Source organism: Globicephala melas, chromosome 8, assembly GCF_963455315.2.
Source record: "Globicephala melas chromosome 8, mGloMel1.2, whole genome shotgun sequence".
NCBI lineage: Eukaryota > Metazoa > Chordata > Mammalia > Artiodactyla > Delphinidae > Globicephala > Globicephala melas.
The window spans coordinates 10102106-10171545 of NC_083321.1; the positions used below are offsets into that span (position 1 = coordinate 10102106).

At 52.8% G+C, this 69440-nt stretch overlaps 2 protein-coding genes across 6 annotated transcripts; one reads left to right on the forward strand and one right to left on the reverse strand.

Moving 5' to 3' along the window:
• Nucleotides 1-11082: 11082 nt before the first annotated feature.
• VPS37C (VPS37C subunit of ESCRT-I) lies at nt 11083-38762 on the forward strand. Of its 5 annotated transcripts, XM_060303145.1 has the most exons (7): nt 11083-11366; nt 12589-12682; nt 12936-14234; nt 32642-32740; nt 35757-35928; nt 36675-36757; nt 37550-38762. In XM_060303145.1, the coding sequence occupies exons 4-7, from the start codon at nt 32648-32650 to the stop codon at nt 38237-38239; spliced, it is 1038 nt and encodes a 345-aa protein (XP_060159128.1). In that variant the 5' UTR covers nt 11083-11366; nt 12589-12682; nt 12936-14234; nt 32642-32647; the 3' UTR covers nt 38240-38762. The 5 variants fall into 5 exon arrangements, with proteins under 5 accessions (XP_060159128.1, XP_060159131.1, XP_060159132.1 ...); XM_060303148.1 differs by lacking the exon at nt 12936-14234; XM_060303149.1 differs by lacking the exons at nt 12589-12682; nt 12936-14234 and adding an exon at nt 31615-31673.
• Nucleotides 38763-45772: 7010 nt separating this feature from the next.
• CD5 (CD5 molecule) lies at nt 45773-65767 on the reverse strand. The gene is made up of 10 exons (XM_030849295.2): nt 65676-65767; nt 54444-54491; nt 52402-52713; nt 51863-51925; nt 51284-51616; nt 48978-49271; nt 48195-48320; nt 47433-47486; nt 46379-46498; nt 45773-45861 (listed from the first exon to the last, which is right to left on the reverse strand). Exons 1-10 carry the CDS (start codon nt 65725-65727, stop codon nt 45773-45775), a joined length of 1491 nt encoding a protein of 496 aa, XP_030705155.1. The 5' UTR covers nt 65728-65767.
• Nucleotides 65768-69440: the final 3673 nt, after the last annotated feature.

Sequence of the window (69440 nt, forward strand, 5' to 3'; positions counted from 1 at the left end):
GGTCCCCGTGGCCACCTCTCGAGAAGGAATGGAGGAAACAGATTTTGCCCAGAGAGCAGTGTGGTCTGGGGACACCGTGATCACACAGGGGAAGGTTAGACAAGAGCGTTTACTTGCCTCTTGGCTCTCTCAGTGCCCTGGGGATTCCACCAAGGAGGACGAGCAAACGGAGGGGGTCAGAGTCACTGCTGGTACCCCTGGCATCTGATGCCCCTGGTGATAACCATCTCGTCTACACAGCCCCCAGCCCCAGAGCTGACTCAGCCCCACGACAGCTCTGGGGTTTCCCTTCTGGAGAGGAGGGAGAAGGCTTGCTGCTGGTAACTCACAAGTGAAGTGTGTGATGAGGTCATGGTTGGTGACCTGTGGCCTAGGTCCAACCGTGAAGGAAGATTGAAGGTGGAAAAGTAACCATTAATTGAGCTTGGTTACCTTGGGCCTTTGCAGTGACTATTTCCCCCATCTGGAATGTTCTTCTCCCAGCTCTTTTCATGGCTGGCTCCTTCTCAACATCTAGTGTCATTTCATATGTCCCCCCACCACCCCCTCCCGCAGAGAGGCCTTCCCTGGCCACTCCATTCTCCCGGGCACAGAGCCTGATCCGTTCGAGGAGCCCATAGACACTGACTGCATTTCCCGTGTGCTTTACGTGGGCACCTGAGAGCTTGATAGTGTCCCCAATTTACAGATGAGGAAACTGAGGTTGGGAGCGGTTAAGCATCTCCCTGGGGCACACAGGGCCTGTGAGGGGTAGAGCCAAGATTTGAATCCAGGTCTGTCTGACTGCAAATTCCAGCCGCTCTTTAGTCCTGGGCTTGGGGGACCAGGAAGCGATGCAGAGGAGACGAGAGTGTTGGGGATGGAGGGGGTAACTGGGAAAGGATCTCATCTATTGGGAAATATTCATTCTTTCAGTGAACCCTTCTTCACAGTGCTCTGAGCCAAATCCAGAAAATCCTCGCTGCGTAGGTGCAGCCTGGAGGGCAGGGAGAGCGTGTGGACTGTGCCGAGAACACAGATGCTGGGCCCAGGGGGAAGGTAGCCTGAAGCCTAGTTCGTGATCTTTTGCCACGAGCCAGTCCCCTTGGGAGCTTGTCCATCTGGAGGGCCAGCTTTTTCTGAATGGGCTCGCAGGGGCCTTGTGGTTTAGGAAACAAAACTTCAGAAAAGAAATGTGACCAGGCTGTAACGGAGACATGCTCCTGGCGTCCTGGGAAGCGGATGCCTAATGTTGCCTTGGGTGGAAAGTTAGGAAGGCTTCCTGGTGGAGGTGGCAACTGAGCTGTGTCTCGATGGATAAAAGGACTTTGCTGAGTGGGTGTGGGGAGGAGGGAATGCCCATCAAAGAGGGCGGCACTGGCATTGTACTGGACTCCAGGGATTGTCAGTCACCTGGCAAGCTTAGCCCTATGGGATACATTATATTAGTCTGGGCAATATGAGCAGTAGCAAGCGATGCCCAATTTAAAAATAATAACTTTTTCTCTTACTCTCTCTGTCTGTCCATCATAAGTTGTCTGGGGCTCTGATTGGAGACATCTTCTCTCGGGGATGCAGACCGATGGAGACGTCACTGTTTGCTGTGGCAGGAGGAAGGGCGTGTGCCAATTCATGTGCTGACTATCACGAATGAAAAGTGTTGCCTGCCATATCAGCAAACAAAGGATGCTGCAGCCATCCAGCCATCACATTCCAGCTGCCCCCAGTGGTGAGTCTTGAGGGAACTCAGGATGGAAATAGGTTGCCACCATAGAGCCCTCAGCTACCGCAGCCAGCCCCCAGTGGTGCACCTAGAGGGGACTCAGGAGGTGAAAAAACAGCATACTTGCCCTAGATAGCTAAGACGCAGATCAAAGGAATGAATTCAATGAGTCCAGACTCTTGCATCTTCCCGGACATCAAAAAGCACAAAATTCCTTAACTTGAGATGTTTGGCTTCCTTTCATTAACAGTAATCCTTTGATGTTCCAACTACCTGGCTTTTGTTGCAAAAACTCCTGTATGTCCTGGCTCCTCCCGTACCTCTCCAGAGTGGTCCCCCTGAGCCATCTGAGAGGCTGCCTCCTGGGTGTGAAGTCCTCAGAAAGTCTGCCAAATAAAACAGAATTCTCAACTTTTAGGCTGTGCTTTTTTTTTTCAGTTGACATAAGCAAAGCATTTGCCAGGAGTGACCTGTGTCACTGCTACCTACATTTCACCGGTGTGAACAAGCCACATGGCCACACTGAATTTTGAGGGAGTATGGAAGTGTAATCCAGCATGAGTTTAGGACAAAGACTTGGAAATCTGGACACCGGCACTAATAATGCACTAATAATGCCCAGAAAAGGAGAACAAAGAGCAGGTCCCAGGGTCGGGTGGGGGCTTGGATACCATTGTCGAGAGCATGGGATTTATCCTGTGGACGACGGGGACCTTTGAGTAGGTGGGTGAAATGTTAGACTGCGGAGAATGGAGGAGAAAAAAGGAAAGAGAGGCTAAAACATCAGAAGGATACAAGAGATGAAAGACGTTAAGAGAAAGGAAGTACATTAAAAAAAAAACCCCAGAAGCTGTAGAAATGGGGTAGGGGGAGCATTTGGACACTGAGTGAAGGTCACGGCTGCTGGCTTCCAACCCTCCATTTTGGTGGGAAGAAGGGGTGTAGACAGATACTTCGGAGGGTTGTTTGTGCTGGAGAGTCAAGACTTTGGCGGGGGCATAAGGAACCACCTCAAGACTCTTTAGTGTTTCATGAAAACAAAGGACTAGACTCACTCTATGGTGAACTTTCAGAGTAGAACAAGGACAGAGGTTAAATGGGAAGAAGGCAGATTTAACTTCAATTTGATAACAACTTCTGTCTTTAAGTTACCATTGTTATTCCAACTGTTTGCCAAGCACCTTGCAGAGATAGGCGTGTGTGTGTGTGTGTGTGTGTGTGTGTGTGTGTGTGTGTGTGTGTGTGTGTGTGATGTTTGGAAATGTTAATTTCCTTCCTGTTCTCACAGGGCAGGAAAGAAGGAATGGAAAGGTAATACTCTAGGCCAGGAGGAGGGTGCTGGTTAAAAGCTTTGTGGTGTTCTAGAACTACACTGAAGGAAGCTCCCACCCCTGCTGGTGTTTGGAAGGCGAAGTTAAATGAAGTTAAAAGGGGAGATAGGCAGAAAGAGTAAGTAGCAGGGTGGAAGGGAGGAGGAAGCTCTCTCTGGGGAAAGAGGGGTGGTCCACCCTGAGGCTCGTTCTCCTCCTGTCACGTCTGCAGGATGGGGCAGAACTTCTGACCAGAGGTCGGTGGGTACTGTAGTCTGATCACTGAGCATGTGGCCTTCAGAGGAGCTGGTGTGATCCCCTAGGACTGGTCCTTGCTCCGGCCCAGGCCTTGGGAGGGGCACCTCTGTGACCTGCCCAGAGACAGAGGGCACTGGTGTGTCATCTTGCGTCTGGGGGATCTGATGGTGACACCACAGTGCCTGCACAAACACACACCCCCTTCATTTTTTCTTCTGACACCACAATAGTCTGGAAATCTCAAAGGATTCTATGGAGGAGTGAAAAGAGTGGGATATAAGTTCTCTCTGGCCTGGAGGGGAGAGAAAATTGAACTTGAGTTAAAGATAAAGGTATATGACATGGCTTACAAAATGAAAATGAGCAGAACATAGCACTTAAGAATGCAGTGCTGGAGCCCGATGGCCTGGGTTTAAGCCCCAGCTTGGCCATCTACTAGCTGTGTGACCTTGACAAGTTACTTACTCTGTCTGTGCCTTACTTTCCCCATATTTAAATAGGGGATAATAACAGAACCAAATGAGTTAATATGTGTAGGGTGCTTCGGTTCATGGTAAGTGCTATATGAGTTTTATATAAAGTTGTCGACTGAAGAAAAGCACGATGTGAGAGCTGTGAGTTAAGTTTTATTGGGGGCGAAGTGAGGGCTACAGCCTGGGAGACAGCCTCTCAGAGAGCTCTGAGGAATTTTGCTGAAGAGGCGTGTGGGGGGAGGAGGTCAACATATACGTGATTTTGGTGAAGGGGGTACGTGCAGTCAAGCACCCATTTTGGCAGAGACTTGCTGCTTGTCACGAGGAGCAGGTGTCTCCGTGAATGATTTTAGTGCTTTTCTAGACATGAGAAGATGCAAGAAATAGGGCTCATAAAATCTTTCCCGAAAAATATTTATCTGAAGGCTTGTTCTGTCAATTTTCCCAGAGCACAGAGCGCCTCATTCCTGAGCTCCACCCTGAACTCCTTTCAGGGTGTGTTGAAGGTCAGCGACTTCAGTGGCTAGTGACGTCATCCTTGTAGTGCCAGATGGCGAGTGACAGTCTTTAGTTGGCAAAGGTAAGCATGTATTTTGGACTCAAATTCGTACCTGTTACACCTGCTTTATGTGGGGAGCTTGTCCGGGAGTTAGCAGCTGCCTCAGTGTCATGTAATGATTTCATGTAATGACTTGGAACATCTGGTTCCATCTCTGGCTTTGCAGATGAGGAATCAAGGCCTAGAGAGCAGAAGGAACTTGGCCAAAGTCACTCTAGGCCAAGGAATGTAGTGACAAAACGGGGACTGGAACTCAGGCAAGTTGGAGTCGTGAGTCAGCCTCTTGCCGGCTGTGAGATCGCTGTGCGGGGCGGTCCAGCTATGGGATGAATGGGCTGCTCTGTGGGCCTCCAGGCCTGAGTGGGAGCCGGCGGAGGCTGTCTGACCTCCATCTGGTCTGGAGGCTGCTTGGAGGAAAGGCCGTTTTTTCCTTCTTACGTCTAGCTGGCCTGAGGGGTTGGGGAGCTTTGTCTGTCCTCCTGGAGGCTTATCACAGCTGATGCCAAGGTCAGTGGGGATGAAAGTGGGGGGCAGCTGTGGTGTGGCACGAAAGGGGACCCAAACTAGAGATGGAGCCTGGCCTGTCTTGACTCAGCGCTTTATCAACGATCACACCAGTTCCTGCATCTCGCTCTTAAAAACCTTGTGCGCGTGTGTGTGTTGGGATGGGGTGGGGTGGGCAGGGATTTAAATGCCATGGTGAGATGCTCTCCACTGGGGTGAAATGCACCACTGCTCCAGCTGGTGGCTCACCCTGGTTCATCAGAAATGGTTTCCTCGAAACAGAAACAGATTCACAGTCTTCGAAAACAAATTTATGGTTACCAAAGAGGAAAGGTGGTGGCGGGGGGGGGGGGGGGGATAAATTGAGAGTTTGGGATTAACATATACACACGACTATATATAAAATAGATAATCAACAATGACCTACTGTATAGCACAGGGAACTCTACTCAATATTCTGTAATAACCTATACAGGAAAAGAATCTAAAAAAGAATGGGTACATGTATATGTATAACTGAATCACTTTGCTGTACATCTGAAACTAACACAATATTGTAACTCAACTATACTCCAATATAAAATAAAAATTCAATTTAAGAAAAAGAAAAGGCTTCCCTGGTGGCGCAGTGGTTAAGAATCCGCCTGCCAATGCAGGGGACACGGGTTCAAGCCCTGGTCCGGGAAGATCCCCCATGCCGCGGAGCAACTAACCCCGTGTGCCACAACTACTGAGCCTGCGCTCTAGAGCCCGTGAGCCACAACTACTGAGCCTGTGTGCCACAACTACTGAAGCCCACACGCCCTAGAGCCCGTGCTCTACAACAAGAGAAGCCACCGCAATGAGAAGCCCACGCACTGCAACGAAGAGTAGCCCCCGCTCACTGCAACTAGAGAAAGCCCGCACGCAGCAACGAAGACCCAACGCAGCCAAAAATAAATAAAATTAATTAATTAATTAAAGAAATAAAAAAGTAAAGATTTCCTCTAGCGACCTGAAGGGGCTCTTTCCCCTCGAGGGATTCCTGATGTGATGCTGGAGAGGGCAGAGCGGGTGCAGAACACCTTGACATTATCTGAGATTGCGTTTTCCCCAGCTTTGGTGTGTTTTGCTTCTAGTGGCCCCTTTGACTTGTCTTTGGAGGATCTAATACAAGGGCCGCTAGACACTGCGTGGCCATTAGTTGAAGGCTGAGAGGTAGGGGCCTGTGGGAGTGGGAGAGCCTTGGGTTAGGGCATTTTGAAGGCACAACTTACATTCTAGAGTTTGCTGGGGGAGCAGGCTGGAGCTTCCCTCTCCAAGACTTGCATGAAATCATATCCAGGCTTGGTTTCATCCCTTTTCCTATTCTTGCCTCCTCTGCGCCCTCACTGGTTTCTCTGGGAGCAACTTTGAAATAAATCACTTGTACGTGAAACCTCGCATCATGCGCTACTTCTGGGGAGGCTGACCTAAGATGGTCCCTTCTTCAGGCAACCCACTGAGACCCCAACTGATATAGGTTCCCCGCCCAACTGTTCCTAGAGCATCTTGAAGCTGTCCCTACCATGTGGCTTTGCCCTTGCTTGATTTTGAAACCCACACTGGACCACGTGTTTCAGAGGGCAGGAATCTCACTTGACTCACTTGTAAGTCCATGTAAGTAGATCTTGTCTCTATCCACCAGACTCCAATTGTCAAAACAAGGCTAACACACAGGGTAGTTATTAGGTTATGGGTGTTAGGTTACAGGTTCAACTGCTGTAATCAAAGTCTAAATAACACTGTCTTAAATATAATTTCATTTCTCCTTCATGTAATAATAGTACAGGTAGCTCCACAGTGATGGGGACCTGGTTCTTTCCTGTTGCTTTGCCATCTTCAACATGTGATGTTCACCTCTGGTCTAATATGGCTGCTCCAACTCCTGTCATTACATCTGCATTCCAGCTAGCAGGACAGAGAAGGGGAAGCAGGATGTGCCCCTTTCCTTAAACGGCATAACCAGAGGTTATAAAATTACTTCCGCTCATTTGTCTTTGGCTACAATGAAGTCACAGTGGCACTTTTAGGTGAAAGAGAGGCTAGTAAATGGACTTTTTAGCTGGGTGGCCCTAGACTAGGGGTTTAATTACCAAATGAAGAAGGAGACAATTAGGAGTGCCTGTTATACCCTCCCGTTTCAGTGAAGATAAGCTGAGTTACACTATGAAGACATAAAACCCCCAAATCTCAATGGCTCAACATAACTAAGGTTTGTTTCTCACTCACATCTCGGGTGGGTGGGCAGAGAATCCTGCTCATCGCAGTCTCTTGGGGAGGAAAGCAGATGGAGACTCCCTCTGGATGCAGGGGAAGGGAGTGTGTGGCAAATTGGACTCTGGTTCTTAAAGGCTTCCACTTGGAAGTGACATATCACCTCTACTCACATTCCATTGGCCAAAGTAAATTCCATGGTCATGGTAAAGCTGGGGGTGGTGGGTACATAGAAGGGCAGGGGCAGTGTGATCAGAATATTTATGATAAGTAACAATGGCCACCACCCTTCATTCTTGTGCCTATATTTTGTTCTTCTTTGCTTCTCCCCACCCTGCTCCTCAGCCTCTTTTGGTCTGTAGATACGGATTTGGATGAGATTATATGAGAGGACATATACTAGGCTGTTAATTAGTGGGAAAACCAAGCCAAGAAAGAAAGAAAGAAAAAGGTCCAAAAACTATAAGAAAGCATGTTTGTAATCACAATTCTGCATTTATACAAGATTAGATGTATGTGTGGTTTATGCATAAATTTAATAAAATAATAAAGGAAAGAAAAATTTAAAATATAAATTCATTTATCAAACCCAACAAAATAATAATAATAAAACTGTACCAGAGTAACCACATAGTAGTATCAGGTTTAAGTTTGGATGCACGTTACAAAAAACCTAAAAGAACCATAACTTTAACAAGATAAAACTTGATTTTTTTTTCTCCCACTTAAACAAATCTGGAGGTGGGCCATCCAGAACTTGACTGGTTTCCACCTCCAAGGTCACTTCATGGTCCAACACAACTGCAGGGGTTCCAGCCATCGCATCTGAAATCCAGACAGCTGTTTAAGAAGAAGGCGGGGAAGTCAAAGAGACTCATCTCCCAGCTGAATCAGCTCCTTTAAAGCAGCCTTCCAAGAAATCCCTCTTATACATCTGCTAATATCACAAAGTCACTAGTCATGACTAACAGCAAAGGAGATTGGGAAGTGCAGTCTTTAAGCTACTGGACACATTGCTATATAACAAAATACATTCGACTCTTGAGGAAAACCAAAAAATGGCTAATTCTGTAAGCAGCTACCAGCCTCTGCCTCAGAGACACAAAACCTTTCTGGATTGATCAGGCCAAACTACTGGGCATAGTGTGGGAGCCAGGAGGAAGGAGTAGGAGTGAGAAGCCAGCCACATGGATCTGACTTGTGGTCAAAAAAAAAAAAAAAAAAAAGTCTTCACTGGAGATCTCCTGAAGACTGAATTGGGGGTTATACATACCACATGGCCAAACTTCTTTCGAAAACTGCTTTTCCAACTCAGTTCCCAAATCTCTCTCAATATCTTAGCTTCTTAAATATCTTGTTTTTGTTACCTCACATTCTGACCTACCTGTCTGCCATCCTTACTTTTGTTCACATCACTTCTCCATCCAGTCCACCAGCATAACAAAATCCAGTACTGTGGAGCTAAACAAACACTTTTTAGAAGTGGGTAGAAACACAATGACCATTTCTACTTTAACATTTTGTGTTCCTGATCAAGGTCATCTGAAGGACTGAGATGCCTTGGAATAGTGAGATCCCTTGTTTCCTCTAAAATCCCAACCAAGAATGTAACTTCCTTGATGCTGGAGGTGGTGTGTTTACTTTTGTATCCACAGGTCTCAGCAGTACAGGTATTCAGTGAATGTATGTGGAATGAATGAACAAGAGAAGAGAGTAAGGAGCTGCCTTCTCTTTCTCTCTCTCTCGTTTATTGCATGTATGAGGGCCACTCTGAATTATGAATGACATTGGGTATAATCGAGGCATGGTATATGGGGACATAGGTGCAAGTGATAGGGGACCAGGATCAAAGGGGGTGGGGCTAGAGCCATGGGAAGCTGAAAAGAGCCAGAAGTGGAAAATAGGAAGAAACAAGGTAGGAAAAGCAACTTTTTCTAATGCCACCTGCCTCAGATGACTTGAATCTCCTGGCACATTCCCCCCATCCCCCTCCTTTGCCCTAATTCTCTATCTTTAGTTATTCAGAAGGGCCAGCAACACCCTCCCCCTGCCCCACCCTAAGATGACTTGGCAGTGACCCAGTTGATTCAGAGAGCAGTTTGTCATTTCCTCTCAACACCCTCAGTGGAATCACTGTGTCTATCACATTCACAAGTTATTATTGTCATTGTTTTAGGAGTTTCTAGGATCTGCATAAAGAGGTGTATAAAATAGTCTTTGCCTGTCCTTATAGAAGTTGCTATCTAGAGGGAGTGAATGTTCAATTACAGAAAAATGTAGTAAATACTAAGAGAGGAAAAAAATGTTGGGTGTTTGAAGAACATACAAGGGCGGACACTTACCCAGTCTCGGGGGTACAAGAGAGGGTTTCCAAAAGTGGAGTCTAAGACCTAAAGGATGTGAGTGATAGGAAACCTAAAACAACAGTGGCTTACAAAGGTGGTTTATTTCCCTTTCCTATACAAATCCAGAGGTGGGCATCCAGCAGTGTCATGGGGCATGGGGTTCCATGGTGTCAGGACTCAAGCTCCTTCTATTTTGTTGTGTGGTCAGGTATGGCCTCTCGTCTCATGGTTGCCTCATGGTTCAAGATGACTACTCTAGCTCCAGCCATTGCACCCACATTCCATGGTCCAACATAGTACCAGTAAGTGAAAGGACTGCTGAATATAAACTCAAGCTAATCCATCAGCAGGGTCTTCTAATTTTTTACACACAAAGTAATACAAATACAGGATTAAAAATTATATAGCACAAAAGGGTTTATAACAAAAGGTTAAGGTCATCTGCCCTGGCCCTCCCCATCCTCTAGAAACAGTTTCAGCCCAGCTTTCTGGCAGCTGCTCTCAATGGGAGCCACTCTGACATTATGTTCAAAGTGAAATGTTTGTAAAACCAGCCATGGCATCCCTCAAAAGAGTTATTGGTGTCTCAGAAGGGTTAGTACCTTGAGACTGCTTTCCCCACTGATCCCTTCCGTGGTCTAACAGGTGACCTCTCGTTGGAGAAGGGTGATCACCTGACCCAATGGCCGTTAATTCTTAGCAGGCCTGGTAGCCTATGAAGAGGCAAGAAAGAGTAAACTCTGCCCAATAGGGGCAACGGTGATTATCTTAGCCAATCAGATCCACTCTCTCTAGAATTTGAAATAGAAATTTGAGACTACTCTGAAAGAGTGTTAACACAAAGAATAAAGAACAGAGTCAAGTAAGAAGAATGAGACCTAGAATATTGCTGTTCCTGGCACTATCACCACCCGTGGATTTTATTGTTATGTGACCCAGTAATTTTCATTTTGCAGAAGCTGTTTGAGTTGGGTTTCTGTTACTAGAGACGATGGTCTTAATTCAACATCCAAATAAGGTTTTGAATTTGGGTGGCACGGTTTCCTTGGTCTAAGAAGCTCTCGTTCTGGGGTCCCATTTTTACAAAGCTGCAATTTATGGACGCTGCTGAGAGGCAAACAGGGAATGGGCTTCATCTCTAGGCCTGGTTGTCCAGTACAAACTGCCTAGAGAAGAGAGCGCTGGCATCAGGGCCTTGCTTCAAGGCGCCACCCTCATGATTCTGCGCAAGTGAGGATGTTTAAGGCCATCTGTTATTTTTAAGGCACTACCCGTACAGAATGGACTAAATGTAACCTAGGGCCTCGGGAAACGGCTTACTTTTCGGGAAGCTACTCAAGTGTTGTTTTGAGGAGCCCACCAGTCAGTTCCAGACTGACAGCCACTGCTGTTTGCCAGGGGACACTTAGGACTGTGATCACTCCAGTCCCGGCGTGGGGGTTCCGCAGTCTGAGCTCACACCATGTAGGGAGTCCCTCGGTGCTGAGATTCCATTTGTTTCCTTTCGGCTCTCCTTTGGGTCACTTTGAGCAGACCCCCACAAGGCCGAGCTCTGTTAAGAAAGGTGACCCTCTCCCGCCTTCCAGAGGATCAGCAGACGCTTGCGCAGGCGCACTCGCACAGGAGCCTTAGGTTCCGCCCAATGGGCGGTGTCCCTTCTGGGGGCGGGGCAATGGCCTGCGGGGGGCGGGCGTCCACCATGAGCTAGAGGGATCTCGTGGGCCTTCCCGTGGGTGTGGTCCCGGGTGGCAGCTAGAGTGTGTGTGGCGGGGACGGGAGGACGGTGTCGGGGTGAATCAGAGGCCCTCGGCGCGCACAACGTGCTGCGGGACGAGTGGCGTGGGCCCCAGCTCCCAGCGCCCGGACGTTGAAGGGGGGGTCACATCCGGCGGGAGGGGGCGGGCCTCGTGGACCCCGGAAGTGTGGGCTCCGGCTCCGATTTAACCCGCGACAGCTGTGGCGGCGACTGCGGCGGCAGGGGTAGGTGAGAGGGGCCCGGGGAGGGGCAAGGACGGGGATGGGGGCGGCGCTGGCAGTTGCTCCCGGCGCGCCTCCGCCTGCCCGCCTCACCTTGGCAGAGGCTGGTGATTGGGCGCGAGGGGCGCGTGACTCCGGCGGAGGGCCGGCGCCCCTGCCCCTCGCAGTGGGAGGGCGGGAAGGAGGGAGGCATCGCCCGAGCTCCCTGCGCAGGTCGCGCCTCCAGCACCCCACCCCCTCACCGCCACCTTTCACCCTCCACCCCCTACTTGAGCGTCCTGCTGGTCACACATTTGGTGACGTTAGAGCCAGTTTGCCCATTGTATAGGCGGGGAAAAGAAGCCTAAGAATGGGGTTTGACTTGCCAGAGGAAGTCCAGCGGCAGAACGGGGTGTGAGGGACGCTCTCAGGGCTATGCCCTTTCTCCAGGGCAGTGAGGTTGTGGCTTTTCAGCCTAGATTCTGTTCTTATCCTTTATTCCGGACCCGGACTTGGGCTGCCCAGCATCACTGACCACTCCCTATTTATGGGCCTGCTGGGTACAAAGGTCATTGGTGTTTGTGAATCTCCAGTGTGTGCCTGGTTCCTCCTGAATTTAGAGAGCAGTGGTGTGTGTGTGTGTGAGTGTGACTGGCAGAGTTGACTCCACACCTCAGGGTTTCAGTCCCTGAGACTAGTCAGTGCTCTCTCAGCCACACAATGTCTGGGCTCACTCACCCTTGGGAATGTCCACTCTTAGCTCTGGAAACTTCAAAAACTCACTTCCCTTCACTTCAGCAATATCCCAGTAGTACTGTTGCTGACTCAGGCCTTTTCCACCCTCTTCATTGGCTCCCTTCCTCTTACCCAGGAGTCCCATTTCCTACTGCTGTACCCAAGATGCTGCCACCTGACTGTCAGGCTGTGACTGGCAGCCCTAGAGCTGGAAGTGGTGGTGACCAAGGGATTTGGAAAGGAAGGACTTTCTTTGGCTATTGTCCAAAGCTGCGACCCTGGACAGGCCTGAACTCTGGTTCTGGATGGGAGTGAGGACTTGGAGTGAAATACTGGACCCTGAAGTGAGAGTTCTTGGCAGTCATAATGTCCAGAAAAGTTTTTTTCCTAGATATCTGAGAAATCTGGCTTGGTGCCTTTGTAGTTTCCGTTAGGTAGAAATTTTTCTTTGTAGATTTCATCTGGGCAGCTTCTGATGGCTGTGTTTTGTTGTTGTTTGTTTGTTTTTAAGGTAGCAAAAGCTCTGATTTCTTGCTTGGCTGCCATGTGCTATTGGCAGTGTTCTGGGGGCTTTGTGAACATACTGGATTCTGGGAACACTCAAGGTAGGTGATGAGCCCATTTTGCAGATGAAGTAAGTGGATAGTAGAGATGTTAGGTAGGGTGCTACAGCCAGTAAATGGCCAAGTTGGGATTTAACCCATCAGTCTTATTTCCAAGCTAATGTATTTGCTGGATGTTAAGAATCATCTGTGATGCTTGTTAGAGATACAGAGCCTCACCTCTGGATATTCTTGCTTAGATTCTGGAGAGAGACCCAGGAGTTTGTGTGGTTTTTTTTGTTGTTTGTTTTTTCAGTACGCGGGCCTCTCACCGCTGTGGCCTCTCCCGCCGCGGAGCACAGGCTTCGGACGCACAGGCCCAGCGGCCATGGCCCACGGGCCCAGCTGCTCCGCGGCACGTGAGATCCTCCCGGACCGGGGCACGAACCCGCGTCTCCTGCATCGGCAGGCGGACTCCCAACCATTGCGCCACCAGGGAAGCCCAGGAGTTTGTATTTTTAACACTTGCACTGGGTGATTCTTACTGTAAGGCAAGTTTGGGAAGCACTGCCTTAAGGAGTTTGTAGATTTGCTGAGCTTGGAAGTGAAATTATTTCTAAGGCTTCTTGTTATTTTTTTGCTTATTGCTGTGTAATTTGCTAATCTGCCGTTAAAAGGGCATTGGGGTAGCTAGCTGTATGAATCATCTCTTGAACACTGTTGGCCAGTCCTAGTAGGGTTTTTCCAGACTGACCTAATCAGATCAGCAAAGACCTTGTTTTAATCCAATTGGATCTCTGTTCGGAAATTCTTTTAGTTTCTCCTCAGAGTCTGGAGTTTTCAGAAGGTTCCAGTTCATTCCTGGATAGTTGCTCCTTGACAGAGAGATCTCTGTAAAGGCAAAGGTCTGTGAGCTTTTGGGAGCTTTAAAGGCATGTTTATTTAGCAGGTGTTTCCTCCACTGCATTTCTCTTCCCTTCACTGGTTTATGTCAAAGGCTTGAGCAAATACCAAACAGCTTTGTTTATTGTGATTTAGCTGGGGCTGACAAGTGGAGTCCCTGGGGCTTAGGATGGGCCAGACAGGGGAGGAGAGGGGACACTGAACCATGGAAGTCAAACGGATAACCCAGGTCAGTTATGCCTAGCCTTGAAGACATGTTAAGTACTGCTAATTTATCTGCTCCCTCCTGGGCAGAATTAGAAGTAGTGAAAGAGGCAAAGTCAGCATTATGCTGTTACTTTATTCTTCCTCTGTCCAGTGAACACTGATTTCTAATTTAATTTCTTTGTAAACAGAGGATGTACTTTGTATGCTTTGAACCGTTTTAATTTACTGTTCCATATATAAACATTTTGGGGTGTTATGTTCTTTTGATGAATTGGCCTCCTTTATCATGAAATGATCCTTTTAATCCCTGATAGTGTTCTTTGCTCTGAAATCTACTTTGTCTTGTTTTAATATAGCCAATCCAACTTAAAAAAAATTTAGTGCTAATGGATTGATATCCAGAATATTTGAAGAATTCCTACAACAGTGAAAATACAAACAACCTGATTAAAGTGGGCAAAGGACTTGAATAGACATTTCTCCAAAGAAGGTATACAGATGGCCAGTAAGTACACGAAGATACTCAACATCACTAGTCATTAGGGAAATGTGAGCCAAAATGACAATGAAATACCACTTCACACCCATTAGAATAACTCTTGTTAAAAAAACCCAAAAAACACCAGAGGTATTGGCAAAGATGTGGAGAAATTGGAACCCTTATTTATATTACTGGTGGGAATGTAAAGTGTGCAGCTGCTGTGGAAAACAGTATGGCAATTCCTCAAAAAATTAAAGATAGAATTACCGTATGATCTAGCAATTCCAGTTCTGGGTATATACCCTAAAGAAGTATAAGCAGAGACTCAAACATATATTTGTGCACCAATGTTTCTGGCAGCATTATTCACGATAACCAAAAGGTAGAAGCAACCCAAGGGTCCACTGACAGATGAATGGATAAACAAAATGTGATACATGCATACAATAGAATATTATTCAGCTTTAAAAAGGAAGGAAATTTTTGACAACATGGATGGATGAAAATTGAAGAAATAATGCTAAGTGAAACAAGTCAGTCACAAAAGCATAAATATTGCATGATTCCTCTTATATAAGGTTCCTAGAGTAGTTAAATTTATAGAGACAGGAAGAGTGATGGTTGCCCAAGGCTGGTGGAAGGGAGGAACGGAAGTTAATGTTTAATGGGTACAAAGTTTCAGTCTGGGATAATGAAAAAGTTCTGGAGGTGGATGGTGGTGATGGTTGTATAACAGTGTGAAAGTATTTAATGTCACAAAACTGTACACTTAAAATGTTTAAAATGGTAAATTTTATGTATGTTTTACCACAATTAAATTGATAGGGATTTAAAAAAATTAGTGCGGTGTATCTCTTTACATCTATTTACTTTTGGACTATTTGTGTCTTTATTTTTAAAGTGGGTTTCTTGTAGGCAGCATATAGATGAGTTTTGCATTTTGTGAAATCCAGTCTTAAAAATTCTGCCTTTTAATTGGGATGTTTAGACCATTTACATTTAATGTGATTATTAGTGTAGTTGGGTTTAACTCTCAAGGTCCTTCTACTCCACCGTCTTGCTCCAGGTAATATGTTTTAATTTAACATGAGCGTGTCACTTGGGCTGTTTCCTTTACAATTCCCTCTGACAGCTGTGCTCTGAGTCCAAGATGTGCTCTGAGTCTACTTGTTGGGTAGACATCCTGTCAGAGGTTCCTCGGTGGGGTGCAGTGCCTGAGGGGCAGGCCTTGAATCTGAGACACATGGGATGCTGGGCGCTGGGCCCTGGTGGGCTCCATCTCTGCTCTAGAGCGCAGTGTATGGGGGATCTGCTTGCATCCGGGGCCCAGGTTACGTCTCCTACCCAGGTTTGCATCTGAAGGGTTAACGACTCTAGCTGGGTTTAACTTTATCATCTTGCTGCTTGTTTTCAATCTGTTCCATGTTCTTTCTTCCCATGTCCCTTTTTTCCTGACCTCCCTGGGACTGAGCTGTTTTTATGATTCCATTTTATTTCCTTTGTTAGTTTATTAGCTGTAACTGTAACTGTTTTTTTTTTTTTTTTTAAGTGGTTGCTTGGGAATTCCCTGGCGGTCCAGTGGTTAGGACTCGGCACTTTCACTGCTGTGACTCGGGTTCAATCCCTGGACGGGGAACTAAGATCTGGCAAGCTGTGTGGTGCAGCCAAAAAAATAAATAAATAAAAAGAAAAGAAAAAGAGTGGTTGCTTTAAGATTTGTAGTGCACATCTTTTTTTTCCTTCACTTTATTGCGCTTCACTTTATTGCGCTTTGCAGATACTGTGTTGTTTTTTTTTTTTTCCCATAAATTAGAGGTCTGTGGCAATCCCACATCAAACAAATCTGTTGGCACCATTTTTCCAACAGCATTTGCTCACTCATTTCATGTCTCTGTGTCACATTTCGGTAGTTCTCGCAATATTTCAAAGTTTTCCATTTTTATTATATTTGTCATGGTGATCTGTGGTCAGTGATTTTTGATGTTACTACTGCAAAAGATTATGACTCACTGAAGGCTCAGATGATGGTTAGCATTTTTTTAGCAATAAAGCATTTTTAATTAAAATTATCTATTTGTTATATAATATCGGCCGCTATTCTTGATCACTTCAGGCAGGAGAGGAATTCTTTTTCTTTTAACGTCTTTATTGGAGTATAATTGCTTTACAATGGTGTGTTAGTTTCTGCTGTATAACAAAGTGAATCTGCTATATGTGTACATATATCCCCATATCTCTTCCCTCTTGCATCTCCCTCCCACATAGTATGCATCTTTAACCTGTCACAGTCTATCCTCAAGTGATCTTATACAGCACTTTACACTAACAATAGTATACTCTCATTTCCTCCCTCCTGGCCTTTATGCTGTTGTTGTCACACGTTTCACTTCTATGTGTGTTATAAATCCTGCAATACATTATTACTGTTTTTGCTTTAAACAGTAAATTATTTTGTAAAGAGATTAAAAAGAAAGGAAAAGCTCTTTTATATTTACTTTTTAATATGTATTACAGTTTATCATTTCCAGTGCTCTTTATTCCTCTATGTAGATCCAGATTTCCACTTCGTTTTACATTCCTTCTGAATTGAGGACTTTTAAAAAACATTTCTTATTCTGCTGGTCTGTTGGTAATGAATTCTTTTAGCTTTTGGATGTCTGAGAAAGTCTTTATTTTGTCTTTGTTTTTGAAAGATATTTTTCCTGAATATAGAATTCTAAGTCAGTTATTTTTCTTTCAGCATTCTAAGATGTGGTTCCAGTGTCTTCTGTCTTACATTGTTCTATGAGTAATCTGCTGTTGTTCTTATTTTTTTTTTCTTCTATTCTTATGTGTCTTTTTTCCTTATGGCTACTTTTCTTTTATTACTGGTTTTAAACAATTTAATTATGATGTGCCCTGGTGTAGTTTTCATATTTCTTGTGCTTGGGTTAATTGAGTTTTTGGATCTGTGGGTTTAAAACTTTCATCAAATTTGGAAACTTTTCAGCTAGTAATTTGTCAGGTATTTTCTCTATTCTCCTCTCTCTCTTCTTTGGGGACTCCAGTTACATGTATTTTAGGATGCTTAAAGTTGCTCCACAGCTCTCTGATTCTCAATTTATTTTTTCCCCCATCTTTTTTTTTTTTTTTTTAAATTTGTGGTTTGTTTTGCGTAGTTTCTATTGCTCTGTATTTAAGTTCAATGATCTTTTCTTCTTTAGTGTCTAATCTGTGGTTATTTCCATCTGGTATACTTTTTATCTCAGACATTTGTAGTTTCCATTTCTAGAAGTTTGATTTGGGTCTTTTTTATATTTTCTATGTCTCAACATTCTCAATCTTCTTTAGCATCTTGAATATATGGAATATGGTTGTAGTAACCATTTTAGTGTCCTTGTCTCCTAATTTTCTTATCTGTATTTTTGAGTTTGTTTTACTGATTGATTTTTTTCCTCATTATGGATCATATTTTCTTGCTTCTTCGTATGTCTGGTAATTTTTGATTGGATGTCAGATGTTGCGAATTTTACCCTGTTGGGTGCTGAATATTTTTGCCTTTTTATAAATATTCTTGGCATTGTTTTGGGACACTGTTAAGTTACTTGGAAACAGTTTGATCCTTTGATGCCTCACTGTTAAGCTTTGTTAGCTGGGACCAGACCAGCCTTTAGACCAGGGTTAATTTTACCCACTACCAAGGCACTAACCTTTTCAGTGCTCTACTGATGTCCTGTGAGTTAGGAAGTATTTCCACTCTGGTGAGTGGGGACACAGATTAGTCTTGGCTCAGTTTGAGGCCCAAGGATTGTTCCCTCTAATCCTGACCAGTACTGTAAACACTCAGAAGAAAACTGGAGGGGGACTCCCTGCAGATTTCCAGAGTTCACGGTGTAGCTCTCTCCTCTCTGGTATTTGACCCTGTGAACTCTGGCTACCTTGGCCTCCCTAGATTCCCAACTCTCTCTTCCCAACTTGGGGAGACTGTCAGGCTCTGCCTTGGGTACCCCCTCCTTGTGCCATGGCCTGAAAACTCTCTCTAGACAGTAAGTTGGGGCAATTGTAGAGCTCACCTCATTTGCTCCCTGCTCCCGTCCCCCGCTCCCACCCAGGAATCCATCCTCTGCTGCTAGATATCCAATGTCTGAAAACTGTTGTTTCATTTATCTTTTCTCGTTTGTAGTTGTTTGAGGCAGGAGAGTAAATCTGGTCCCTGTTGCTCTAAGTTTGCCAAAAAGTGGAGGTTCCCGTGCAGTTAGCACTTGCTGAGCACCTTGTGTGTGCTAGGCATTGACCTCGGTGCTGGGATGCAGACATGAGTGAGACGTGCACTGGGCCCTTGGGGAGCTCCCAGTCTTGCTGGAGAAACATGCTGATTCCTAGGTAGTAATTGCTGTGTGGTACTTACAGGGCACAATGGGAGGGCAGGACGAAGTCTTTGGGAGAAGGAGCAAGGAATGCTTCCCAGAGAGCTGATGGTGAAGGATCAGCAGGCATTTTCAAATTAGAGAAGGTGTAGGAAAGAAATTTTAGGCAGAGGGAATTGTAAGAGCAAAGGCAGGGCAGCAGAGCTGGGAACTCCCAGAGGGCAGGATCCTTGTTGTATTGATCTTTATAGATGTGGAATACTTGTCAGGTGATTGGAAGCATGTTGTTCGTTCTGGGAATAGGTAGAACAGAGAGTCAGGATGAAGTCTGCAGCCTGTGGGGGAGAGGAGGGAGGTCTAGCTGGAAGGAGAGGCTCGGGGTCTGCTGGTGCAGGGCCTTGTAGGCCAAGCCAAGGAGCACAAGATTTTGAACATGATCCTAAACACTGGTTTTTTTTTGTTTGTTTGTTTTTTGGCTTCACCAGGTCTTAGTTGCAGCACGCGGGATCTTTCGTTGCAGCATGGGCTCTTCGTTGGGGCGCGCGGGCTCCTCTTTGGTTGTGGTGCGTGGGCTCCAGAGCACATAGGCTCTGTAGTTGAGGCATGTGAGCTCAGTTGCGGTGCGTGGGCTTGGTTGCCCAGTGGCATGTGGGATCTTAGTTCCCTGACCAGGAATTGGACCCGTGTCCCCTGCATTGGAAGGTGGATTCTTAACCACTGGACCGCCAGTGAAGTCCCAAACACTGGGCTTTTTTTAAAAAAAGTTTTCAGCAGGGTGCAAGAGCTCTGATCGACTGCATTCTCTGGAGGTTACTGGGGGATGTGGAAGAGGGCTGGAGAGGGCTGAGTCTGCTAGAACCAGGCAGGCAGCTGCTGGGGAGGCTGGCTTGTGGTGGACGTTCTGCACCAGGATGGAAACGAGTCCAGAGCTGAGTGCGGCCGCTGGTACGGCATTGCCACCTCTAGCCTGTTTGACGATAGCCTTTGTATAGATTCCTGCCTGAGTCCAGAGTAGATCTGAGGAGGCTCAGGCCTGGTTTCTCTTTTTCTGTGGCTACACTGTTGCCCCCAACACACCTGCCTGCCTCTGCTGGAGCCAGAAGTTCGTAGGGTCAGGCATCGCTGGCAGGGGTAGGGTCCGGAGCTGCCCCACTTTATACTAGCCCAGGATGGCCCCAGATCAGCAAGAAAACAGAGTCTCATCATCTCGGACTTTGAACAGACACGCTTGAGTGACCCCGTACAGACTCCTGTTATTTGTCCTGAGTGTGTCTTTGGCTTGACCTTAATCTTGATCCTTCCTTAAGGATGGTTGAACCTATGTGGTCAGCTTGATCTGCAGATTAGAAAGCGTGGGGTGGGGTGGAGGACTGACAGCTGCAGTGTGAGATCCCTTCTGAGTCACCTCAACAGTTGGGATGGAGGAGAAACAGATGGAAGTTCAGTGGGAAGAAGCTGAGGATGGTTTTCTTCACAGCCAGGGACCAGACAACGAGGACGCTTCTCTGAGTGGCCGGGTTGTGCTTTACTGTCAGGAAGTTTCAGGAACAGGCTGCTTGTTAGATGACCTGTTTCTTGGCCATCGTCTTGATTGAAGCTGAATGCTGTTGATCAGAGTTACATCCAGCCATCTGAGTTCCGTCGCTCTGTTGACTGATGTGGTCTCTGGAGGAATCTTAAGTTTTCTGTCCTTAGTGTCCACGTGGGAGGGGCTTGAGTTGCAGAGGTAGGAATGGGCTGAGTGTGTGAGCTTAGCCATGGTGATGAGAATCATGACCCTTTATTGAGCCCAGCCTGAGAGCCGGGCATTAGACTTCCTGGGCACTAACTCATTTCATCCTTATAAAAGTCCTCTGTTACTGACGAGACCGACGTATGGAGAGATTAAGTAAGCTGCCTTTGCCCTTTCTTGCTTGTCTCCCAAAGACTCGTCCTGCCCTGTGCTCTGTGAGTCCACGTAGCATTTACTACGCAGAGCCCTCCTTTCCTCCCCCTTCGCCCTGCTGGTGAGGCATCACTGCTGGAGGAGGGGGGCTTGGGCAGGGTGTGGGGCGGGGAGTGTTGGGATTAGCAGGGGTGAGGGGTTAGGGCAGTGATTTTCCAGCTGCCTTCTGGCAAGGTGCCTCGGGGGCCCCCTTGAGGTCAAGGGGAAGACTGAGCTGGGAGAGTAGGGCTCTCCCCCTGCCCCTTCGCCCAGAGCATGGTCTCTGTGATCTGTTCCGTGCGCTGGGGGTTTGAAAAAGTTTCGGAAAGCAACAGGAGTGGGCACACCAGGCAAGTGGGAAAAGAGGATGGCGGTGGCACGTCCTGACAGCATGGCAGGCTGTGCTTAGATGGCTCCCAGCTGGAGGGTCAGGGTGGGGGGAGATAAGCAGAAGAGGGAGGGAGGGAAGGAGGGAAGAGATGGCTAGCTTCAGGGAAGGTTGGAGGGAGGTGGAAGCAGTGTTTTAAAAACAATGAATCCAGAGGTGCCTGGCATATTAGAGGTGGGGAGACCCACTTGGAGTTTGTGGAAGGGCCGGGATGGAGGCACCTAAAAGACATTGGAACAGCGACTAGATAAAACCTGGTGGTGGACGTCAGAGGTGAGGAAGACGGCCTGGAGAGTTAGAAGTTAGGGTGAGAAGCTGGAGGATGCTGATGGAAGTGGAGGTTGGGAGGGGAGTCTAGTTTGAGGAGAAAAAAGTGCCCCCTGCACTTGGCCCAGTAAACAGCTCATCATTCCTGGGTCTTCTCACTTGGGGGCCTGCCTCTGGGAAAAGAGGTGTCAGATGGAGTTATTCAGTGAACGCAAGGAGGATTCGCTCATGTAAATATCAATGTAAAGATGATACTTTCCTTCCAAAAACCTTGTCCTGAGAGATTGTACATCCCTCCTGTAGATGGGCCCCCTTTATATTCGTGGACCTTCGTTCAGATTGGTGTGGAGCCCGTTTCAGAAAGCCACACCCTCTGCTTCCCTCTGGGACCTGTTCTTTCAGAGTCCTCCCCCACGAGCCTAACTGGGTGCCTGGCAGGGTTGTCAGGCAGCATTTTACAACAATAAGTTTTGTAAAGGTGTGAGAATGTATGAATTGATGCTACCTAGCGCTTGCTTGGTGGTTTTCCTAGCACCTCCAGAAGGTTTCATGTTTATTTCTTGTTAAGTCCTCATAACCAGCCCATGAGGTTGGTAGAGATAGTCCCATTCTACCAATCAGAAGCAGAATTAGGAGGCTGAATAACTTGCCCAAGGTCACGTATCTAGTAAAAGGTCAAGCTGGGGTTTGAATCCAGAATATTGGACTCTCAAGCCCTGAACTCTTTCCACTGCTTTTCACACTGTCTTAACTGTTCAGCATTGGGGGCTATGGAGGGAGCTCTGACTCCCAACCCCAGAAATTCCTTAGAAAGAATGAAAACTAAAGAAGTCTCCCTCCTGGAGCATACACACCAACTTTTCAGATTGTTGCGGCAGGTTAATTCGACGGTGCTTTGGGCCAGGTGAGAAGCGCATGCTGGTTGGTTTGCTTTTATCAACTCCTGTGGGAAGTTAGGTGACTGAAGGCCTGGTTACTTGATCGCGTGGCTGGAATCATCCTGGGAAAAGAAAAATAGATCAGGTCAACACGTATTTCCTCATTACGCAGCAGGCTTAGAAAGGGTTCTGAGGCAACCACAGGTGTTTCTGACGAGAGGGGTGGGATGGGGCCAGTTCCCTATAACATGTGCAGATTGAACTGTGCAGGTTGCTATGGTAACAGCTTCTTATGCTACCATAGGGAGACGTGGGAAACTTACAAGAAACCAAAGGCCTTTGCAACTCTCCTTGCAGTGTGATTTCAGGCTTGAAGTAGCCGGCAAGGAGAGGTTGGCTGGTAACTGAGAGGAAGGGAGTAATTGGAGCCAGTGCTTTAGCTCCTGGTGGAGTCAGGAAAATGGAAGCGCCTGGCTCAGTCACAGTTCTGTGTCATGGTTCAGAGGTAGCGGTCATTTTGCTTGACTCAATATTGAGCCCCGGGGGTGTCAGGAGTCGCCTCTAATCATCGGATTGCCCCCCCTCCAGGAGGCAGAATAATTAATACTTGTTTAGGGCGCAGGAGCTTGCAAAGCTCTCTCAGGGCCGTTTGCTCGTCCCAGGCACACACGCGATCCCCAAGGTGGGATTATCATCATGGTGCCCATTTTCCCGATGAGGAAACTGAAGTTAAGGGACTTGATCAAGGTCACACAGCTAAAAAGCTGAGGAGCCAAAACGCAAACCCAGGGCGTCAGTCCTCAAATTCTGTGCGTTTCTACTCTGCACCCAGCCAGGAGAGAGCTGGCACTAATTGTTTAGGCAGAATCAAGGGACAAGGGGCGCTGCAAGGCATCTCTAGGACTGGCACACCTTAACTCTGATCTGAGCACCCTCACACTTAGAAAATGCTGCGTTTTGCTTTCAGTCTTTACTTTCTTTCTTTTTTTTTCTTTCTGAGTTTATCCTTGCATAGGATCTGATATCAGTTGAAACTATTTGTTGTTGAGCTGAACAGTCCGGGATAGATCCCTGTTGAGCAAGAGCCGTCAGTACCTTGCTTTCTTTTCCACCTGTTGAGGTCAGATCTGGGGGGCTATCCTGAGGTGAGCGCTCGCCAGCATCCTCTCCCCACCGGGACATTGTGCAGCCTCCCCCTCGGGGAGTGGTGAGGAATGGCACGGCTCTGGCCTGGATCCACTAGGGGTAGTGTAGTCGCCTCTGGGCCTCACTATCTTCCACTAGATCGTGTTCGCCGTGTCCGAGGTATGTGGAGCTCGATTTCGTCAAGATAGGGTAGTGGAAAGAAGTCGAGGCCAAGAGACGCGAGCAGCAGGGGCCGGTGGCTGGAGACTTCGCGTCCCCTCCCAGCGGCGTGTGGCTTCCCAAGGCCCAGGGGCTGCACCTGGAAGCTGCCTCCTTGGTTCTGGCTGGCGCTGCTCTAGCTATGTCAGGCCCTGCACAGTGCTCTGTGACAGAAGGTGGGCTCCAGGACACCTGCGAAATGTCTGTCACCTCCCCCCACCCCTCCTGTAGAATCTCTCCTCCTCGCATGTGTCTCTCATGGAGGGTATGGTGTTGATTTCAGGTGACAAACCACAGCCCACCCTGTGTTTGTTACAACTTTGAATTGGTGACTGAAATTTAAAGGTGGGGCGATGTCGCAGTGATCTGGATTTCTAGCCTCCCTTGGAGACCCGGCAGGTCTGGCAACGCTGGACCCCCCCTCCTACCTGCAGGAGGTGCCCGTGCTTTCAGGAGACACGGTGTCTGACATGCCTCCCTGGCCTGTGTGGGCATCTGGGTTTGTGACCTCTGTGGAGGTGAAAGCTGCAGAGGAGACAAAAGAAAGGTAGGAAGGAAGGAAGAAAAGAAAGAAGAAGAGAAAGAAGGAAAGAAAGAAGGAAAGGAAAAGAAAAAGAAATGGGAAGGAAATCTCAAAAAGAGGGGATATGTGTCTACGTATAACTGATTCGCTTTGCTGTACAGCAGAAACTAACAACATTGTAAAGCAACTATACGCCAGTAAAAATTAATAAATAAAAAAAAAGAAAAGCAAGTTTTTTTCCCAGGGGTTGTTAGGAAACGGTGATGCATTTTCTCTTCTTGGTGGAGGGAATGCAGATTAACACCTGCTCGTTTCCCACCTCGTCCCGGTCTCATCTCCTTAGAGTGGGTGGTGTCGCCCCGCAAAGAGCTGTCGTCGCTATACCTGTGCATGCCGTGCAGCTGCCTCCCCTTCTCAGCTGTCCTCACCCCGTCTCCGGCCTTGAGCATCTGCAGTAGCTCCCACGACGGCCCGGCTGTCACCTGCCCCCGACCTTCTGATTCCTGTCCCAGCACGAATGGCTCCAGCGATGAGGACCTGTGGGCTTCTCACGCCCCCAGCCCTCCGAGCTGACCCCCTTCCCACTTCTCACTCTGCTCTCACCTGGATTCACCATGATTTGTTGTGAAGTGTTTCATTTTTTGAAACCAAACTGAGTTCCTAGAGAGCTAGCATCAGTTTTTACATAAGACTGTGTCTGGCACATAGTCAGAAGTCAGTAAATATTTATTTCCATCCCTCTGCTCCTATTTACCCTTCCTCCCTTTATCTGGGGCCTTGTCCTGTTCTTGGTATATAGTAATTGCTCATTAAATGTTCATTCAGTGAAGCAGGAAGAAATGAATGAAGGCTGAAACAGTAGAAGCAGCCCTGTCCTCAAGTCCCTGTGTCTTGCCCACCAACTGACTGCCTCGTTCTCTCCCTGCCTCTGGCTGTTTTTCTGTAAGCATTTCCCTGCGCTGTCTGTGTGCCGGTCTCTGCCGGGCCCTGGAAATACAAAGGTGAACGAGAATTCTCCTTGCCTTCAAGGGGCTTGCCTCTCCTCACTTCAACTCTTCTCCCCTGGGACAGACCTCGGGTACCACCCGAGAAGTACCCATCATCCTCCTGGGCACCGTGGTAACTGGGAGGGGATCTAGCTCAGGGCCTGAGTGCCCAGGGCTGAGGTCGTTGGACTTGTCAGGCCTCCAGAAACAAAAGTGTATGGACTCTGCGTCCCTAAATAGCTTCGCAGTAACCCCCCAGTTCTCTATACTTGGTGGCATCCCTGGTGGTCGTGGCCACTTTTAGAAGCTCTGGTTTGGATTTTTTCTGCCACCTTGGATGATCCAGAAGCAGAACACTGATGGCAACAGATGCCCAGACTTTGGGGGCACCTCCTTTATGGGCCTTGGGCAGAATATTGTCCTGTTCTCACCGCCCCCAGCCCCCCAACCTGTTTTTCAAATTATGAGAAGTGCTTGTTGCTGTCAGCCTCGGGCCTCATCCTTGGGTGACGCAGGATCAGGCGATGTCTGTGAACTTCTGAAAGAAAGGCACCGATAACGTCCAGGGGTGGACAGTGCTGTGATAAATCTTGTAAGATGGAACTTGCCCGCTCCTCGGGCCTGAGATGTTGTCAGCGGGCACAGATGTGAGCCACCTCCACCCGGGAGGCAGGCGCCGAGGAGGGCCCAGGCGATCCGTGACTTGCACGGGTTTGTAATCTCTGCATCTTGGATGACCTTATAACGAAATTCTACCCTCATCGCTCCCCTGTGTCGTTTGTGAAATCAAAATACCGGAGATGGGAAGGGACGCTGGCCTCCGGTCGTTCGACCCCAGCAGTTTGTAGGACCTTGGGCAATACAGCCGTTTATAGGACCTTGGGCAATACCCTTACTGTTTCTCTCTGGCTTTCATTTCATCGCTGAAGTAGGGGTGATTATGCCCTGTGTTCACTTTACTTACTAGGCTGATTATATAAATTAATGGGAGAGTTTGCAAAGAGGGCTTTGAGCTGTGGGACCATCAGGGTCCCATTTGACAAGTAAGGAAAATTGAGTGGGGCCCATTTGGGTGCGGGATCCTGAGCACACCTATTCCAGAAGAAATGGGGACGGGTGGCTCTTCCACATGCCAGCAGCCTCTTGTGGAGCGGTGTGAGTGGAGGTGGCTGGGTGGGCAGAGCCTGGCGGAAGGAGCAGTGGCCGGGTCAGGGCTCCTAGCTCTGGTGTTCCCTCTCTTGTCTCCATAGGCAAGTTACATGCCACTCTACCTTAATTTCACCAACTGTGAAATGGGCATCGTAGAATTGAGAGGGATGTTGAGTTAGAAACCAGAAAAGGTGGAATAAGAAGAAAAGCACTACAGCCCACAGCCCACTATGGCCGAGTACATTTCACCTGAAAACTCGCTATATGGAAAGAGGTCCGCTTCCAGTAGTATCGAGGACTTCGGAATATGCAGGCTGACCTCGAGAGTTCATTCTAATGACCTGCATGAAATGAAGGTATTTCATACCTGAAGTTCTTGAGGCATTTCAAACATGCATGGCCTGCTTTGAAGTCTGCAATGAAAGGGAATTGACACAGGAGAGAGGCTTTTTATGACCACAGGGCTGAGATGGTCTTTCTTCTTTCTGTATTTGAGAGTAGCGCTCTTTCCCAATCAGGGAATGGCAGAGATAGTCATCCCCGAAGGGTGAGGAATGCCAGGTTCAAGGCTTTGGCGCATACCAGCAGAATGGAATCCTCTTCCCTGGCCAGGGGGCCTGATCCAGGGAGATCGTGGTCTAATTAGGGGAGCTGTGGGTTTCATTCCTTGCCCTTTTGGGGTGAGTTCTTGCTGTCTAAAAGACACATGATTGTCCAGATCACCAGGTAGATAGATGTTTCAGGGATTTTTGCCGCGAGGAGTTTATTTTTTTCTAAGCAACAGTTTGTTTCTTTTCTTTCTTTTTTAAAAAAAAATATTTATGTATTTATTTATTTTTTGGCTGTGTCTGGTCTTCGTTGCGGCTTGTGGGATCTTTCATTGTGGTGCACGGGCTTAGTTGCCCCGCAGCATGTGGGATCTTAGTTTCCGGACCAGGGATCAAACTGTCATCCCCTGCATTGCAAGACCGATTCTTAACCACTGGACCACCAGGGAAGTCCCACCACGAGAAGTTTAAAGCCATCAAACAGAACCAGGTGTGGGGCTTCAGCTGGCAGAGGAACGTTATCATTTGGGCCGGTGGTTGGAGGGGAAGGCATCTCAGGGGGCCGTGTGTAGTGGTACAGGGGGTCACACACTTCAGGACACCCTGGAATCACCTGGGGTGCTCCCTTGCTTATTTATTTCTTGATTGGCCACCATTCTTTATTGAACACAGGAAAGTCTCCTTTCTTGCTAAATATCTACAGTGACTTATTACCAGACTTTGATGAGTTACATCCTTGCCTCTGCTCCTGTCCTTGTGGAAGCAGCAGCCTCACACAGGTTTCAGCAACATCAGGGACTTTGTGTGACCTGGGACTCTCAGGCCCAGGGGGAAGGCTGGGCGGCTTTGTCTTCTCAGACTCACCTGCGGACGCCCACGTGCACTACAAGTTCAAGAAGGATGGACGTGCACACGGGACACATAGAGGCATCAGTACTACCCTTTGGTCAGCCCCATTAGTACAACAATTCAGTATGTTGTAAAATACTTGAAAGTTTTATAAAGATTTTTTTTTGGTGACTTTAATCAAAACATTTCCCTTTTGCGGGGGCGGGGGGGAAGTGGCTAGTGAAGGCAAGCCCGTCTGGAAGCCAGGCCCCTCGGGGCTGCAGGGTGGGTCCTACATCAGCACCTCCTGTGCAGTCAGATGAGCTCCCTGGGCCTTCTGGGCTGAGAGGCCCAGCGTAGACCCCCTCGGCCTCTCCCTGCCTCGGCCTCTCCCTGCCACGGCCGGCGTGCAGCGCGGCTCTCCTGGTCTGCTCGGAGCCTGACGTGGCGGGTGTGCTCGTCGTACGGATCTCCCTGTGCAGGGGGCAGAGCTTGGGCTGTCCTCTCCAGACCGTAGCCCCCACGTTCTGCTGGTCAGTCTGGACACTGTGGTGGCCTCACGTGGTGGCGCTCAATGTCAGGCCGTAGGCATCTGAACGGTAGTGCATGTGGGGTCCTGGCGGAGACTTGGTAGAAACGGCACAGGGGGATTGAGCCCCCGATTCTCATCCTGCCTCTGCAGGGACTCGTTGACAAATCCCTTCCTCTCTGGGGTCTCTGCTTTTCCTCTGTCAGATGAGGCTACACCCGCCTGAGTGCCCTCAGAGAGGAAGGGGCAAGAGGACAACAGATGCTAAGCTAGCTGGACACAGGTAGCTCAGTAAAAAGGAAAACTTCATTAAAAATTAAATTAGTTAAATTATTATGCGGAGTGAAATAAGTCAGGCAGAGAAAGACAAATACTGTATGATTTCACTTATGTGTGGAATCTAAAAAACAAATGAACAGGCATAGCAAAACATAAACAGAGACATAGATACGGAGAACAAACAGGTGGTTACCAGAGGCGGGGATGTGTTGTGGGGAGGAGAGAAATAGGTGAGGGAGACTAAGAGGTACAGACTTGCAGTTGCAAAATAAATGAGTCAACGAGTATCAGATGTACAGTGTGGGGAATATAGTCAATAACTAAGTAATATCTTTGTATGGTGACTGAGTGTAACTAGACTTACCCTGTTGATCTTTTTGAAATGCACGGAAATGAATTACTGTGTTGTGTAATAGGACTAACAGTGTTGTAGGTCAGTTATATTCAAAAACAAACAAACATACAAATAAACTCATAGAAAAAGAGATTCGTGGTTACTAGAGGCAGGGGGTGGGGGAGGGGGAATTGAATGAAGGCAGACACAAAGCACAGACTTCCCATTGTAAGATAAGTAAGTACTAGGGATGATAAATAGATCATGATAAATATAATTTATAACAATTTTATAGATTTTCACTTATAAAAATGTAATTTATAATAGAGGCAACATAAGTATAATTAGCACTGTATGTTATATATGAAAGTTGTTGAGAGAAAATCCTAAGAGTTCTCATCACACACACAAATTTTTTTCCTATTTTTAAAATTTTATATCTGTAGGAGGTAATGGATGGTCATCGTTTCATGATGTATGCAAGTCAAATCATTATGCTGTACACCTTAAACTCATACAGTGCCGTGTGTCAATTATATCTCAATAAAACTGGAAAGGAAGGAAGGAAGGAAGGAAGCTGAGAAGCTTCCTGGACTAGTTAAGGCACTGCCAATTCCTGGCCTGGTGACCTTGGGCACCTCTCAGGGCCTCGTCTGTGAGGTTGGATAATAGCGAGACTCACTGTGTAACGTGGGTTTGAGGGTCCTGGTAATGGCAAAGACCTACGTAGTGCTCACTGCGTTCCAGGTACTGCCATTTTACAGGTGGAGAAACTGAGGCACAAACAGATTAAATAACACAGTTGTAAGTGGCAGAACCAGGCTTCAAATCCAGGCAGTCTGGCTCCAGAGTCCATTCTCCTAACATCTAGGCCAGTGGTTCTCAAAGTGTGTTCCAGGGACCCCTGGGGGTGTATCTCTGAGACCCTGTCTGGCCACCTATGAGGTCAGAACAGTTTCCACAACCTAAGATGTTATTTTCCTTTTTACTCTCTTTCTCAAATGAGTACAAGGGGAGTTTTCAGAGGGTTCACGACACGACATCCTTCTGATGGCTGGTGTGTGTGCTTTCATACTGTGTTTTAAAAATCTCTCACTTTTAATTTCGATACATATATCAATAGCTAAAATCCACAGAAATGAAAACTCTTTGGGGTCCTCCGTAATGTTAGGAATGACAGGTGTCCTAAGACCAAAAGGTGTGCCTTTGGCTCTCGAGGTTGCGCTGCCTTAAAGGTGGTCTCATCCAGCATGGATGTGGTAAATGGTTGGGGAGAGTTGGGGCCCGTCCTGGGGAACTGCGGCTCTATGTGGGGCTCTCCCACTGGGTGTGTGGTGGGCACGTCTGGACCTCCTGGGGCCCTCGCGGATGGCACTGCTGATGGTGCCGTTTGTGTGCGGCCAGCCAGCTGCCCACCCTGGAGCTTCCATCCTCAGTCCAGGGGTGTCTCTGTGCTCAGCCCTGACTGTGGGAAGGAGCAGACACCCTTCTGTGGCAGATCCCACTCTGGGTGGAGCCAGGATGGGTGCCGTTGAGGCCCAGCAAGTTTGGGCTGTGTTGGAGGCCTCAGTAACAAATCAGTGACTTCTGTGGTGTTGGATCCTTTTGCCAGCATTGTTCTAGGCCAGGCCTCACGCTGGCCAGAGCTTTGCCTGTGTCGACTGTGGCACGAACCCATTTTACAGATGAGGAGGCTGAGGCTCAGGGTGGGTCCACCGTGCAGGGCCCCACAATGGCAAGTGGCAGGGCCCAGGACTCAGATGAGGTGAGTCTGATCGAGTCCAGGCCCCTGATGTTCCAGGTCTTCAGAATGTTTCTCCGTTCCTCCTGTGTGTCCAACTCGTGGTGGACTCACTGGGTTTGCAGTGTAATAGGGTGGGCCTCCCCATTTCTGCTCCTTCCCCAGGCCCCTGCAGTCTGCCGTGCCTCTGACCCAACCTTTAGCCCAAGGGTTTTGGGAGCAGCAGAGTGAGGTGTAGACAGAGTGCAGAATTTTGACTCTGCCATTTGTAACCTTTCTGATCCCCACCTGCCAGTGGGACGGTGCTGCCCCCTCGCAGGAGTAGGAGAGACAGCACGTGTAAAACTCACGCTGCGATGCTCAGTAACCAGTGGCCTCCGTTTCACATGACTAGCAGCGAGCTGTCGTCTTTCTCAGAATCTGGCCCCGGATCAGCTGCATCGGCGTCTCTGGGAGAGCTTCTGGATTTCTGGGCCCGACTCTGGCCTACGACACAGGGCTCTGAGGGTGGGGCTGGGGCACCTGCATTCTCAGCAAGTGTCCCCCCAGGTTTAGGTGCCCATCGAAGCTTGGCATTCCTTGTCTTGGAGGTTGGGGGGCGACATTCAGCCCTCAGTAGGTAAAAGAAAGTGGGGGTGACCCTGTTTGGGTAGCTCTTTATCAGTAGGGTGACCATGGAATTTGTTGTCTAAACCGGGACACTTTTTATTTTATTTTTTTTGGCCATGCCGTGCGGTAGGTGGGATCTTTGTTCCCCAACCAGAGATTGAACTCACACCCCCAGCAGTGGAAGCGAGGAGTCTTAACCACTGGACCACCAGGGAAGTCCTGGGACACTTTTGAGCGTGAAAAGGGGCACCTTTTATAGCTACACCGGGACATGAGGGGTAAACCCGGACCCTCCTGACAAATGGGGTCGTGTGGTCTCTGTTTATTGGTTTCTCCTTTATCTTTCTGCCGCCCTGGGAGATGCCTTCCCTTACTAGTCCAGACGAGGAAGCAGGCCTGGAGCTCACCTCTGGCTGCACAGTCATAACCCTGGGCCTCGATTCCACGGTGGCCCCTCGGCCCAGTCGTCACTCCCGCTGAGCCCTGGCGCCAGGGGTGGGGGCTCCGGGTTTCTGTAGTGTTGGCATCTTCGGAAGATTGACAGAGCCTCTGTGATGAGAAATGAGGACTATAAGACACACATCTAGAAAAGATAAAAGCATGAAAGGAGAAGATCCTGTCAGTAGAAGGGAAGCGAGTCCTGGTGCTTCCTCTTCTCGCCGGGGCTCCATCCTGGGGCCTGCTTGTGACCCCTGTGTCACACAGACATCAATCGATGTTCCTCTGGGCAGAGCGACAGGGAGAGGACTGCTGAAACCAGGTCTTCTGTCAAAGCAGGCGTCCCATTCAGGTCGGTCGATTTCTTTTCCTTCTGGTGGCTGTAGGGCCAACTTGGTGGTGATTTTTTTGTCCTTCTCTGACAAGGGCACGCATGTGACAGTCTGGTTTTTTTAAAATAAATTTATTTATTTATTTTTGGCTGCATCGGGTCTTCATTGCTGCGCACGGGCCTTTCTCTAGTTGTGGCGAGCGAGGGCTACTCTTTGTTGCGGTGCACGGGCTTCTCATTGCCATGGCTTCTCTTGTCATGGAGCACGGGCTCTAGGTGCGCAGGCTCAGTAGTTGTGGCGCGCAGGCTTAGTTGCTCTGTGGCATGTGGGATCTTCCTGGACCAGGGTTCGAACCCGTGTCCCCTGCGTTGGCAGGCGGATTCTTAACCACTGCGCCACCAGGGAAGTTTTGACAGTCTGTTTTTGTGGCACGTGGAGTGGATGGCTGTTGCAGAGAATGCTTGAGGGAAACCCAAGGTGGTTGGTGCACGCTAAACATAACCGGCAGGGAGGCTCCTGAGCCTGTGGTGTTAAAGCCAGCAAAGCCCCCATGTGGAGGGTGGGTGTATTTAGGGTTCAGGCAGGAGTGGACACCTCCCAGAGTGTGTGCTGGCCTCAGGGCTCACAGGCGGCCTTGGGCCAAGTTTAGTCTCTGCCCCTGGCTGTCAGCCTCCCTCCTCCTGCCTCTCCTGTCTGCTCCTTGGGGAGCTTCATCTGGCACTGCCAGGAATCATGGTTTTGCCTCTGACCGCCCAGTGCCTCCGTGTAGCCTGCTGTTCGTGGTCTGGGTGGAGGAGCAGCTTCTCGGTCTCCCTGGGGACGGGGGTGGTTGGGGGGCCGGACTCTGACCTTCCTTGGTCCTCCCTGTGGACTGGAGGCATCATTGGGAAACTCCAGTTGGTCCTTTGACAGACGATGAATATGGGCTTGGGGGTCCCTTCCCCCTGAGCAGTCCCTTCCTCACTTCAGTGTCGTTCTGTGCTCCCAGGGAAAGATGGAGACCCTGAAAGACAAGACCCTGGAGGAGCTGGAGGAGATGCAGAATGACCCGGCGGCCATCGAGCGGCTGGCCCAAGACTTCCCTGAGGTAGAGGAGGGCTGTCACAGGGCCAAGGATACAGATGGGACTGAGGCCCTTCTTTTTTAATTTAATTTTATTAATTTTTATTGGAGTATAGTTTTTACAATGCTTTACAATGTTGTGTTAGTTTCTGCTATACAGCAAAGTGAATCAGCTATACATAGACATATATCCCATCTTTTTTGGATTTCCTTCCCGTTTAGGTCACCACAAAGCATTGAGTAGAATTCCCTGTGATATACAGTAGGTTCTCATTAGTTATCTTTTTTTTTTTTTTGCGGTACGCGGGCCTCTCACCGTTGCAGCCTCTCTCGTTGCGGAGCACAGGCTCCGGACGCGCAGGCTCAGCGGCCATGGCTCACGGGCCCAGCCGCTCCACGGCATGTGGGATCTTCCCGGACCGGGGCACGAACCCATGTCCCCTGCATCGGCAGGCGGACTCTCAACCACTGCGCCACCAGGAAAGCCCCTAGTTATCTATTTTATACATAGTGGTGTGTATACGTCAGTCCCAGTCTCCCAATTCGTCCCAGCCCTGAGGCCCTTCTTAAGGACACTGGCTTGTTGGGGGTTTGGGCCAAGTTTATCTGCCTGTTCTGTGGCCTTCACCCTGGCCAGGCAGAGGAGCCCCTGGGGTCTCAGTCTAGTTCCTGGGCCCTCTGGGAGTTGCGGGGGTGCAGTACCAGGAAGTCCAGGGCCCCCGCGCCAACTCTGGCACCTGGTGCCTTCCGGGACCCGCGTGCCCCAGGAGCCCCCACACTGTGGCTCCAGCCTGGATTTGGAGGTGGTTCTAAAAGCACTGGTACCGTTTTGTAACCGCCTTTCCCCAACCGCCTGGCCGGGCCCTGCGTCTGCAGGAGGAGCCGTTCTGGGGCTGGGATTAGGCTCATCTCCTGTTTAATCCCTTCCCTATCATAACAGACACCAAACCGTCTCACTTCCTAATCGTGGTCCTCACGGGAATAAAACAACCCTTCTGAACGTGCAGAGGTTTACACTTTATAAAGGGCTCTCCCCGCCTTTTCCGGCGCCTTGACCCCGTGACTCCCCTGCGAGGTCGGAAAGGTCAGGTGACCAGACGTGGCCACAGAGCTGGACGTGCCCACGGTCCAGCCTGTCCGCGGCTCTGCACGCTGCCGCCTCCGCCCCCGATGCTTGGGAGACACGGACACAAATAATGCCAAGCTCGTTGGTTGGCCTTTGGAATGTGTTTCCATTTTTGCTGATGACAAGGGAAAAATGAAGGAGGGCAAGCTCCCTAGACTTTCAAAACCCCTTGGACTAGGTTCCTAGTACGGCCTATAAGATGGTAATTGAGTCACCATGGGATTGTGAGGGGAGATGGGAGCTCTTTGAGTTTGGGATGTGGACTTTGCTGAGAGAAAAGAGTAGGGGACCTCTCTCCATGTGGAAGAGTGTGAATATCGGGGTCTTCTGATGGGGTGCTTGAACTGTCTTATTGACCGATCAGGGGCTTCCTAGGGAGCCCCTAATGGAGAAAGATTTGGGGGAGGCTCTGGGGAAAGGGGGCAGAAACGGGTAGGACCAGGTTTAGGGGAAGATGACACGGCATAGATTTACTGGTTAAGATCCAGGGAAAAGGCAGTGGAGGTATACAGAGGACATGTCCACTGAGGATCTGGGGCCCCGTAAGGGGCAGCTGAGCAGAGGGCTTCAGGCCCCCCGCTCTGTGTCAGACACATAAGAAAAGAAAAGCTCTCCCGGCTGATGAAAGTGAGACTGGAACTCCGCAGTGCGGGCGTCCCTGAGTCAGGGTGCTTGCTCAGTGGTTCCAGAGGGTATTGGTGGCAGCAAGGCAGACAGCCCAGGAGTGGGGGCAGACCTGAGAGGCCGTGGCCAGGCCCCATGACTTCTGGTAGCCGTGGCGTCTCTCTTTCCAGTCTGGAGCAGGGGAGCAGGCTCCAGGCCCACCACAGAGCGCAGCGCTTGAGGCCCTGTGGCTGGGGACCAGCAGGATGGCAGCCCCCGGAAGCCCCCTCCTCCAGGACGCCCATGGCCTTCCTGCGTCTGACTGGGGACGAGCCAGTCAGGCTTGGCTCGCCATGTGCCGACCGTGGTGGAGAAGCTGCCCAGTGGCTCCCGCGTGGAAGCTGGTCTTGCCAAGCTGTGCCCTGAGCCCTGCTGTAGGTGCCGGTGCCACTGGTGCTGCTGGCGTCCCCGTTCCCTCAGGGGTGTGGGTCTGACTCTCTGCCCTCCTGTCAGTAAAGAGGACCCCCTGACAAATGGACAGGGCTTCAGGTGAGAGCAGGTCTGGGAAGGGTTCCCGAGGCTGCCGCCTCACCGGCTGGTGACAGCAAAAGACCTGGACGAGGAGAGAGTGCTGCTCAGCTTGGGGGCGTGCTTTCAGTGGGGCACATCCAGGTGCAAAGGTTGGCATCAGAGCCTCGGGGGCCACGGGTCGCCTGTGCCGGTGGGAGTCCTCAGCTGGTCCTGGGGACTCCCCTGCGGTTCTTGGGGGCCTCTGTGTTAGCTCATCTGAGCAGCTTCTCTGTAGGACACACCTGTGGAGGAGGCAGGGACAGGTCCCTCTGGAGTCGGTGTCACGGGCTGGCCCTGGCGTTCTCACTCCTCACACTAACTTTATTTGGGGGCTTCGTTGCGTGTCTGGCCGGTGGTCAGGTCTGGGCCACATCAGTGCACCTCAGAGGAGGTCTCTTGACTCTGAATCCCGGGGGCAGGTGGTTGGGACTTGGTCCCTTCCCTCCTAGGAAGGCTCTGACTTTCTCCGCCCCCCTCCCTGGAGCTCTGCACAGCCTACAGGGGAGTCTCCTCCCGCTCGTCTTGTGGCCCTTCGCATGCATCCACCACGTAGGCTGTGGGGTTAAGGATTCGGTGAGGTGTCTGGCTTGGAGTGCTTTGCTCAGAGTCGGAACCTGGGTCTGTCTGACTCTAGTTGGGGGCTGAGTGTTGCCTGGCCCCGCCATGGTGAGTGACGGGTCCAGCCCCCTGCGAGCTGAGTGGTGGTGTGGTGGGTCTCACGGTCAAGTGTCCTGCTCTGTAGGTCCAGGACCTGCAGCTGGAGCGGGAAATGGCACTGGCCACCAACCGGAGCCTGGCCGAGCAGAACCTGGAGTTCCAGGGTCCGCTGGAGATCAGCCGCTCGAACCTCTCGGACAAGTACCAGGAGCTCCGGAAGCTGGTGGAGCGGTGCCAGGAGCAGAGGGCAAAGCTGGGTGAGCGACCGGCCCCGGGGGTGTGCACCGGGGGCGCCTCTGTCCACTCAGGGTCCCCGTTCCTGGTGGGGCTGGGGCAGCTGCTGGAGTCACGTGGAAGGACAGAGTCCCTCTCCCTCCCCAGGACAGGAAGGGGCCAGCAGTCACTGTGGGTCACCATGTCCCCAGCCCTGGCTAAGTGCTTTAACAGCCATCTGAGGGTAGGTACTGTCATCATTCTCGTGTCATAGTTGAGAGGAGTGAGGCTCAGGGAGATGCAGGAACGTGGCTAGGGCTCCACAGCTACGTAGAGGCGGAGTTGGGATTTGAATCCAGAGAGCATGCGTCCTGGGCTGCTGCTGGCCACTCAGCCAGCCCCGCTCTGGTGATTTGTGGAGCTGGTCCGGGCTCTCTGTGTCCCAACCTGCCGTCTGTGAAGGTGAGGGGCTGTCCTGGTCCTGAAGGTGGGGGACTTCACGCTCAGGCGGATGAAGTAACTCTCTGAGAGGAAGAACAGGATTGGGGGGTGGGGAGGGTGGGCTCCAAAGCCTGAGGTCTCTTGCTTCCTGGGCTGGCGTGGAGGGGCTCAGCTGAGCTCCTGTCTGCTCAGGAAGGGAACCGACCGAAAGTGGCTCTGCCGCGGACCCCAGGGCGTTGGCTGGGCCCCCAGCACGCAGGACCCTCAGAGAGCCTTGCAGAAACCTTGGCCGCCACCACGGAATCCAGAGGCACTTTTGAAATGTCAACCTTTCTGCCCTTCCTTCCAGAGAAATTTTCTTCAGCACTGCAGCTAGGGGCCTTGCTGGACCTTCTGCAGGTAGAAAGCATGAAGATTGAAGAAGAGTCTGAGGTGAGCTGGCCGTTGACACCCCCTCTTCCTTGAACAGTTGCCCCTGCAGCAGGAGCCCTCGTTCTGAGCACCAGTGTCCGCAGGGCGTGGGGCCAGGGCTTTAGTCACGGCAGCGGTGCATGGCCCCTCCACCGGAGTCCCAGTGGAGGCCCTTTTGGGTGCAGAGAACAGGAACCCAACATCACTGGCTGAAGCAGAAATGGGCGACAGACAGCACAGCCGCGGGGCAGCTGGCAGGCCTGGGTGGGAGGGCAGTGCAGTAGGAGCCCTCCAGGGCTGAAGCCAGGCCCCCAGCCCCTCCCCACTCCTGGGGCTGCCGGGTCTCTCTCCTCTGCTTCCCTCTGGGCCTCTCTTCACTCTCTGTGGGCAGACTGGCTCTCTCCACATGTCCATGCTCTGGGTGGAAGATGCTCCCCGGTCCCACAGCCCCTGGGCTGGGCTGTGCTAGTGACCGGGGGCCAGTGTCCATGTGGCCAGTCGACACCGTGTAGCAGCTGCTGTGAGCCTGGCACGGTGCCGGGGTGGGGACGGCGGTGGCCATGACAGGTGGTCCCCGCCCTCTGGGGGCTGATGGTGAGGGAGGCAGAATAAATAAACACACGCTTGTATAATGTACCAGCAGTGAGAAGGGCCATAGAGAGAAATTCCCAAAGCGGGGGGCGGGCCAGAGAAGACAGGCAGCTCCTGAGCCTGGCTGGGGTGGGAGGCTCGCAGCTGGCCTCTGACCCGGGGGTATTCAGGTGGCCTCGATCCCGGCAGACCCCTGTTGCCACTGGAGCTTATGTCTTCCAGGCCATGGCTGAGAAGTTCCTGGAGGGCGAGGTGCCCTTGGACACGTTTCTGGAGGACTTCTCCTCCATGAGGATGCTGTCCCATCTGCGCCGGGTTCGCGTGGAGAAGCTCCAGGATGTGATGAGGAAGCCCAGGGCCTCCCTGGAGCTGGCTGGGGACGCCCCTCCTCCCCGCCCACCTCCCCCGTCTCTCCCGGGCCCCCAGGCGACGCCCCCTGTCGCTGAAGATCAGCAGGCTCCGGAGGCCCCTCCCTACCCGTTGCCCTACAGCCCCTCTCCAGGCTTGCCCGTGGGCCCCACCGCCCAAGGGGCGCTCCCGCCGGCCCCGTTCCCTGTGGTGTCCCAGCCCTCTTTTTCCTACAGCAGGCCTTTGGGTCCCCCGTACCCATCAGCCCAGCCAGGACCCAGGGCTGCCGCGGGCTACTCCTGGTCCCCACAGAGGAGCACGCCGCCCCGGCCGGCCTATCCCGTGGCCCCCACTTGTGCCTCCGGCCCTGGGTACCCCGTGGCGGGGGGCCGGGTCCCCGGTCCTGGTTATCCTCAACAGCCCCCCTACCTCTCAACAGGAGGAAAACCTCCGTACCCCACGCAGCCCCAGCCCTCAGGCCCCCTTCAGTCGCCCTATCCCCCTGGGCCTGCCCCTCCCTATGGGTTTCCACTGCCTCAGGGTCCTGCCTGGCCTGGGTATTAGGGGCGGTCCTGGCCCTTGGCCCTTCCCTACTTCCACCTGTACCACAACCTTTGGCCGCCCCCCGCCGAGATTCGAGGGTCAACTGGAAGTGGAGTTGGCTCCCCGTGGACTTGTGTCATGCGTGGGGGCCTGGAGGGACTTGGCTGGGAGCACACAGGCCTGGCAAGGCCCCGGGCAGTGTGACTGGCTTGGCTGTGCCGGACGGCCCCAGTGCTTGCTGGCCTCCTGGGGGAAGGGCGCGCCTGCTTTCGGTGGCTGCCTTTGGCTTTCCTGGTTCTCACCAGGCAGGGCGTTCGGTCCTCTCTGTGGGCTGCTCACCCCCTCCCTCTCCTCTGGGATTTGGCACGTTCGACCGAGGTACCCACGCTAAGGGATGCAGCTCTCTGTGCGTCTTGGGTCCATTCAAGGATGGCCTGCCCCACGCACCATGGCAGGGTTGGATCAGGGAGAGAGAACAGAGTTAGGAAAAACACTTAATGATTTCTAAGTCACGCAAAACCATAATTGAACTCCGACAGGCTGATGTCAGTTGAGCCTGTCCTGTGTGCTGGTTTGAACGACAGCAGCAGAGCCAGTGCAGTGAGCGGGCCGGGGATTGTGGAGGCGGACCCCAGCCCTTGCTCTCCCTGGTTGGAGGATCCGGGGGCTGCCTCGGACCGTCTGGCTGGAGGAGGCCCAGGAGACTGCAGCCACTTCGGGAGCTCATTTAGGAGTGGAGGGCCGAGTCACCTCCCCGGCCACCTCTCTTGTCTGGCGTCCCCTGCTTCCGGTTGACTTCTGAGGCCCACCCCGTCCGTCTGCTCCCTTTGTGCCTTGAGTCTCGTTCACAGCAGCCCTCACTTCATCCCCTTCCTTTGGCTGCCTGATGTAACTCTTCCCCACCCCCAAAAGCCCTCCTGAGAGAGACATCAAAAGATACCCTAACAGTTTCTTCCCACGTGGTGCTTTGTAAAACTCCATCACTGCATCAGAGTCGTTTCTTTGCATCTCCCTCGTCTTCAGAACCTATAGGGCAGGGATTGTGACTCTGAGCCACATGCAGCCCCCAGCACGTTGGGGATTTTCAGTGCATTGAGTAATAAAAACGACAGTAGACCAAAGGGGGGTGTGATGAGCAAAGCATTACCTTGGTTGCTGCAGACGTGAACCAGGTCTCAAGGGCGGACTCTGGAGCTGCTATCTGTTAGGAAGTCATATGTGCCTTGACTTGTCCACTACTCAAGTACCCAGCATCTGGTGGGCCTGGGGTGCTGGGGGCCAACGAGGAAACTCGACCTTCTGGTGCCTGCCCCCCCCCCGGCCCGCGTGCCATCAGTGGGTGCGTGTGGCGAGCTGCTCGATCAGCGCTGTTGGTCCCTGACCAGCTGTGCTTGCTTCTCAGAGTTATTTACACAGAGAAATCACTGAGGGACCCTGTCGGTTCGAGTGCTTCTGAACTGGGTGAACGATCGCTGGTATGTTTGTATTATATAATTAGTTGCCATAATAAACTTTGATGAGTTAAAAGTGTTGTGGTTCCAGTGAATTTGAGAAGTGAAGACGTGGCTGCCAGTGGGGGGCATTGATTTTGTCAACTGAAAGAAAAATGCACAACGTAAGCCTCGTGGATTTCAGTTTTATTTGGAGACCTTACTGCAGACTACCGCCTGGGGAACAACCTCTCGGTAGCTCTGAGAAACTGCTCCAAGGAGTTAGGGGGAGAAGCCAGTACGTACATGATTTCGGCTAAGGAATAGGTGCAATCCGGCACCTCTAGGTGTCACCCTAGAGTCGTTTCAGCTCTTCTATGTGTCCCCGTTTCTCCCTCTGGCAGTCTAAAACCACTGTGGGCACACAGAGAGCCCTGGATGGCCAATCCCTATGTGTGGGTCCCTGGATGAGCTAGTTTTTAAAATTAATGAGTGGGTTTCCCTATGGGACTGCTGCACGGTATGAGGATTCGCTTTCATCGCTTCCGTAAATTTCTCAGTTGCCTGAGAAAGTCGTAACTGGCCGGTAAGAGCCGTGTCCGTTTTTGGAGCCGAAAGCTCTCATCTGGTATCTTCGCTTTTGTCCTGACAAACCCTGTTAAATTGCCAATTTGATGGAAGACGTCAGGCTGGCCTCCTACCTAATCACCCAGTCGGAGCCTTCCCGGTGTCTTTCAACCGGATAGTTATTCTGAGTGTCTTTCAACCGAGCACTTTCTCTGTATCTTTCAACTGAGAAGTCAGGTACCTTTTTTATCTACTACCGAATGGAGCTCAGGATTGCCAACCAAGATGGGAGCTCTGAGACTCAGGAGGGACTCACCCAGTCGTCCGGACTCACTGAGGAGGCAGAAGGCACAAGGGGCCTTCGTTGGTACCAGGGCTCCAGAGGATTGGAGAGTTCAGGTGGAGAGAAGTCTGCTCTGGGTCCCTCTGTGGTCACCAAAACTGTCAACTGAAAGAAAAACGCACAGTGCAAGAGCTGTGGGTCTCAGTTTTATTGAGGGGCCTTACCATATATGGACTATTGCCCAGGAAACAGCCACTCAGCAGCTCTGAGAAGCCAGCATAGGTATGATTTTGGCTGGGGAGTGTATGCAGTCAGGCACACATCTTGGTTAAAAATGACTCTGCTAGTCGCGAGGATCAGACATCTCGGTTAATGATTTTAGTGCTTTTCTGTGTATGCATGGGAAGGTGCAAGAATCTGGGTGCATTAAACCTTTTTCCGGAGGTATCTCTATCTCAGGAGCTTGTTTTTCCAAAGCACAAGTGCCTTTTTGTTTTTTTCATCCTGACTGCATTTCAGGGTGCACTGTCGGTCAGCGACTGCACTGGCTAATGACTTAATCCTCGTAGAACTGGGTGGTGGGCAGCGTTCTTTGTTTTGCGATTTCTTCTGTAGCCTTCAGACCTCTTTGGTTCATGTTCACAAAGCCCCATCTTTCTGAATATTGTTTCTGGAGCTGCTGCCCTCCCCTGCCCCTTCACCCCCAGGGCGTGGCTCTTACAGCATTTCCCTTTCCACTTTTGCCCCGTTTTTTTTTTTCCATCTGAGGCATTTTCGCGCTGGAGCCTGCACATTTGCCTTGTCCTGGGTGGAGAGCTTGGGCGGTGCGAGGCCACAGCGCCCCACTAGCAGGCATGCGAGCCTCAGCGGAGCACAGATGGGGCCCCATTCGTGCCACCTGCTGGGCTGACCGGGACTGTCAGCTTGTCCACGAAGGACCCCCAGCTTGGGTTCGAATCTTCGCATCCGGTTTCTAAAGGCGGATGGAGGGGCAGCAGGCTGCTAAACTGGCTGTGCAAGCGGTTTTCTGCCTTACCCAGCCTGCCTCCCTCTCCAGCTCCCCCTGAGCTCAGCTGCTCATCGTGAGGCCTGGGAGGGCGTCTTGTTCTTTCAGCAGGAAGGGCAGCTTCAGGGGAGTCAGGAGACCAGGTTTCTAATGGACCCGTGAGTCAGCCCTTCTGTTTCCTTCCCAGCAAGGTGACGAGGGCAGGCTGCCTGTGGAGGATGTCCAGAGATGCTGAGAATCTCCAGCGTTGAATACTCAGCGGGGCTGCACTTTGTATTAACCTTCGATGTGCATCCTCTCAGCAGCCCTTCAACCCCCAAGTTTAAACAAGGGGAGGAGACTGCAGGTGGGTAGTTCAGCGGGTCACTCAGCCTGGGGAGGAGGGGACAACCCTCGCACCTGCTGTGATCTGGCTGCAGGGGATCCTCTGAGATGCCACTGTGGTACCAGAAATCACCAGGCTTCAGGAGGCCACAGTCCTGAGAAAAGCTTGGGTAATCTGTGCTGCGAATCCCCCTGGACTCCGGTCAAAGGGTTACTGCCCTTTGCCCCCTCCTGAACTCTGACCTTGCCTTGCAAGCGTATCAGGGACTGAGAACGCAGGACACCAGGGACAGCTAGGAGACCCCTGGGCTTTGTAGGAAGAAGCTGAAAATCTCAGGGCTGGGGGAGGGGGCACAATCAAGTCAGTGCTTTGCGTTGGTCCCAGAGTGGTGGCCGGGGGTACCAGGGGCCGAAGAGAGGAAGCAGCCCTTTCTAAGCAGCTCGGCGGAGAGCTGCTCTAGCTGGTCACTCAGGGCGTGCCACCCCTGCTGCTCTGGCCTCTCTCTCCCCAGGCCCTCCCCACCCCTTCCTCCCTGTCCTGCACCCGCCACATGAAATCACTGGGCGTCCTCTGCCGGATCGCAGTGGGCTACTACTTTTTTATTTTTTTTTGCGGTTCGCGGGCCTCTCGCCGCCGTGGCCTCTCCCGCCGCGGAGCACAGGCTCCGGACGCGCGGGCTCAGCGGCCATGGCTCACGGGCCCAGCCGCTCCGCGGCATGTGGGATCTTCCCAGACCGGGGCACGAACCCGCGTCCCCTGCATCGGCAGGCGGACCATCAACCACTGCGCCACCAGAGAAGCCCCCGCGGTGGGCTTCTTGCTGCCGTGGGGGCTGCACGGGGACAGACCCTAAGTGTCAAGTTCAGAGCCTCACAGAGATTCCTAGCGCGGTGAGAAGGGCACTTAGCTGCGGCGAGGCCGTTTGAAATGCCCTTTCAATGCCACTCGGTACTCCCAGACCCTAGCGGCGTGACAGGTTTGAAGCTAGACCCGGTCCTTGGTAGTGCGAGTGAGCTTTCCTCTTGGGGTCCCCAGTTTCCTTAACATGCGGAGAACGTGCTAGAATCAGGTTGCCCGTGAGGGTCAGGTAGGCAACGATTTAGGGGAGTGGGCCGGGGCAGATGAGTGCTGCCCTCTCTAGCTGAGGTAGAGGGTGTATCCTCCGCTCTGCTCTGGGCTGGGGGTGGAGGGGTTGGGGGCCGCAGGCTGGCACGTGGCCCCAGGGGTGAGCCCAGGCCACAGTAGGGCATCCTCTGCGGCTGAGCGAGACCGGGCAGTTGCTCATCAGAGGAGCGGCGCCGACCAGTGGCCTGTGGGCTGTGTCTGCCCACCGAGGCTGGAACTTGGCAAAGGTGCTTCCGAGGCTGAGGTAGTTCCTATTCAGTTGCTTAACCAAACATCTTTTTGGAAATGCATCACCCAAGCCCACCACCACTTGCAAAACAGTTTTGTAGAGAGACTTTCTGCTCAACGCAGCTCTTTTTTTGGGGTGGTGTGTTTTTAAGTAGGTCATGGTGGCTGTGAGGCCACTGAATGGTGGCCAGACTAGAGATTAAAGAGCTTTTATCCGGAAAGGGGCTGGTGAGAGACATTTGGTGCCTCGGGCCCTTTGCGCCTCCCTGAGAGCCGCCTCCCAGTTCCCTTTTGAGGAGCCCCTTCAGTATAGGAATCTCTGCCAGGTGACTCCTGGTACCCAGGTGACTAGGTGTCCCTGTTTCCGGATTCCCTGCGTGGTCAGGGGCAGAGCCACACCCTGGGCTCTCTCGGGACAGAGTCCTAAGCAGGGGGTGGGTGAGAGTTCGGTTGGAGGGTGTCAGTGGGGCCAGAGGGCTGGCCAGGCTCTTCTGGCATGCTTGTGCCACTCCAGCTCCCCGATTCTGTGAGCAGCCCCCCTCATCCCCACCATATCCTTCTAGGAACTTCCTTTTGCTCTTCCAGAGTTGCTTCTGTGGCTTGGACCATTGATATCTCCTGGTGGATATGGGGCCAAATCGAGTGGAGCAAGGCCCCAGCCCCGAGATGTCTTCTCAGGGCCCAGCGAGGCCCGGCCAGTCCTCTCCCTTCACTAGACCCTTAAGTTCCGAGTCAGATGCCCTCCTCTGGCTCGTCGTTCAGGAAACCCAGGCACTGCAGGACTAGGTATGTGTCTAGGCTTGCCGGGGAGTCGAGGGGACTATTTCAGTTAAGGGAATTACTTAACCCACAGGAATGTTCAGTCCTGGTCTCTTACTCTCAGGTTAGGAGGTTAACTGATTGGCTGAAATGACTTGAACTTTGGACTTTTAACAGCTGTGTGAACCCAAATCCCAAATCGGCTAGGATTTACTAGGTACCCACTTTGTGCAGGGCCCTGAGGTGGCACTGGTGCCCTTTGGACTTGACAGCCAGTGGTCCCTGCTCTCGGTCAAGTGAGGGGCTGCGAGGGGAGGGGGCACAGGTCGAGGGCTGGTGATGGGGCTCTGGGTCAGGCAGCCACGCGAGCTGGCTGGTGGCTGCTGTGCTGTGTTAGGTCCTGTGTCAGTGTTGCACCCTCTGACCATGAGGCTGCAGAGCCCTCGCCCCCTGGTAGGTGCCCCTTCCCACTGGCACCCCCAGAGGGATCCACAGGGGTGGACCCTGGATTGAGGAGGCCGGGCACTCTAGTTCTCAGGAAGCAGAAAAATCATTATTTACAAAGAACATATTAAAAATGCACGAGAGAAATCAGCCCTTGCCTCCCACCACCCGCAAGGTGTGAGCATCCTCGTGGAGCCTCATGGGTCAGAGCTGGAGAAGAGAACTGAGTCCCCCAGACGGGGGAGGGCGCTGCCCGGGTCCGGACCCCGTGTGTCTCTGCTTGGGAGGGATGCCTGCTTCCAGGCTCTGCCCTTTCGCAGCTTCCACACCTGGAGGGCGGCCAGCTGAGCTGCGTTGGGGTCTTCGCCTGGGCTGGTGAAGATGTGGAGAGATGTGTGAGCTGGCCTGCCTCTGCTGGGCAGTAGGACGTGTTGGAAAGTCACGTCCATGGTCCTGCCGGGCAAGGACCTGGACACTGTTTTCCAAGCAGTGACTGCAGAGTATTCTCAGGACAGAAGGTCTGGCTCTTGATGTTTGTTCCTGGGTCCCGGTTCTGTGTGGTGAGAAGGAAGTGTGTCGGCGGAGGAAGCCTCATACTCTGGAGATGGTTCAGGGAGGTGGGGGACAGGCCCAAAGCCCCCAGCCCAACGTCAGGGATAGCAGCTTCTCCTTCCTGCTGGTGTAAGTCCATCAGGATACTCTCAGGGGTGCTTTTTTAAAAAAGGCGAGGTATAGTTGATTTACAATATTATGTTCGTTTCAGGTGTACAACATAGTGATTCAAAAAGCTTATAGATTATACTCCATTTATAGTTATTATAAAATACTGGCTATCTTCCCTGTGCTGTACAATACATCCTCCTAGCTTATTTCTTTTATACTTAGTAGTTTGTACCTCTTAAACTTCCCCTACCCTTAGGGGCTCTTTTATGTAGTCTTCTGAGATGGAGTTTGTTTTTTTTTTTTCTTTTTTTTTTTGCGGTACGCGGGCCTCTCACCGCTGTGGCCGCTCCCGCCACAGAGCACGGGCTCCGGACGCGCAGGCCCAGCGGCCATGGCTCACGGGCCTAGCCGCTCCGCGGCATGTGGGATCCTCCCGGACCGGGGCACGAACCCGCGTCCCCTGCATCGGCAGGCAGACTCTCAACCACGGCGCCACCTGGGAAGCCCTGAGATGGAGTTTAAGGTCCATGACCCCTCTGCTCAAATGGCCAGAGCGGCTCCCGTCACCGAAATTGCTGACGCTTACTCTTTTCCTTTATAAGGGTCCAGGTGCTCGTCCCCCAGCCCCCCACCAGGTCATGGCCGGGCAGGGCGAGCAGAGGTGAGGAACCAGGTGGCTGGTTCTTATTTATCCCCAGGGCTCTGCGGGGGCCGGGCTCACCTTTTACAGCCTCTGAGCCCCGTGCAGATCATAGTCACTGTCAGAGGAGTTATCGGGCTGGGTGGAGACACGACGCAGGGCCCCTTCCAGAGCTGTGGACAGAAAGGAGGCCATTTGAGCAGGGTTATCCCTCCAGGCTACACAGAGAGAGCCCTTCAGAGCCAAGAGCCCTGCGGGGGCTGGAAGATCACAGAGACTTTCTGAGCTGCTGGCTCAACAGCCCTGAAACTTGTTGTGATCAAATCAGCTAGTGTCCTCTAACGATGCTGAACGCCAGGCTCCCCACGGCTTAATTGTCAGTGCCAGTCAGGGAGCACTCGATACAGGGCTCTGCGGGCCACTGACGGATGCTCTGTTCTGCCTCCAAGGGATCCGAGGGGCCTCATTTATTGAGAAACAGGTCCTTCAGGTCACAGCGGTGCTGGGGTTAATGACATCCCGGCACATTCTCTCTAGCTGTATCCCTTCCATACCCTGCCGTGACCGGCTGTCAAAGGGGGGCCGTTTGATCCTTCTGCCCCCTGCTCGGCCTCCCTTCTTTCTCCAGGCGATCATGTGACCCTCTGCTCGGCCCTGCCGTCATTCCTAGGAGCGCCAGCTGGTGCTTACCTGGAAAAGCTGAGATTTGGGAGTTCCTGGGAGGCTGACTGTATTCGTTCTCCAGGTGGGAGGCCGTGGGGTTCTCAGCCTGGGACCGGACAGTCACCGTGTGGTTGCGATGGAAAGACACTGAGCGGATGTGGGAGATAGTAACATTAGACATGATGCTCTGTCCTCCTCCCCAACAGGGGCCCAACTCGAATTTCCTGTTCCCACTGTGTAACGTGGGGGTGGTGGTGCAAGGGCCCCCTGAGCTCCTTCAGTGCAACCCTTTTTCCCTTTCTTCCCCGGGAGGCTCATTGTAGCAGCGCTCAGGCTTTTAGAGCAGCTTTGGGTCGGCTGGCAAGCTGACGGGCGGGCAGGCCATCAGTCAGACAGTCAGTCAGTCATCAAACATTTATCAAGCCTGGAACTGGAACACGAGTGATAGGGCAGATATGGTCTCTGCCCTCCTGGAACGGGGGGGCTTTATATTGTAAGAAAGACTTGACAACACAGCGCCTTCTTGAAGGAATTGACCCTTGACACACAAAGTGGGGGAGAAGGTAGAGTAGAGGCAGGAGGAGGGCTCTGGTTCTACCCACAAAGGGGGCTCTGGCTGTGGCCAGAAGGAGAGAGGATGGAGACCAGGGGTGGGGACAGGGCCGGCTGCATCCAAATGTCTTAAAACTGGCCTTGTAAATTGTTCCACGATAAAGACGTTCCATGATGAATCTAGCTTGGACAACCCTTCTTAACATACGTCCACTTTGGAGATGAACCACGCAAAAATGCCCACGAAGGTTCTGACAAGTCCTGAAGTAAAGAACCGTGTCTGGCTTTGCTTAACTCACTGATTTCCGAGTCTCTTTGATCACGGGGCCCTCTTCTCTGAGTACCACCCATTAACACCTGTGGCTACAGTCACACCTTAGATGAGCACAGGGGAGCTCAGAGGCCTCAAGGAGCCACTGACTCTGTCCACGGTCGGCAGTGACCCGTGACCCTGCTTCACGGCCTCCTTCCTGAGTCTCGTGGCTACTGACCTGGGCCAAGGGAGGATCCTGCCTCCGGGGCTACTTACTGTTCTGGTTCAATCCCGTCGGGCCAATCCACTGGCGCTGCTTCTTCTGGCGGACTGAGTGACAGACAGGAAAGGCACATGGTGGGGGGGAGGGGGGTTGAGACAGGCGTGGGCAAGGGGGGCGGGAGCCAGGGAAGGAGGGAGGAGGTGGCAGGTGCATGCTGAGGGGCCGGTTCTCCAGGAGAAACCACCGCGGGGTGCTTAGAACCAGAATTAAGACCTGGGAGGGCAGCAGGGACCCAGCCATCACTGCCCACCTCTGGCAGTGGGCAGCCTCTCTAATCTCACACCCTTGTCTCTGAATGATTTCCTCCTGAGTTCTGCAAGGCCAGGATGATACCCCCTACCTTCACAAGGTCTGGGGTCGCCCATTTGTGGTATGAGGAAACCAGAGCTCAGGGAGGAAGTGGTTCGATTAGCTGCTAAGTGGTGGAGCCGGCCTGGGGCACGTGTCTTCTGGGGTCAGACCGTCTGGACCCACCACAGTCTAAAGAACGCCCATACCCTCCCTTTGGGCTGGAGTGGGTCCCAGCTGGGCCCCTGGATGTGGGCGAATCAGTGATTTTCCTGACTTTCTGTTTGTTACTTGGTGCGGAGAAAGGCCGGTGGGCAGGAGAGGGGCAGGGCTGGGTGGTGAAGCGGAGGTGCTCCCGGCCGGCTTTCTGGAGGCGGGAACCCTCCTCTGTGGGGCTCGTGGGCAACCCGTCCAGTCTCCCCACGCAGGGGCTTGAAAGGGAGGAGGTTCGGGGCACCTACACCTACATTTCTTCACCAGCTTCTTGTAGGCGAGAGGGCCACACACCACCAGCAGCATTACCACAAGCACGAGGGCCAGGATGACGCTTGCCACTGTGCCTGCACCCAGGCCCGCTGGGCGTGTGTTCTGGCCTGCAGGAGGCAGAGTTAGGTCAGCCCCAGCCTGGGAGGCATCAAAACTGTCGGTTCAGAGGGAAGCTCCTGGCTGGCTGGCTGGCTTCCCCCAGTAACTCACCAGCATGTGCGGAAGGCAGTTTTCTATCTGCTGTCTCTCCACCCGTCTCTGAAATTCTCTGCTACCCGTTCATTTATCCACCATTTACTATGTAACAGTTGATCATCGGCTATCATTTGCCCCTCCTGTGATCAACTCTTTAAGTTTCCACCCTTTTCCAGTTACTATGAGTGATCACCTTGCCATCACATACAAATAGCCAGCCAGCCATTCATCGCTCTCTTTTCTGTGTGAGTCAATTACCATTAGTGCAGCAAATATGTACCCCCCTCCCTTGCTTTTCTGCTTTCCATCTGGAAGAGCGGAAGACGGAAGGAGAGTTCTATCATTCATTAGCTGCCTGACAATGGCGGCCAGTCTCCTATTGACGGTTCGTGCTCACTGCTGCCTGAGCGCTCTTGTCCCCTCTCCCCTCGTTTGTCATCCCTCCATCCTTCCCCAGGGCTCTCTCTTTAGTTCCTGGGGCCTGTTCTTCAGAAATGTGCTCATCGACTGAGTCTTAGAAGGAAAATCCAGAACTACCCTCCACCCACCACGGGCTGGGCCCAACTCACAGGTGACAAACACTCTCTTGCAGTGGGATTTTTTCTGCAGAAGCTGGTGGCACTGGGACAGCTTCCCCGGGGGACAGAAGAACCCCCCGGAGGTCTTCTCGCCGGTGTCCAGCAGCTGGTAGGAGCTGACGTTGCCGCACTGCTGCTCCCGGCACACGTCCTCCCACCTCGCCATGCCCTTGGCCGAGGAACTGTCGCACAGGGCGTCCCACTGCTTGCCCTGGCGCACCTCCACGGAGCCTTCACACGTGCCGCTGCCCCCCACCAGGCGGCTCTGCACCTTGGGCTGGAAATCTGGGGGAAGAGCAACGGGAGGTGAGGTGGCGGGCTCGGCGGGAGCTCCCTGGGCCCCGAGCTTGCATGCCTGGTCACTGGGACCCCGTGACACTGGCAGAGTGGGGGCCCTGGCAGGGCCCGGCGCTCGGGGGTCTGGGTACCACGTGGGACTGCCTTCCTTTCTGCCTTTCCCTTCTTCTGGCATCCTCTCTGGCATTTTCCCCGTCAAGCCCTGTCCCTGGCGCCTCTGGGCAGCTGCAGCAGCTCAGGCACGTTCGGTGAAGAGGCTGGCAGTGCCCGTCAGCAGCCACCAGCGGGGAGTCGTCCCCCACCCAGGTGGCAGTAAGAGAAGTGGGGAAATAGGCCCCACCTGGGTCCGCTTCCCTCTTTGAAACGTCCTCTCATTCTCTTGCTGCTCCTTGAGAGCTGGGAGGGCTTTTCAGAGAGGGGAAACTGAGGCCCAGGGATGGGAAATACCTCCTGCTCTGAGAACTGGAGATTCGCAGGTGGGATGGAATCCAGGAATCCTGCTGCCCAGGCCTCAAGCCTGGAGGGACCAGCTTTCATAACAGGGCCTGGTCCAGCAGAAACGGATTCATTTCTGCTTATCAGGGTTGGGCCTGGAGGCCCACATGTGCTCGAGTTAGAGCGAGTTGTGATCGCAGCAGCTTTGGCCAGTTTCTATAGCAACATCCATCTTCAAAGCTCTAGTAAATCTTCTATTTAGAAAAAAAAAATCCAAAGGCAAGCCTTCTGGGTGTGGTTTTGCAAGTTGTAGCCTACAGGAGGGCTCCTAGCAGAGGGGTGGGTGGGCCTGAGAGCCAGCCAGGTTTTTGCATCAGGCCAAGAGATCCTTGGGGGCTGCTTCTGCCTGGAGGGGGCAGCATCTTACTAATTCACACCATGTGTCCAGTGGTTTGGGGGCATCCCTGCCTGCAGGATAGCCCAGTGGTCCAGAGCAGATGCTTCCCAGATGGGTGCACATGGGTCCCTGAGACTTTGCTGAAAGGCAGATCCTGATTGGTAGGTGGAGGGTGGGGCCTGGGACTCTGTAGTTCTAACCAGCCAGGTGAAGCCAATGCTGCTGGTCTGGGACCACACCTGGAGTAGCCAAGGCTTACACAACAGGCTCTGGAGTGATGCTGCTTGAGGGGAAACCCCAGCTAGTGCTCCATGATACTGAGGAAGAAATTTAACCCCTCTGAGCCTCAGCTTCCTCATCTGCAAGGTGGGGATAATAATAGCACCCGCCTTCTAAGCTTGTTGTGAAAATGAAGGAATGCCCTGACTAGTCCCCAACGTGATGTAAGCACTCAGGAAGTATGACTTCTTAAAGTCTGGGCTTCACTAGACCATCTGGTGATAGGAGCCCACTACGTCCCGAGGCATGCTGTGATTATCCTTATTTTGACCTGTGGTCCCTTTCCCCGCAGTTTCCCCATTGATCCTCGTTTTGGGATCCCCCAGACCGGCCTCTGGGCTCCTGGCCTCGACCACACCGGCATCGCCAGTCTCTTCTGGTTGGTGGCCTGTGACTCGGGAGCCTCTGCGGGAAGTCCCCTGGGGCCCTGCTCTGGTTTTTCTCTACCTACTGTGCCTCAGGGACCTCCTAGGTCTCACCATCACTCCAACATCATCTGTCCCCGGGATTTATAAACTCCCCTCCTGCAAGCCTGGTCCCCTCCAAGCGCTCCATCCTGCTTGGGCCCTTGACACAAGCCACAGTCCACCAAACTCACCAGCGGACCGTGCCTCCTCCTGTAAGTCCTGCCACTTCCCCGTGTGGCAGCCGAGCCAGCGGTACATTTGGGCTTGTTCTGCGTTACTTCGCAGAGATGCCCGGGGCGTTGGGTGTGAGTGTGGCCTCCCCACCCCATGGCCGCCCTACCTCTTAGAGGCCAACGATCAGCCCTCCATGTCCCTTGTGTTCTCCGTAGCGCTAGTGCCCTGTGCTGCACGGAGGGCTTTCAGGAACGTGTGGTGACTGACCACATGGGGGCGCCCGTGAGTCTTGGCCCGGTCCCACTCACCAGAACAGATGAGGCCAAGAGCTTGGCCTCCCGCCTGGGGCTGAACTTTTCTGAAGCACTGCTCCAGGGTGGCACATCTCCTGTTCTGGATCCTCCACCGGATTGGCAAGGGACCGCTCTCTCCTGGCTCTAGTTTCCTGGCTGCCTCGGTCTCTGGCAGAGGCCTCAGGAAAGAGCCACACTGGAGGGCTGCACAGATGAGGTTCCCCAGGTCCTGGATCCCGTCCTGGGACTCGATGCCGACGGTGCCACCCAGGCTGCCGCTGTAGAACTCCACCAGGCCTGCACACCGCAGGCCCCCGGGTCGCGCCACCAGCTGCAGCCTGGGAGGAGCTGGGAGGTGGGGAGGGACCTGAGTGCTGACGACCAGCAGCAGGGCCTCTCTTGCTCTGTGGTTCTAACACACAGACGGGTGAATGACTGGCCGACGGCCCCAGGAGGTGGTGAGGTCCCAAATATTGCATGGAACATGCGCTACAACTTTTCATGCTTATCTGAAATTTAAATGTAACTGAATATCCTGTGTTCTTGTTTGCTAAATCCGACACCCTACCCCCAGGGCCCTCAGAATCCTTTTACCTGTGGGCTCCGGAGTGGTTATGGGCGGGGGGCTCGTGGGAAGAGGTGTTGTCCTCAGTGGCTCTGAAAAGAGATGCTCTGGTTAGGGAGGGGGCCGGGACCCTGGGAGGGAGGAGGGAAGAGTAGGGGGTGTGGGGAGAGTTGGGGTCAACAACCGGCCATGTTGAGAAAGACCTGGAACTCACGATGTAAGTACCACGGGCCCCATTAAGTCCACTTGACCCACACGTTGTGTCTAGGCCTCCTGCGAGGCAGGCAGTACCGGCCCGTTTTACAGTTGGGAAAACAGAGGTTAAGAGGAGACAATGAAGTTAACTGTTGGCAGAACCAGCTCTCGACCTTTTCCTTCCCCAGACAGGTGCCAGCACGCCCTCAGTACTCCTCCTCCAGTTCCCCAGCAGTGTATGTTTCTGAGAGGGTAGTTGTAAATCGGGGACCCCTTCCACCTGCCTGCTCAAGCCCCAGATCACAGGCGTGGGCAGCCTCCTCGGGGCTGGTGCCCAGGCCCAGGGAACCCACGGGGCCAGCTAGTTACCCACCTAAGCAGATCAGGGCCAGAGGGTCCCCCTGATTTGCCTTGCTGTCGCTGCAGTTGGAGAAGGACCCCAGTTGTCCACGGCAGGTGATCTGGCTCTGGGGTCGCTTCCCTTTGAAGTGACGGAAGTGGGAGAGGAGCAAGGGCTCCCTGCATCGCAGCTCCTGGCAGAGCTTCCAGGCCCGACCGGGGTCCTCCCGGTGGAACGGGCGCAGGCCCCAGCTCTGGCTGTGCACCGTGTACCACTCGTCCTTGTAGTTGACCTCCAGATGGCCCTGGCACCGCGAGCCGGAGCCGCTTAGTCTCACTGTGAACCCTAGGGGTCAAAGAGGTGGAGGGGGCAGTCGGGCTGGAAAGGGCCCTCCATGGGGGCCCCTCCCTGCACCTTCCCCATCTGGACCCCACCCCTAGCAAGGCTCCCGTTGCCCACGGGCTGCCTGCTTTGCTCCTCCTGTGAGCGTCGTCCTCTGGGACCTTGCAGGGACTTTCCAGAAACTCAGGCTGATGCTGCCTCTGATCTGGGCAGCCCCTTGAAACCAGGCCAGGAGGACGGGGCTTGAGACCTCAGAGCCCAGGGAACTCGGGGCAGTGAACGAGGGGCTCTCAGCGCCCACCGTCCTGCAAAATCGCCCCTTCCTGGAAATTCTGTTTCAATAGACCCCAGATAGGGCCCGGAGCCTGATCTTTTTCTCTCTCTCTAACTTTTATTCTATTTTTTTTCTGTTCATTTTTTTAATTGAAGTCTAGTTGACTTACCATTGCTGTGCCAATCTCAGCTGTACAGCAAAGTGACTCAGCTATACACACACAGACATTCTTTATTTAATATTCTTTTCCATGATGGTTTATCCCAGGAGACTGGATACAGTTCCCTGTGCTGTACAGTAGGACCTTGTTCTTTATTCATTCTAAATGTAACAGTTTGCATCTACCAACCCTAAACTCCCAGTCCATCCCTCTCCCTCCCCCTTTGCCCCTTGTCTCTAACTTTTAAAATCAGTTTTATCGAGGTACAATTTACATACAGGGACATGCACTCATTTTAAGGACACTTGTTCAATGGAATTTGACAAATGTATGCACACCTATAGCCCCCGCCGTGCTCTAGAAGAGAACACGCCCATCACCTGGAAGCTGCCTCATGCCTCTTCACAGTCGATTTCCCTGAATCCAGCCTCAGGCAGCCAGTGATCTGCTTTCTGTCACTAGAGATGAGCTCTGCCTGTTCTCAAACGTTATATAAGTGGGACTGTACAGCAGGAACCATCTTGCTTGAGTTTGGAGCTAGGATGCCATTGCAGGCTTCCAGGTCCCGGCCCAGGGCCTACCAAGCCCTCTGTGGCCCCTTTTGGTTGCCAGGTAGCTTCATGAGATCCTCTCGCCACATTTGTCACCAAATACATTCAGCATGATGTTATCTCAGGAAATGTGAAAAAGAGAGGTCTGTGGTGAAGTGAGTCTGGGAACTGCTGAATCTGAAAATGCTTAACTGAGTTCCTCATTGCAGGACTTCTCGGAGCCTTTACTAGGCCAGTGTCCCCTGTCAGGAGTCTGCAGTGGGTGATGTAGTGTTGCCTACCCTTCGTCCAACGAGTTCCGTGGAACCCTGTTTGGGAAACACTAGCCTCTAGGATTAAAGTCCAACCTCTAAGGCAAGACATTTCACACAGTTTACAATCCGGTGCAGCCTCTCTCTGCAGCCCCAGCGGCGAATGTCTCTGGCCAGGGAGCATCCGGCAGGACTGGGCAGGAAAAGGACTTTGCAAGGTGCAGTTATGGCCAGTATCTTTTCTGTGCCTGGTGAGTGGGTCATAATAATAATTAGCACGACACCCAGCATTTGTGGGGTGCTTTACAGCCATCCAGGGCATCTATCTGCAAATGGGCCTCACGTGTGCGTGCACGCATGTGTGCGTGTGTAGGGGGTGTGGGCTGCACTCTCTCTCTCTCTGTAAGGTGCGATTCGCTCCGATGGAGGGATGGCAGGTCCCCCTACAGCCTGGTGGGATTGTTCCCCGCCCCCCTCTCCACGTGGCTCTTCCTTACCTTGGTCCTCTAAGTTGAGCCCTCTGAGGCCTCTGAGGCAGGAAGTGACTGCAGAAAGGAGAGAAGAGGGTCAGGAAGGGAAGTCTCTCTCCTGCTTCGCCTCACCTCTAGTCACAGCCTGATCAATGGCATTTTTGCCTCCAGCCACTGTCGTGGGCTTCAGGGGCAGGGATTCTCATACTACAGATGGCAACCCTTAGGTGGGTCATGGAACCAGTTTAGCGGGTTGCAACCATCAATTTTCCTTCTTGTTTTAAAACTTTACTTTTTATTATTATTTTTTAATTAAAAAAATTTTTTTTGTGGTACGCGGGCCTCTCACTGTTGTGGCCTCTCCCGTTGCGGAGCACAGGCTCCGGACGCGCAGGCTCAGCAGCCATGGCTCACGGGCCCAGCTGCTCTGCGGCATATGGGATCTTCCCGGACCGGGGCACGAACCCCTGTCCCCTGCATCGGCAGGCGGACTCTCAACCACTGCACCACCAGGGAAGCCCAAAACTTTACTTTTTAAAAGAACATGCAGTAAGTTCCATTTTCTTTTAGTGCACAATTCTATGAATATGAACACGTACACAGATCTCCATAATCACCGTAACCATCAAGGCCATACAACAGTCCCATCACCCCCCAAAATTTCCTCATGCTGTCTCTCTGTAGTAATATGCAGCATTGCAACCATCAATTTTTAAAAAATCATGTAGTAACACAACCATCGATTTTTAAAAAACTGGAACAGACTAGAATAGAAATGTCAGAGTGCATCGTGTTTTGTGAGGATACGGCTCACTTTGTGTGTGTTGGGTGGCAATATAAAAACATCCTGAGTGTTGCTTTCAGTCAAAAAATGTTTGAATGTCATAGTTCTAGAGAGCTGAGAACTGAGCCGGAACGGGAACCCAGAACATGTGTTACTTTCTAGAATTCCCAAGGCAGGATAAGAATGATAGCAATTTCTCTTTAACAGCTCCCAGTTCTAGAGGAGGAAATCAGAGCTCAGAGAGGCAAAGGGGCTTGCCCAAGATCACATGGTCAGTTGGTGAAGGAGCCCAGTGGACTTGGGTCTGGGGGGGACTGGCCTCCCCTCTGTCCTGGCTCCTGCCTGGGCCCCTTCAATAGGAATGTGGGCCATTGGGCAGTCCCTCCTCCTCGAGCCTCGTCTGACTGTGGAGCAGGGGTGTCAAAGTGGCTCGTTGTCCGTGGCCACGTGTCCGGCCCGCGTGTGGCTGGGGCGGAGGTTTGATCTGGGTGGGGACGGGTCGGGTGGCACGCCTGTATGGCCTCAGAGCCCACCCTCCACGTTGGCTGCCTGGCTTTATCAGTCGTGGAGCAAGTGTTTGGTTTCCATCTGCCCCGGGCTTGCTTCTCACTTGGGAGCTGGGCACAGCATCGGTCAGGGTGAGTACTTTATATAGTAAAGGGCTGTGTTTAAGTTTCTTCTGAGAAATTGTTGCTGGGTGTAAAAAGTCCCGTTTTTGCCTGAGTGTTCTGAAGCTGGTGGTAGAATTTTAAGGGGAGTCATGCCCCACCAGCCTGCCCTCTCCCTCCAACCAAGACTCCTTGTAATTAAGTTGTGGCCTATGGTAAGTTTCTTCCATCTTGGCAAGAGCCCGCCATGGTTGCCCCGGGAGTCCTGGGCCTTGGAAGGGGAAGGTATTTCTCACACAGAGGGCATGTCGGGTCCAGAGCAGAGGCCAGAGCTCTGGCCTGGGTTGGAAGGGGGCTGGCCAGCTGTCCATCATCTGGTCTATTGCAATGGGCAGGGCAGCCTCAGGAGGACATGGTGGAGATGCCCGGCTAGCTTGGTGAGAGAGGAGGCAGGGGGCCTTTGCCCAGCCCTCGCCTCTCACCCCTGACCTTCCACTCCTACCTCCCTCCGTCCCAGTTCCCACCATGAATGGGGCTGTACACCTTTAGGGATTCATTTCTTTGGCTAAACCCTGAGGGCACTTATGGGGATAGGGGACCCAAAGATCCATTCTTTGGTGCTGAATGTTGCAGGATAGGTTTTCTGGCACTGATGCCTTTCTCTGGGTCTGAATACCAGCTCTGCCACTTCCTTAGCCCCTGTGAGCCTCAGTTTCATGGTCTGAGGCTCAGTATGGGAGCAAGAAAGGGACCAGCTTCATAGCAATGTTGTGAGGATGAGATGAAATAATCTATGCAAAAGACAGCCCGTGCCTTCCTGGCTGGCATTCAGTTCAACACCAGAGTTGGTGTTGCTGGTTGTGGAGCTGGCTGGGCCCGGGGCAGGGGTGGGCGGGACTGCAGGCCTGCTGGGGAGTTTTCCCGGGGGCAGGGGTCCTTGTCTGGACGCTTGGAGAGCCAGCTCACAGGGCTCGCCACCTCCCTTTCCCACCTGGGACCTCCGCAGTCCCAAAGTCACCACAGTCAACGTCCGTTAACAGCAGCTACCAATTATTGAACACCTACTGTATACTCAGCCCTGGGCGAGGGGTCCTTACGGGTATCGTTCATCTTCCACACGGTCCCACGATTTGAGTTGAATATGTTCACAATATAGCTGTCGGGAGAGGCAAGTGCCCTGTCCCGGGTAACACCGCCAGCAACTGGCAGGACCTGGATTTGAACCACGAGCATGCCTTCCAAACCCATCTCTCTGCCTTCTGCCATCCAGCTGGGCCTCCAAAGTGTCAAGTTCAGAGAATGAACAAATGAGCAGAAATGAACATGACCTTGACCCTGACCCTGGTGCTGGAGTCCCCAGACCCTGAAGCCCCTGGGGACAGGGACTGGGCCTGACCATCCCTGCGGATCTCACACAGAACAGCCAGAGAACATTCTCAGGAAAGACTGAACAACCTGAGAACCAAGAAAAATTCTAAAAAAGAAAATGCTCTGTGGAGAAAAGGCATCTATGCATTCCAGGGCTTCACCTCCCTCTGGAAGCCTGACTGGCCTCAGGTGAGCAGCATTTCTTGTCTTGTCCCTCCATCACCGTCACTGTCACCACCACCATCGCCATCACCACCATCACCATCACAACCATCAACACAGTCACTGTCACCATCACCACTACCACCATCATCACCATCACCATCACTGTCACATCATCACCATCAACACAGTCACTGTCACCACCACCATCATCAACACAGTCACCGTCACCATCATCAACACCATCACCAACACTGGTACTGTCACCATCACTGTCACCATCACCACCATCACCACAACCATCCTCAACGCTTTTTTTTTTTTTTGCGGTATGCGGGCTTCTCACTGTTGTGGCCTCTCCCGTTGCAGAGCACAGGCTCCGGACGCGCAGGCTCAGCGGCCATGGCTCACGGGCCCAGCCGTTCCGCGGCATGTGGGATCCTCCCGGACCGGGGCATGAACCCGTGTCCCCTGCATCGGCAGGTGGACTCTCAACCACTGCGCCACCAGGGAAGCCCTCAACACTTTTATAGCTGTACTTTCTCCTAGACACTTTTATACATTAACTCTCTCAGACCTCACCACAGCTCTGTGGAGTTGGCACTATTATTTTGATCTCCATTTTACAGATGAGGGGACAGAGAGATTAACTAACTTGCTAAGCAACTGATGAAGAGCGGGTCCAGGACTCCAAGCCAGGCCATCTGGCACACAGTCTGTGCTTTTGACCGCTGGGCCTAGCTGCCTCCCTTCCCTTCAGAGGGAAGGCTGCCACGGCCTGCTCTGTGTTTCACCAATTCCTGCATGTCCCCGGCGTGCAAACCTGATGAAAGACAGTGAACTTGTGATTCCCTTCAGTCAGTGAAACATACTGTGGGAAGACTTTCCATGAACTTGCTGTGTGATCTTGGCAAGTCACTCAACCTCTCTGGGCTTGGTCTCCTCGTCTGTAAAGTCAGGAAGTTAGAGTCCACCCTCCCTCACCTTCCTTTCCATTCAAACTTCCATGATCTATAATCTTCAGTTCCTGATGTAGCTCAGCGGCAGGCAGGCAGGCAGGCGTGGGCAGGTGAGATGTGTGACTGACTGGGAGCCTTCCTGGGTGCTGCTTCTTCCTGTCTGTCCAGGGATCCGTTCAGGTTTTGATTGTCCACAACTTATTTTCATTCTTTCAGCTGCTTCTCACAGGGATCAGACCAACATCCTCCTTCCATCGAACCCTGCTGACTGTGCTCGGGGTCCCTTTGACCCCCTCCCTGGCTACAGCTTAGCCCAGCCCCTGCGTGCAGCCCGAGGCCCAAGGCTTTGCTGCTGCAGAACCTGCAAACAGAAGCCTGGGGACCCATGATACCAAGAGGGACAGGAGGCACAGAAGCATCCTGCCATTCCCCAGGTTCTCATCCAACACCACACCCCGAGCAGCTGGGGCCAGGCCCCTTCCCTCCCCTGCCAACCTTTCCTTGGAGGCCCCACTATTTAGGGCTTAGACTGGCCAAGCCAGGGAACGATCAGGGCCAAAAATCCAGAGAGACAGTAGGAAGGCTTTTTCACTCTCCCCTCCCCCCTCCCATGTCTGCCTTTGCAGAGATTTAACCATTTTGACTCTGCCTGCCCTGATGAGGTCTCAGTGAGGAGTAAATGAATTCCTGAAAGAGGCTCTGAGACATTTACGAGCTCACCCCCTTCCTCCCCTCTCCTCTTGCATCCCCCCCCATTCTGGATGGTTCTCTCTTTGGTTCCCTGTACAGCAATACTCTGGGCCACGTCAGGCCACAGATGAGTTTTATTTGCTCAGCACAGTGTTATAATTTTTTTTCTGGAGCCCATTATTTTGAAAGGTTTCTTTCTCTTTTTCTTTTTCGGGCAGTACCGTGCCGCATGCGGGATCTTAGTTCCCCGACCAGGGATCAAACCTGAGCCCCCCTGCAGTAGAAGTGCAGAGTCTTAACCACGGGACCTCCAGGGAAGTCCCTTACTTTTCTTTTTTGTAAAAAAAATCCCAAGGTCCAGATATTTTTGAAAAGCAACATGCTTTGGCCACGTGGGGCTGCATCCCCATGAGCCCCCAGGGCAGCCTGTTCTGTCCTGGTTTGCCAGCACCCTCGGGGCACCCTACTGTCACCCTGCATCTGGAGAGCCTCAGCTTCAAACACATGATGGCTTCTGCAGCAAAACATATGAATTTTCACAGTAAGTGGGATGTGTCAAGATTATAAGTAGTCTCCTATTCATTCAGGTCAGGATTTGCACTGTAAACGTTTGCCAGAAATTTGCAAATTTGGGGTGGGGTTGGAATTGCAAATGAACGTTGGTGGACCTGTATTATCAGTCCCACTTTACAGCAGAGCCAGAACTTGGCCCAGGCTGCTGGCTTCAGAGCTTGTACACTTGATGCCACCTCTGACCCACTCATGGGCCTGCCTGGACCCGTGAGCACCTATGCTTGCAGCCCTACACACTGAGAACTGGAGACAAGAGTGTGGCCTGCCGAGGGTCCCGGGGGCCCCGGGATCCCAGGGAGGAGCTGGGACTTTACGGATGATAATAATAGTCACAGCGACCTCTGACCCCGTGCAGACCCCAAGGGTTTTTCACGGGAGACCCCATTTCTTCCTGACTGCCTCAATCAGGGGGGGCTGTCATCACTCTGTTTTCCGGATAAGGAAACTGACAGACTGATTTAGTGCGGTTTGGAAGTCTGATGTTCCATTTCTCCCGTTAACAGTGATTCCCTTTAATAGTCCATAACATTCTCACCAATTTACAGCAAACACAATTTGTCAACTGCCTTTTGGGGGCATTCCGGATTTTCCTTCCCTCCTCCTCTGCTGAGAGGCTGACTCGGAAGGCCAGGAACTCCGCTTTTCTGAAACGACTCTCATCAGTGGGGCTGTGTTAACCTGAGTCTGTATCAGGGCTTCAGGGAAACAAAGATCTCAAAGGGCCGAAATTCTGTTTGTCGGGTTGAGCACCAGAAGAAGTGGTTGGTTTTTGATCAGGAGCCTTTTTATGTGCAAAACTTGTAGAAAATCACACTGGGCTTATGCCAGGAGGAGCCTGGGGGCTGGAGCCTGCAGAAGGAACAGCGGATTCAGGTCTCTAATCTCGCTCACCCAGGGTCTGCGCCGATGAGCGACGGTGCGCAGCTTGTGGGCACGGTGGCCTTCGTATCTGAATTGCAATTCCACGCTCTCCCTGGTGGCCTCGTGTGTTTGATTGAATTTGCATGAGTTTCATGCCACCGTATGTGACTCCACTGTCACAAGGACAAGGCCTCCTTTCTGTTCAGAGCTTCACATATCCCAAAGCCCGCACAGGGGCTCGTCCTTTCCATGCACAGCCCTGTGAAGAAGGGACCGAGCTCACCCCTATTTTCAGATCAAGAAACCGAGGTTCAGAGAGGCTCAGTGACTTGCCCAAGGTCACACAGCTCGCTGTTGGTAGGGTCGGTGAAGAAACTCTGCCACCATCACTTGACAGGGCCCCATGGGACTCTACCACTGGGAGACCCCAGAGTCCGCTCGCCCATGGTACAGAAAGGGGAAACTGAGGCCGGGGAGAGGGAGGGGCTCACTCCGGAAGGGAGTCTGTGGCAGTACAGGGGACCCGTGCTGCCTCTGCCAGTTGCCACCAATCTCCTATCCTGTTTCTACCACATCTCTCCCAGCTGTGCCCCAGGGACAAGGGAGTATCAGGGTCCCTGTGGGAGCCGTATGGGTCAAGCCCCCCCAGGGGTACATACCAATGATGAGGGCAGGGGTGGTGACAGTAGTAGTTATAGAGGAAGTGATACAGGGCCACGATTCACTGTCTGCAATTCAAAGTCTAAAACCAGAAGTCTTTTCGGATGCATTTGGCAGGAAGGCATTTGTGCCTTCAGTGTGCGAATTCGGTTTCACTGCAGAAATGGGAATGTGTTTCATTATGGCATGTTGCCCAGTCTGGAAAATTCTGGGTTCCCAAATGCATCTGGCCGGAGGCTCCAGGTAACGGCTTGTGGACCTGGAGAGGCGAGAGTTCCAGTTTCTCTCCAGGGCACTCTGCCCCCTTTCTCCTCTGCTTGGCCCCTGGGTGCCTTGAGTTCATTGGAGAAAACGCTCTGTGCTCATGGAGGCTTCCACAGCTGCCTCGCCACCAGCCTGTGTGTGACGGCCCGTCTGCCTGCAGCCGTCGTCCCCGGGTCCACATAGCATGGTGCAATCGGTCATTTCCTACATGTATTTACTCAAATATTATCTTCTCGTGAGACCCACTGCAACTTCCTGGGATACAGCATGGCCCCCGAGCTCCCAATCCCCAACCTCACGTCACTTCGTGACCTCCTAACATCCGTATGATCATTGATTTAGCTTCTGTCTGTCTGTCTCCCCATCACACCCCAACTACGATGTCGGATGCACCTGGACAGGAATTTTGATTGTTCATTGCTGTGTCCCCAGCACTTAGAACAGTACCTGGCACATAGTAGGTGCTCAGTAAATACTTGCTGTCTGAATGAATGAACCAGATTTAACGATAGCAATTATCCTTTGAGATGGGCACAGTGGTTATCCCCATTTTATAGATGAGAAGGCTGAGTCTCAGAGGGGTGTTCTTGTCATTTGTGAGTGGCCAAGCAGAAATCGAACCCGGATCTGTGTTGCTCCAAAGCCCCACAGGCCTTCACACATGTCTGCACGCAACACAGGCACACATATAGCAGGTACACACACAGCACACACACACATGCTCACCAGGCACCCACAGGCACCCACATGCATGCACACAGAACAGGTGCTCAATCAATTTTGTTGGGTGGAGTTGAAGTCCCTCCCTGGTCCCCTGGTCACTGCAGGGAAACCCCTCTGAACTGTAGGCAGGCGCTTGTCAGAGTGACCAGAGGGGACAGTGCCAGCCCCTGAGCCCCCAGGTCCCTCTGCTACCCGCTGGGGGTGGGGAGCTCGGGGTTGCTGGGGGCCTGATTCTTTGCACCCAGAGCCAGCAAGGGCCTCAGCTCTGCAGCTGGGGCCGCGGGCCGGATGGCGGGCTCACACTGGGCGTCCCCTCTCCTCTCCTCTACTGTAGATGCCCAGCCCCCCTCGGCCTGTCCTGCCCGTTGCCTTCACCCTTGATGTCCTCTCTGCCTGGGACACTCCTCCTACTTTTCTCTGCCTGGCTGGTTCCTTCCATCATTCGGGTCTCAGACGAGACATCATCTCCTCAGAGAGGAGCCCCTCAGACTGGGAGCCCCTTCGAACGTGAACTTGGTTAATGAGTCTCAAACATTGCGGTTTCCTTCGTTGCGATCACGATATTTAGAAATTTGTAAATATTTCGGGTGCGCCCTCCATGAGGGTGGACCCCTGTGTGGATCACGGCTGTATCCCCAGAGTTTTACACAGAGCTGGACACCTAGTAGATGCTCAATAAATGTATGTGGATGAATAAATGAATGAATAACTAGCCTGTGCAGGAGGACTGGGGGAGAGAAAGACTGATGGCTAGGCTCGAGGCCTCCCCACCAGGTCCTGACACCTTGTTTCTTGCTGACTCTGATAATAATAATAATAAATTTATATAATAAATAAATTTATATAATAAATGAATTTATTATTATTATTAATGCTTACTGAGCACTTACACAAACCGACATTCCTATTAAAGCTCTGTATTCATTGATTCACTTAATCCTTATAAATCGCTATGAGGCAGGTCCTATTATTATTCCAATTTTGCAGAAGAGGAAACTGAAGCTTACAGAACGGGTCCATGGTCACCCAGCTGGCAAGGGGGGACCAGAATTCAAACTACCAAGTCCGTGACTTTCCCAAGCCTTAGTGCCAGCTTCCGGAGTCCCGGTGGCCGGGCCTGAGCCTCTGGGCAGTGATCAGGGCTGCCTCCATGCCCCACCTTCAGCAGGTGAGCCCTGGGCAGGTTGGAGCTCAGGGCAGCTGCAGAGGGAAGCAGGCTGTGAGCATCTTCATGTACCAAAGGTCCCCCAGCCACGGGCACAAACTTGATGGCCAGCCAAGAGGCCGCAGTGTTCCCAGGGCTCTGGCGGTGAAGCATCTCTACTTGGAATGTCTTGAAGGGCGCCTGTGCTGTTTGCCCCCAGCCACAGCCCTGACCCTCGGTGTCCCCAGCCCTCGGTGGCTGCCTGTCTGCTGGTGGCGGTTGTGTCCTGCAGCCATTTTCCTACTCGTGGGAGTGGCTTTGGTGTGCCTTTGCTCTTGGCTAGGGGTACAGAGGAGCCCCCACGAGAGCAGAAGCACTGCACTGGGGTGGGCTCTGCAGCTCACTAGCGCTCCCCCTGGACCTCAGTTTTCCGTACTGTAAAATGGGGACAATGGGCCCACCTGCTTCCTAGGCTGTTGTGAAGCTTTCAGAAGAAAATGGCTTTAAAAGTATTTCTTGGGCTTCCCTGGTGGCGCAGTGGTTGAGAGTCCGCCTGCCGATGCAGGGGACACGGGTTCATGCCCTGGTCTGGGAGGATCCCGCATGCCGTGGAGCGGCTGGGCCCGTGAGCCATGGCCGCTGAGCCTGCGCGTCCGGAGCCTGTGCTCCGCAATGGGAGAGGCCACAACGGTGAGAGGCCCCAACGGTGAGAGGCCCGCGTACCGCAAAAAAAAAAGTATTTCTTAAGCTGTGACCCGCTGAACAATGGGAATGTTTTTTATCCACCAGTTACACACACACACACACACACACACACACACACACACACACACACACACTGGGAATCCTGTGCTCCTGGGCTTCCAGATGGTTCCCACACTCTGGTGAAGGCACTGCCTCCAAGGCTTCCTGACTCTGGGCTCCATTAGGCCTAGTCCTACCAGGAGCCTCGCCCCTGATGGGGTTCAGGGGGAGGCCAGCAGAGCAGGACTCCACCCCCACTCCCAGGGGGCTTGGCTAGACTCCTGCCCTGCTGGGGTCAGAGGCCACAGGTGAGGGGTCGGTGGGGAGCTTAGGGGCCTGGTCCTTGGAGTCTCCAGGGCCTAGGAGGGTCCCGTAAGCAGCGGGGTCCATCCGTCAGCCTCTCCCCTGGGGACAGAAGGTACTTTGTACCTCCTGCAGCTCCATGGAAGAGTAGCCGTGAGGACATGTGTGCACGTGTGCCATTGCCACATGCCTGGGAGAAGGCAAGTCTACATTTGGAGGCCATGTTTTACCCATGAAAACACACACACGTACACACACACACACACACACACATACTCACACCTACACACCCGTTTTCTAGGAGGGACTGAGGCCCCCCACCAGACAGGCAATATCCCCAAGTCCTTTCCCTTCAAACTGGGAAACTGCAAGCTGCCGCCTGTTCTCACCTGTTCCCGTCCCGAGTCAGTCACCTCTCTCACCCTGCCACACCTTCCAAACCCTTGAGAAGTGGTCAGATCTTACCCAGTTCACCCCCCCTGCATTTTATAAATAAGGAGATGGAGGCCCCGAGAGGCTCGGACCTACCTGAGGTCATACCCGGCCAGGCTTGGACCCCAGGGCTCAGGTCACGAAGTACCCTCCCCTCCCCGCCCCTCCCGCTTGCTCAGGACCCTCCCCACTGGCCAGTGTCGGTGACACCCCAGCAGCAGGACTCCGGTCCTGAACTAGCGTCCCAAGCCCTCAGGGATGGAGGACTGCCCTTTCCACCGTCTCCCCTCTGGCAAACAGTAGGCCCCAGACTCACCCACCCCAACCTTATCCCCAGACAGCTTCTCCAGAGGCCCCAAGTCAATTCTACAGTGGCCCCCGGGGAAGTGTTCAGAAGCCCCTCCTCTGGGTCTGGAGTGACAGTAGGCCCACACCTGGCTGGCAGGCCTGGCTGAGACCCCCTCTGGGATGAAACCAGTAACTAGGGACTAAGGTGTACGTCTTTGACATCTGCTCGACGGTGATCCGGTCCCCACCCTGCCCTGGCCCGTTCTGCCCAGAGCATCATCAGAACTGCCCAGGAGACGGCAGTTTCCTGCCCCTGGAGGTATCCAAGTAACGGCTGGACACTCATGGGGTGGGGGGTAGCAGCAGAGGGAAGCCGGCATTGAATGAGGGCTGGACAACTTGATTTCTAGGCCGAGAGTCTGATGTTGGCATGGATTCCACCTCGAAGGGGACAGTAAGGTCCCCAACAGTGCAAGAGAGAAGCAGAGGTGGGGCCCTGGGGATGGGACAGGCAGGGCCAAGAGCCGAGCTGGGGCTGGGGGAGAAGACAGGGATCCTGGCGGCCCCAGCCCTCCGTGCTGCTCCAGAGAGGTGACATGCGGGCCTGAGTCAGACTGAGGGGATCTGACTCCGGCACCTTCTTCTCTGTACCCTGAGCCCAGGTACCCCAGAAGACACCCCAGAAGGGGTACTCACCCAGCAGCCCTAGCAGGTACAGGGCGGCCAGCGGCGGATGTCGAGACCCCATGGGCGCGGCCTCCTCTGCCTCCACTTCAGCGAGCTCGGCCCCTGTAGGTGAGGGTGTCTGGCCCTGTGTCTGCCTCTCCGGGAGAAGGGGGAGGGGCGGGCAGGCTCATGCAGGGGTGGGACAGGGGAGCAGGCAGTGTGGGGCCTGTGTCATCGTGTTTGAAATTGAAACTGTCAACTTCCTCCTGGGTAAAACCATCTGCCCCGGTTCGAATGGCGGCCCTGATCTCTGCCAGCTTCCTGCCCGGGGTGCCTAGGCCTGGGCCAGTGCCCTGACCCCGCCATGCTGGGGCAGGGCTGTGGCCTGGGGGAGCCCTGAGCCGGGCCGAGGGGAGGGAGGCCTGGGGGAGGGGGTTGGGAGAGACGGGGGACACGTCTCTGAGCTGTGCTGGGGTGATGAGTGAGAGGTGGGAGGTGGTGGGCACCGCCCCTGTCCTTGCAGCAGAGACTCAGTGATGAAAAACCAAACCAAACCCTCCATCTCTGCTACCGGGATGAGGTAGCAGTTGGAGGTGAATCCCCGCAGGTGGCATTTTACGAGCAAACACAGGAGAGGGCTCCTCCATGGACCCTGGGCTTGCATCAGGGTGTGTATGTGAGAGCTCAGTGTGGATGGCGTGATCTCTGTGTCGATGTTGCTGAAATAAACCCCGGGCTGCTGAGGAAGAGGAGGGGTGCTGGGCATTTTGCAAAGCAGATGGGGTAGGCCAGCGACTGACCAGGGAAAGGTTCAGCCTCTCTGGGGCCTGGGCTCAGGTCCCTCACTCCAGGGTAGACGGAGCCCAGACCCAGGCTCCTTGGGGCTTCTCGCAATCCGGGCCATGCCAGGGGTGAAGTGGCTCAGGGACATGACAGTAGCCGAATATGAAGAGTTGGAGGGTAAGGGTCTGAGCCAGGCCTCCCAGCTGCACGCCCCCCATCTCCACATCCCCTCCGCCAGCAGCTGGAGGCCCTCTAGGGCTGGGGGGTGGGGGTCTCCCTCCCTGGGCCCGTGAAGTTGTCTCAGCAGCTACCCAATAGCATCCACTCAGCTCCCAGCATCCAACACTCCCCAGCCTCCTCTAACACGGCGCCGGGAGGGTGTTGGGGTGCTTGAATCCATTCCCTAAGGAAAGGATCAAGGCCTGGGGTCAAGCCCTGTCATAGGTGTGATCGGGGAGGCACACCCACCACCTCATACAGGATTCGGAGGTGCTTCCTCCCCTCCCCAGAGGTGACATGGAGGCTTCAGCCAGCCCTTCCTGGCCCCACGCCTTCCCACTCCCCCCACTCCCCTTACCCTCCCAACCCACCCACTCTCACATCCATCCTTCCCATCCTGTGACTGGAAATCCCAGACTTTTCATTCCTTCCTTCAGTTGTTCGTCCAGCAAATCTTTGCCCCATGCTAAGCACCAGAGATGCAGAGATGGAGACACGTGGTCCCCACTCTGCTTACACTCCGAGGACCCTCTGGATAATTTTTCTCTTAAAGACTCAGTGTTGGGAATTCCCTGGCCGTCCAGTGGTTAGGACTCTGTACTTTCACTGTTCGATCCCTGGTCAGGGAACTAAGATCCCGCACACCGCGTGGCATAGCCAAAAAAAAAAAAGACCCTGTGTTTAGGAAGCTTTTATTGGTCACACTAGTGGTGTGTATTAAGTGGCCCTTCGTGACCCTGTTACCACACTCAGTTTACATAACTGCAGCCGGGAAGGGAGAAGGGGTTTTTATTGAGCACCTACCCAAGCTGGGGGGCGTGGCCTCTTCCCAACCACCATGGGAAATGGGTGGAGTTTTCCATTTCACAGACGAGGAAACTGAGGCTCAGAAAGTAAGGTTCTTGGCCTCAGGAGGTTAAAACTAAGATTTGAACCCACATGTCTCTCACTCCATAACCCTTGCCACTACCCTCCAACCTCACTTACTAAAAGCAAAGAAAGCAAACAAAAAATTTGGCTTTTTATTTGATCTCAGAGTCTTTGTTACAGACAAGGGTATGGTTTTTACTCTTTTCTGTTAGTTTTTGGAAAATTGAAAGCAGCTCAGGACCTCGGGTGGAAGGGATCCCGACACTCCTAAAGCGTCCATTCCCTCCCCAGCCGCTGTCCTGTTGGCGCCCCCCTCTGCCTCCTCAAGCCCCGCCCCCCTGCCGCCCCCACCACCACCACCGGTGAGCCTTCCTTCCACCCCTCCCAGGCCTCCAGGCCCACTGTTCCCACTCAGACCCCAGATCCCTGGCGGGAGTTTCCTGTCCCCAGCGCCTGTACTTTCCATGACACAAGAGGAAGTCGGCTGAGCCGGGGTTGGGTTTTCCAGGCCGCCTGGCCGGGGTGGAGGCCAAGGGTGGGGGTGGGGAGGGGGTTAGCACCCCACCCAGGGCCGTGTCAGTACCTCGTCGGCCTCCGCGGGAGAGGCGCCTGCCTGCGCTGCCCGGGCCCACACCAGGTAACCACGGGGGTTGCGTGTGTCTGCCACTCAGTCGTCCAGCGCTGCCTCGGCCCCTCTGGGCTCCCTGACTCCCCAGCGCCCACAGGATTTGCCCTCTCTGCCAGGGCAAAGGGGCCACAGGGGACACGTGGAGAAGGGGGAGGAGCTGAGGGTTGGGAGGGAGGGAGGGGCAGCGGGAGGAGATGAAGGATGCGGTGAAATGTGACTGGTGCCTAGTAGGTCCTCAGTGTTTGTTGAATGAATGGATGAATCCGTGGGGTGGTTCCCAAAGACCCGGGATGGCCCGGTGGCCAGAGGAGGTGTCTCTGCTCTGCAGTGGGCGGGAAGAGCCCTGCACATGTTTGTTTGTTGAATGACTCAGTGACCTAAATCCTCGCAAACCTGTACCTGGAAGCCTGGAGGGGGTTGGGGCACGCGGGTGGGGAGCAGGCTTGGCAGCAGCTCTCTTCTACCTCCCACCTCAGGAGGTGCACCCCTCCCCCAGCTTTGCTCCAGCTCAATCAGACATTAGTGGGGGGCCGGGAGGGGGGAAAAGGAGGGGCGTAAGATTTGATTCTGGATCTGGGTGGGCAGCTAAGGGGCATGCAGATGTGGTGGAGAGGGCCCACCTCTGCCCTATATGGCCGCTCAGAGCCTCAGCTGACTTATCTGCAAACCATGGGGCTGGATGATCCCAAGACCAGTTCTCTTGTTCTAGGACACCCCCTTCCGAGGCTGCGCCATCGCCATCTGAGTTGGAGGTGGGGGATTTGTCTGTTCTGGGACCTGGAGGGTTTGACTCTTTCTCTTGAGCGAGTAGATGTCAAGTGCCAGGGCTTTGGGGGAAGGGCCGAGCGCAGAGAATCAGAGGTTGCCCTGGGTAGGGGCATGCTGGCTCTGTAAGGTGGCTCAGTGTGTGCACTTTCCTGGAACCCCGGGTGGCCGTACAGCCTGCAGGGACAGGTCCGGGCACCCTCCCCCCACCTTTCCCAGCCCCTCCCAGGAGCCGGGTTTTGCTATCTGATGACACTGGTCTCACATCCCCGTGGTGAAACCTTGAGTCAAGGACTCAAGCAAGTTACCTAAACTCATCTGTGAAATGGGACAGTTTGAAGGTGAAGCATGTTAACCTGTGTAAAGAGCAGAGCACAGTCCTGGCTCCTGGTCAGGGCTCTGGGAACCAGAGTTGTTATGATGATCATTTCAGGGTGGAGAGTATAGGGTTTGGGGGCCCGGATGCCGACTTTCCATTCTGACTAGTTGGGTGACCTTGGGCAAGTCATTTCCCCTTTCTGAGACTGATT

Bases quoted from the DNA above. Each gene is read 5' to 3' on its own strand.
- VPS37C (XM_060303145.1), top strand. From the start codon at position 32,648: ATGGAGACCCTGAAAGACAAGACCCTGGAGGAGCTGGAGGAGATGCAG. The intron at 32,741-35,756 runs GTAGAGGAGGGC...CCTGCTCTGTAG, and splicing joins TGGCCCAAGACTTCCCTGAG to GTCCAGGACCTGCAGCTGGA. The intron at 36,758-37,549 runs GTGAGCTGGCCG...TATGTCTTCCAG, and splicing joins AGATTGAAGAAGAGTCTGAG to GCCATGGCTGAGAAGTTCCT.
- CD5 (XM_030849295.2), bottom strand. From the start codon at position 65,727: ATGGGGTCTCGACATCCGCCGCTGGCCGCCCTGTACCTGCTAGGGCTG. The intron at 49,272-51,283 runs GTGAGTGGGACC...CTCTTCCCCCAG, and splicing joins TCTTGGCCTCATCTGTTCTG to ATTTCCAGCCCAAGGTGCAG. The intron at 46,499-47,432 runs GTAAGTAGCCCC...ACATCCGCTCAG, and splicing joins GACGGGATTGAACCAGAACA to TGTCTTTCCATCGCAACCAC.